The sequence below is a fragment of the Uloborus diversus genome, chromosome 4 (assembly GCF_026930045.1).
Source record: "Uloborus diversus isolate 005 chromosome 4, Udiv.v.3.1, whole genome shotgun sequence".
Classification (NCBI taxonomy): Eukaryota; Metazoa; Arthropoda; class Arachnida; order Araneae; family Uloboridae; genus Uloborus; species Uloborus diversus.
Genome location: NC_072734.1, coordinates 96,290,936 through 96,363,024, shown reverse-complemented (window position 1 = coordinate 96,363,024; position 72,089 = coordinate 96,290,936). Strand labels below are relative to the sequence as shown.

General features: G+C 32.9%; 2 protein-coding genes across 2 annotated transcripts in view; one reads left to right on the top strand and one right to left on the bottom strand.

Moving 5' to 3' along the window:
- Positions 1 to 15,250, top strand: part of LOC129221587 (phosphatidylinositol 4-kinase alpha-like) — a 100,775-nt gene extending 85,525 nt beyond the window's left edge. Inside the window, 6 exon segments of the mRNA XM_054856100.1 lie at positions 10,233 to 10,407; positions 10,703 to 10,807; positions 11,957 to 12,082; positions 13,046 to 13,166; positions 13,659 to 13,818; positions 14,918 to 15,250. Coding sequence (XP_054712075.1) covers positions 10,233 to 10,407; positions 10,703 to 10,807; positions 11,957 to 12,082; positions 13,046 to 13,166; positions 13,659 to 13,818; positions 14,918 to 15,143 — 913 coding nt within the window. The 3' untranslated portion in view covers positions 15,144 to 15,250.
- Positions 15,251 to 23,934: 8,684 nt separating this feature from the next.
- Positions 23,935 to 64,947, bottom strand: LOC129220011 (activated CDC42 kinase 1-like). Its single transcript, XM_054854339.1, has 12 exons — positions 64,860 to 64,947; positions 56,585 to 56,847; positions 53,767 to 53,955; positions 52,227 to 52,379; positions 51,961 to 52,146; positions 43,118 to 43,209; positions 39,664 to 39,790; positions 38,207 to 38,353; positions 35,680 to 35,774; positions 34,968 to 35,159; positions 33,557 to 33,648; positions 23,935 to 25,690 (listed from the first exon to the last, which is right to left on the bottom strand). The coding sequence occupies exons 2-12, from the start codon at positions 56,819 to 56,821 to the stop codon at positions 24,360 to 24,362; spliced, it is 2,841 nt and encodes a 946-aa protein (XP_054710314.1). The 5' UTR covers positions 56,822 to 56,847; positions 64,860 to 64,947; the 3' UTR covers positions 23,935 to 24,359.
- Between the last annotated feature and the right edge of the window lie 7,142 nt (positions 64,948 to 72,089).

Genomic DNA, 72,089 nt, shown 5'->3' with positions numbered 1-72,089 from the left:
GGTGGACAATTAATTGCTAAGGACAGATGGCTATAGCAGCATTAGCAACCACAAAATGGAAGGCAATAAAATATAGAAATGTTTGTTGTGCATATGCAAATTTTAGATTCACGACATTGCTCATCACGTGATAGCGCTGATAAGCGATATAAAGAATTTGGCACGTGACGACCATTGTTGTTTAAAGGCAGAGTTTGACGGGAAAGAATCAATTGACAAACTTGAATTTTTCAGTATGATCTCCAGACATCACCATAGCTGCCAAGTGCTCCGTTTTTCCCGGAGTTTCTCCGATTTTTATTTCGTACTCCGAAAATCCGATTTATTCCAAAAAAACTCCGTTTTTTGACTTTGCTTGTACACTTTTCGATTTCTGAGGAAAAAGAAGAAATTTCCCTATCCTGGAAGGTAGGAATTGTGCACAAACTCAACAAAAGAGGAGGCAATTTAATGCCCTGGAAGCATTAGTGTCAAGATAAACACTGAGTGGGAGCGCTAATCGATCGGAGAACATCGTTTTTTCATTGAGCATTTCAGCTACGTGCAAAACGTAGCCGCCATGTTTGGTCATTCAGAAGATGGAAGTAGACGATGCTTAAGTGCTTTCGTTTTCAAAGACAAAGCAGAATTGGGGATTTCTTTTAACTGCAAACTAATGAAAATCAGCAAAATGTTTTTTTTTTTTGGTTATTTCAAGTAATTTTATTGAGAAATGGAAACAAGTATACTATTTAAAATTTCATCTTATCCCTATTGCTTTGGACACGAATGTGCTAAAGATTCTCAATTAAATTGTAGTTTCATGGGGATTTTTATTTTCAAATTATTTTCATGCAACAAATTCAAAATTTTATATCTGAATTTTTGATTTAGTCGCCATATTTGGTCATTTGCGAGATTTAAGTACACAAAACTCTTAAAGACGCCAAGTTTTCAAAATCGGAATTAGATGTTTATTGCAATGCAAACTATTGAAAATAATGTGAAATGGGCTTTTTTTTTCGGAAAATTCTTAATTTTTTTCTTGAAAAATGAAAAAAAAATTTCTTCAAAATATTATGTTATCCTGATTGGTTTGGATGCTAATGTGCTAAAAACTGTCTATTTCATCTAAATTTTAGATTTTTTAAGGATTATTAATTATTTATAATTGCTTTTATTGCAACAAATTCAAAAATCTATCATCTTAAATTTTTTGCATTGTTGCCATGTTTGGTCATTTGCAACATGGAAGTAGACAAGACTATTAATAGCCTAAGTTTCCGAAAACAGAATTGGTTGTTTGTCTCAATGCAAACTATTAAAAATAACAAATGGCAAAAAGTTATGTTTTTTTTAATTATTTTTTTGAAAGAGAAATTTTATCTGTATTTGATCCTTATTGCCTCGGAGGCTTTGTTATAAGCTGAAACCATTTCATCTAAAATGAAGGTTCCTGCTGACTTCTCATTTATTTATTTATTTTTTTTAATAAATCAGAAATCTATTTTAACTTGAATTTTCCATGTACAAAAAAAGTATTGAATGACTCTATTTTAAAATGTGTGAAGTCCTATTCATCTATTTTTTTCATGAAAGTTGTAAAAACTGCCCCATCTCCCCTCCAGTTTGTGTTTCAAAACTTGGTGACAGTTGTGGCCACTAAGTTTTTGGAGTCTAGTGGCCACTGGCCACTTAGAAGATTTCCAAGTCTTGACCTTTACTATGAAGTTGCTTTACTTTCAAGTATAAGAAGTAATCGTGTTTTTTTTTTATTTTTTTTATTTTTTAAATCTTCAATATGTTCTTATGCAATGCATTTTCAATACATGTAGGATATGTATAAAGGAATATTTTTAAAAAGGGTTGCAGTTTTATTAAATCAAACAGTAATCATGTTTTTTTTTTTTTTTTAATTTTCAATATGTACTTACGTAATGATGCTTTTTTAATGTAAAATATTTTTATCTTATACTTGGTTGTAGTCTTGTTGAAAATCTAACATGAAAATTCAGAAACGCATTGTAATGGTGCTTAGAACTTATAGAAGCTTATGGTACAGAAGGAAGGTTTAGCACAGGCCACGATTTGGTGCTCCTATTTTAACCCTCATTGCTCCTATTTTTTCCCTTAAGTGCTCCTATTTTTTTTATCTTGAGGTTGGCAGCTATGCATCACTTAGATGATTTTCAGGTAGCCGTGTTGTTGGCAAGATTGAAGAAAGGCAAAAAATAACTGATGTTACCCGGGAGTTTGACATTAGCTGTAGGGTTGTTTTGAAGGTTTGGAAATCATTTCAAATAAATGGAATGTGTAGCAAATGTCACGGGGGAGGTCATGTACGCAGTACGACACCAGCAGAAGTTCAGTATATAGTGCTAGAAACAAAAAGGAACCCGCGCAACATAGCTATTGAGGTAGCAAAACAGTTTCCTGCTGCTACTAGCAAACAAATATCCCAAAAAACCATAGCCAGACGTATGCATGCAATAGGGCTGTAGGCCTGATAGCTTTATTTGTACATCCCATTGTCTACAAGTCTGCGTTTTCCCCGTTTGTAATGATATCATCAGCATTACATTTGGGGAGAAGTCGACTGGGCTTGTGTACTATTCTCAGATAACAGCAGGTTCTGTCTGTCATCTGATTGTGGACGACAACTGATCTGGCCTGAGAGTGGTACTGAATAAAGGCCAGAAAACATAAAAAAAGGACAAATATCCTACTAGTGGTGTCATAGTGTGGACTCGGATCATGATCAATGGCCGTACGTTGCTCATGTGCTACAAAAAAGGACTGGCAGGCCAACGATGCATTGATGTTGTTCTGCTACCTCATGTTTACATGTTCCATGGTGCTGTGGGTGATAAATTTGTTTTCATGGATGACAACCCAACCTGACAGCGCACAGTCTCTGTCCATGAGTGCATAGAGAGCTAGAGTACTCAACCCATCGGATGGCCAGCTCATTCTCTAGACCTGATTCCCATTGAAAATGTTTGTCTTGCTGGCCCACAACGCCCTTCAATAAACAAGGGCACCCTCATCCGTGACTGGCAGAGGAAATGGAGAAACTACCCCAACAGCCGCTGGATATTGTTGTGCAAAGCAGCAAACGACGTGTGGAAGCTTGTATCACTCTCCATGGTGGCCATATCCCATATTGACAGTTTTCGTGGATACGCCCGGGGACGGTAATTAAATTTTTTTCACTTTCACGCATTCAGCACAAAATGACCGTTTTGTCCTTGGGACACTTTTCAACACCTTCTGGATTTCAGAGCATTATAAATTATCGTCATTTTAATATTCTAATATTCTGGCGTTAGTTCATTTCACTTGACATTGAATTACACATACTTTTTTACGCGTTACATAGTCCATTGTGATCCATCTTTAGCAACTGTCTACCAGTGTATATAAATAGAAATAAAATTAAATATGTTTTATTTATAACATAAATGTAGAAACATATTTTATTGTACTGTATCCATAGTCATTTGCATTATGTGGTTTGGATTGCTGTAAACTATATTGTAAGTATTGATTGTTTTATTCTTTTGAAAAATTATTTCAGAAACAGAATTAAATACTGATAATTTATTCAATAAAGTATTTTGTTTGTCATTTTAAAAGTGGTTCAAAATAAAAACAAGAGATTTAAAGTATATCAAATTCACCAATCTGAACAAACAAGTTGAAAGTTTCTGCTTTTGCCAATGCTGTATTGCCATTATAACAAATACAAATACAAAAGTGGCGATCAGCAACAGGCTCTGGGCCCAGCTAGACTGGTCCTAGTCAATTTACAATCCCCAGTGAAGATCAATGGCCCTCTTAAAACTATCTACTTCTTTGCTCATTACCACCTCTTCCGGTAAGCTGTTCCAAGGTTCCACTACCCTGCTATAATAATAATTTTTCCTAATATCCATGTTAGCCTGAGATTTAAATTTAGTTAGCCTGAGACGCTCATTATAACGACCACACATTATAAAGACCATTTCATTATAACGACCAGTGGTAAAAGCCCAAAATTTGTCCCTATGAACTTAATGTTAATTTGCTTTCGGTATAACGACCGTTCTGTATCTTCTAATCCAATACAACGACCGAATTCAGCGGACACTATTTCCGGTGTTTTTTCCAATAAAGCAAATTTGTAACTTGAAATGACCTTGATTATTGTTTACGGACAGCTGCATGTAGTCTTTAGTGTTCAATCCAATTTTGAGAGGGGTGGGAGTGGAGGGGGATTATTACTCAAAACAGCACAGAAAAAATAAAGGGGGAATAAAGTGAAATTCCCGGATTCCGAAGGAAATGGGGTTGACACATTTTATGTTAGTTTTGTGTTTGAACACGTGGTTTTTAAGATCTTTACAGTTTTGCATCTCTCTGAAGCAGCATGGAATGAAGTCTCAGAAAAGACCATCAAGAATTACTTTCATCCTGTTGATTTTGAAAAGCAAAAGGAAATGGAATCTACTGCTGAAGTGCAAAAGCAACTTGCTGAAGTCAGGCAATCCAAGATGAAAATTTCGATGAAGAAGATGAAATGCTGTAAAGTGTGTTTAAGAAAATAAACTGGATGAAGCGTTAAACTTAAACAATTATGCTAACATCGATTCTGATTTAGAATGTGTCGAGCATCTGTCAGAAGATGAATTATTTCTCGATACTGTGCACAAAAATAAATTGATGTATCATGATCAGATGAAGAAATTGAGACCAAAGTTTCTAGTGTGAAAAGTTTCGAATATTTAAGGGACTTTTAAATGTTCTTTCAAAGGCAAAAAAAGAAAAAAAAAACACTACTTATCATCTATACCTACAAAGGAAACTCGTGTTTTGCAAAAATCACGTGCGCTAAAAAGGCAAACAAGTGCTTTTGATTTTATCTTCAGAAAATAAATGATTTTTAAGAATGATTTTTAAGTAAATGATTTTTAAGTATGATTTTTAAGTAAATGATTTTTACTTTCTTCTATATCTAATATATAGAAGAAAGTATTGGATTCGTGCAAATTTTCGAATTTCGAATTTTGACGGATTCGAACGTTTTGAGGTGTGCTGAGTCCATTTCGACTATTTTTGGAAAATGTCTGTCTGTCTGTGTGTGTGTATGTGTGTGTGTATCAGGCTTGGAGTTGATTACGAGAAAATGTAATCGATTACGATTATGATTACCAGCTCGAAAAATAGGAGATTACAATTACGATTACGATTATAATCCTCTGCCAAAACGTAATTACGATTACAGCAAGGATTAGATTATGTCAAAAATGTAATAGATTACAATTACGATGTGCAAATTACGATTTTGATTACGATTACAGACTCGTGAGAGGAAAATACATGCACACATATACTATATTATTCTCATTATTATTTTGCGGCAACAATGTCATAGTTAATGGGTATACATGAATATTGGATCCCTAGTATTCTAAGGGATCAATATTATGCCCATTTGGTGCGCTAGTTTCATATGTATTTATTTCGCTTTCGATTTTCTCCTCTATTAAGGAATTATTATTTTTGTAAGTGCTGGTTGGTTTTTCTAAAAATGCGAACAATTTCCCTTTTTTTGCAGGCTGTTTTGGTGACACATCTTATGTGTCCTTGGTTTCTGATTCAATGCAAATGTTATGACAGTCTTTGTTAGACTTTATTTCTTCCTTGATAATTTATTTTATTTTTTTTTGTGCATGAATCGTACCAGTTGCATTTGAACCTTATGTCAAAATTGAAGCTACTTGAAATACTTCCGATTCTTCATAGTGACTCATTCTAGAAGTTAATGATCCCAAAGTCCGGATCCCAGTGCCTTGTCAGTGTGTGTGGGGAGAAGGAGGGAGGGGGGTCTATACAGACTCAATCCTTATTAAAAAGACATATTACACAAAGAATTTAACAAAATTAGATGAGACAAAGGAAAAACTTTTAAATCCAGACATTTTGTCTAGCCTGCTCAGAAAACTGGACGTTATGTCCTAGCTGTCCAAAAATGTGGACGTTCTGTCCTTGGACCCTGTGTCTGTTGGACGTTATGTCCGTTGGACATTATGTCCGCTCCACGTTCTGTCCCTCGGATGTTTCGTTCGTTGGACGTTTTGGTCATGGATGTTATGTCCGTGGACGTTTTGGATTTGGACGTTTTGTCCGGATTCCAGTGCTAACAACAGCTTTGTTGTATTCGAGTATTGCAAATTTTTGGTCAGGAGGTCCTCAAGATGGTACTTGAACACTCTTAAAGCAATAAAATTGGCACTTTAAAAAGTAAAAATGAGTATAATAAGTTTTGCTATGATTTCCAGGCATTATTTTTTTCCCCACATGCATAAGCATTTTATAATAATATTTTTGTATCTCAGTTTTTAAAGAACACTGAAGTGCTTTTATTTCCTCAAAAAACATGAATGTAAAACAAACTGAAATGCAAAAGGCTTATATTGACAATATTCTAAGCACAAAACGATAATTAACATTTAAAAATAATTCATACACGTTAAAACAAATGTTTTTAAAATCTTTAAATGCAAACTTTTTTCTCTTATGTACCTATTAAAAATTATCAGCATTAAAATATAAAGCATAAATTTAAGATTAAATTAGATGTGAAAATATTTTGAAAAATCATTTACCAGAGTGATGTCATCACGAAAATAAAAGAACCGCTAAGATAGTGCGCGTCAATGAGCACTGAAGTGCAAATCCAAATTCGCTCTCCTTTTGACAAAATTCCTCCTCTTCCGCTAATGAAAGTAAAACAAAAAAAAAAAAAAAAAAAAAAACACCAAAGGCATATAACTGTTTTTTAGAACTTTCTCGAAACGAAAACGTGTTCGTACAGCACTGTTGATATTGTTCTCTTTCCGAGGCGGTAGCTCCGCTTGTTTGTTTGTCATTCACAGATGAAAAGGAAAATTGATGACCAATCCAACTTGGGGACGCGTTCCTGTCAATGACACCTACAGGGTACAAAATCCACAAACTACTTAAGATGCGGCTTGTTTATGACCCTTCGCTAACAAGCACTTAACAGCAGGGCCTAAAGGCCTTGCTGTCTAGTCCTTTGTACTTTTCTATTGAAGTCTTATCTTTTCCTCAGTCCAGATCCCATCGTCTGCATAGCCTTGTAGAGACGCAACTTGAAAGTTTTCACTTTCAGCAAGTCGGGATTACACGATTATGAAACAAAATTACGATTATCTAAACTTAGATTACAATTACGATTATGCAAGAAACACTTGATTAAAATTACGATTACAAGATTACGAGTGTCCCATTGACAGATTATGATTATGATTACAATTACCCAAAAATGTAATCGATTACGCAGATTACGATTACGTAATCGGCGATTACTTCAAGCCTGGTGTGTATGTATGTGTGTCACGTCTGTGTGTGACCAGTTTTTTGTGGCCGCTCTACAGCAAAAACTACCGCATGAAATCGAACGAAATTTGGTACACATATGTGCCCCTATGTGAACTTGTGCCCATTGGTTTTTGGCGCGAATTCCTCCAAGGGGGGTGGAGCAATGGGACGTTTTTTGAGTTACGCGTGCTTGCTATTCCTCAGGAAGTAATTGGCGGAATCAAACAAAATTTGGTCCATATGTTGCCATTAACAGGAACAGATGCTGATTCAATTTTGGTGTCAATAACTCAAACGGGGGTTGAGCTATAGAACGTTTTTTGTCGTCAATTGTGACTGCTGCATCTCAAGAAATAATGAACAGAATGAAAGAAAAATTTATCGGCAAGTAGTCCTTAGTGGGTATAAGAGTTGATTTTATTTTGGTGTCAACAGCTAAAAAGGGGGGGTAGCGCAATCGCCCGTTCTTTTTTTCCATTGTGAGTGCCCTATCTCAAGAAGTAATGCTACGTTCTGGTTGAAATTTGGAATATATGTGAATCCATACGTAAACAGGCTTTGGTTCAATTTTGACTCCAATCGCTCCAAGAGGTGTTGATTTTTTTTTTTTTTTTTTGCGAATAAAAATAGTTTTATTAATGCAACAATAAGAAAGATAAATCGTAATAGATTGTCGTCTGCGTATTTCTCGTGATTTTAATTGTATGGAAATGATCGGAAATATTATCTCAATGCTTTAAAATTTTTAACTGTTGCCATCTTATGTTTGTTAATAAATAAAATATTTGTAATTAATTCAAGTAAGGCTTTTAAAGTAACTTTCAATTTTCGCTCTTTGTTTTGTTTTTACAATAATTCAGACATTGGGATGGTCGTCAAGTTTTTGCATGCGTAATTTTGTTTTTGTTAGGAATATTGCTTCCTCGTCAAGCATGGGGAGGGATCAGAAAAAGGAAAAATATAGAAGAAAGTTTCGTGATGGCCACAACATACTAGTTATGTATGTAATCAGTTTTTTTCCCATATTTTCTACTTTAAAATCTGTCATAATATTTTTCACCCATTATTTTTTTAAAAATCTCTATGATAAAAATACTTAAGGCATTTAACTGGAATCTTTGAAAAAGTGCCAACTTTATTGGAGCAACGTTACATGCATGATGCATTTATATATGTATTTTAATTTCTACCTCTTATAACGACCACTCATTATAAAGACCTTTTCCTCTGGGACGGAGATGGTCGTTATATCGAGCGTCGACTGTAGCTTAAAACAATGACCCTTTGTCCTGTTTTCAGTGCTAAACTTCAGCCCCGTAACATCTTTCATTTTAATAAATTTAAACAACTGAATCACGTCCCCTCGATCTCTTCTTTGCTCAAGACTGTACATTTTTACACCTTCTAAGCCTGGAATCATAGTCTAAGTGAGAAAGTCCATTTATTAGCCTTGTAGCTCGCCTTTGAACCCTTTCCAATACATTAATGTCTTTCTTAAGATAAGCAGACCAAAACTGAACAGCATACTCCAAATGAGGTCTTACCAAACTTCTATATAAGGGCAGAAGAACTTCTTTAGATTTGTTTGAAATAGATCTATTGATAAACCCAAGCATCTTATTGGCCTTGTTACTAGCAATGCTGCACTGTTGGCTAAACTTTAAATCCTGACTTATTAAGACCCCCAGATCAGTAACTTTGTCTGCCTGACTAATGACTGAACCTTGCAAATAATAACTTGTACACTTATTTCCATGCCCTAAATGTAGCACTTGACATTTCCCAACATTAACAGCCATACCCCATTTATCAGCCCACTCCGTAATATGATCTAGATCCTCTTGCAGCTGATTTGCTTGTTTTTCATTTTCTACAGTCCCCATAACTTTGACATCATCAGCAAAACAATTCATGTTCCCAGAAATATTTTTGTGAATATCGTTCATAAAAACAATGAACAAAACAGGCCCTAACACTGATCCTTGAGGAACCCCGCTTAAAACCTCGCTCCAATTAGAGTAATTTCCCCTTACAACTACCCTTTGTTTCCTTCCAGTCAGCCAGTTTTTTACCCAAATGAAAGTTTTCCCTCCTATTCCTATATCAGCTAATTTGCTAAGTAGAGCAACATGCGGTACCTTATCGAAAGCTTTTTGAAAATCAATGTAAACAACATCTACAGTCTTCTTATTGTAGTCTTAATCTAGTTTTGTTCCTAGTTACCAAAAATTCTGAGGTCATTGTCAAGGATTTTAAAAAGAGTGGCAACATTTGTAAAGTAATACAGTAGAAGACCATTATAACACACACCTTGGGAACACACACCAAAAGAAAGTACATTATCATGCACTTTTGCTAGCTTCATGGTTTACATAGTAGCTGCATTTGCAAGAACAATCATATACCTTTCTATTGTGAATACTAATTAACATTAAAAACCTTTGGATTATGATGAGAAGAGGAAAGACATTCAAAAATTTGTCAACAAATTGGTTGCAGGGCAAAATAGAGTATTTTTTAAACTGATTCTACTGTAAATGTGAATTCATGTGTTAATGAATTCACATTTTAAAATTATTTTCAACCTGATCAATTTGCTTGCGCTGTGCCATAGTAACACAACTTAAAACATGAACATGTATGATCATTTCCTCTGCATATTGTACCTTCATTAAAATGAATATGTTTGAAATAAATCGTGGCCAAGTGCTATTTTCTGACAGCCAGGCTTTAAATATATGTATATGTATTATGACGGCTTCCAAACCTGTCACTGTATGTATAGATATATGCATTTATAAACCTTCCCCTATCTCCCCAGTCTTTTGAGTTCATAAGTTCTTGCATTTAATTGACTTATATATTTACAGTGCTGCAAAAGCTCCCTTTTTAGCAAGATTCAAAGCTCAACACTGTGGAATTCATGAAATGGAGAATAAAGTCTTAAATATTGCAAAAGAATCCAATGAGAAAGCTGTAGTGGAAAACGTTGAAAAGGAATATTGGCAAGCTGCTATCTTTAAAGTTGGAGATGATGTGAGACAAGTAAAGCATTTATTATTTATTTATTGCTTCCATGAAACCTTAATTTTTTGTTTTCACGTTGTATATTGAAATGTTTGTGTAATGGTCAGTTGCGTACATAGCAACCCCGCAACGGGAGGGTGCAAAAGAGGTATGAAGACGCAAGCTCTAGAAAAATAACACTAAGTTAAAATTTAAAAAAGAATTTCTTATGGGGGGGGGGGGGGGTGGTGGAGGGACACTAAAATCTATGTATGCTACTGGTAATAGTATTATTTAGGTAATTGTCTGGTATACTTTCTTTTTTTCTGTTTAGGATATGCTAGCTCTGCAAGTAATAGCACTCTTTCAAAACATATTCAAGAAAGTTGGTTTGGATCTATTTTTATTTCCATATAGAGTCGTAGCCACAGCACCTGGTGTAAGTTAATTTGTTGCTTTTCTATGCGTTGTTAACATACCTAATGAAGTTCCTGAGATGTATTTTCTTGTTTTGATGTGACATATATGTAGTCAGATGAACCTCCATGTATCAAAACAGCAAATTACTGGAAGAAAACATTAGCAATTTTGATATATTCGATTGCATTTTTACATAATTACTTCTAAAACATTGAAATTGAAGCTAATTTTTCCATACAGCTCTCTATTTCTAATTTATCTTTGAATCCTATCATATGAGCATTAATCATTAAAAACAATAAATAAATAAGAAAAAATATTCAGTAGACACACATACCAAAAAAAAAACATTGAAAAAGAAATAATTCAGACAGCAGTTACAATGATTACAGCTGCATTCTTTTTTAGAAGATAAAAAAAAAACTACAAATATCTTTATGAACAGCCAGTTTTGCTTAAAGTCCATCATGGAAATGCTCACATTTATTCAACCCATTAAAAACTTTTCCAGGAACATTTTCTGCAGACTGAAGTCCGGGATTGTTTCTCTGAATCTAAGCAGCATCCATCAGAAAAAGGCTTAGCTAGAAATTGATTTTACAGGATAGGTTGGAACTAACATTTGAAAACGAGTTGGGAAAATTTTTCCCCTGCTGACTTGTGAGATTCATAGAGACCCTCACTGAACTTCCTCTTTCTCCTGATCTTAAGTTTTCGTAAGGCAAACTATTTAAAGTGGTATAAAATCTCTCAATATGTATTGAAAATATTTCGGACATTCGAAAACATTTTTGTAAAAACAGTTTTTCTATGTAATGAATATGGAGATTTGTTAAAAGTTTTATAGATAGAAAATTTCAATTTGGGGAAGTTCAATATATGGAGGTTCGACAACTTCCTTATTTAATATTGAAAAAAAAAATAGTTATCTTTTTATTTATTTTTAATGCAAAAGTTATACATTTAAAAGAAAAAAAAAGGAAAATATTGTCTTGTGCTCATATCTATGTTTCAGCTTAGGCATGGAAATGAGTATCATAGTATATTTTTTTGCCTGATTTATAATGCATTAAGTTAGCAACTTTACAAAATGTAACAATTATGTTTTCAACATTCTACAAGTGACCAAAAATATTGCTTATACATCAACTTTTTCTTTTTTTCTTAGTGTGGAGTAATTGAATGTGTTCCTAATGCTAAATCTCGTGACCAGCTAGGACGGCAGACAGACATAGGATTATATGAATACTTTTTGAAAAAATATGGTGATGAACTTTCAAAACCATATCAAGAGGTATTTCATTCTTTAGTCATGCTTATGATTAATATCAGAATGCATGCTAGTGGATTTCATTGAAAGTTGTATTAGAAAATCATGTAGATTTGATTGCTGTGTCCAATTGTAATACTCTTCTGATCTTGAGAAGTAAAAACCAAATAGATAGTAAATGTTAAATACCTTTATTGTACTCATATCTGGACGCCTTTGCAATGCATCAGATTTGGTGGAACGTAAAACATAAGTGTTGACAAACCCGAGGAAACTTACCAACTAAGGAAAAAAGCTATTGAATATAATTTCATGCTTTTTTTCAAGCCCCTCTCACTGCAACGTCCATTCAGTGCAAATCACAGGCTAAAATTATATGCTTTAACTACATTTTTTTATGCTTGAAAGAAATGATTGCTTTTATTTCAGTAAAATAAAATTTTAATCCAAAATTTATCAGCAGAATAATACTTTTATACAATTACAAATCAAAACTTAATGTTAAAAAATTGAAAAGAAACGCAATTTACTTAAAATATGAATAAATTACTAGTGATTAAATTAATATTTTGATTTTGATTTCTATTCTTTTTTAGCATTAGAATTCTCAGCTTCAGAATACTTATTCTTATGTAAGAGTTTATTTATATTTGTGTTAGTTTTTATAAGTTTGCATTAAATCCTTTTTCCTCAATTCAAAACTTATCTGCAGCCAATTTTGGTTTTTGCTACCTATGAACAATTATGCAAATAATGTTTTGATGAGTGATGTAATAGAACTGTTTATTAAATATACGTTTACTCAATTTTAACTAATGAATAGCAATAAAAGCAATAAAGTATTAAATAAGTCAAATAAATGTATTTTCTTTGAAAACTGAAACAAATATTTAAGTAATAATGAAAACCCTGACAAAGTAATATACCATTTTTCTGCTTGCCAGATTTATTTTAACCTATAGTTATTGACTTTCAATTTCCATATAGGCCAGAAGAAATTTCATCAAAAGTATGGCTGCTTATAGTGTTGTTGGATTTTTACTTCAAATTAAAGATCGTCATAATGGCAACATAATGTTGGACACAGATGGCCATATCATTCATATAGGTGAGTTATTATTATTATTATTATTATTATATTTCTTAATGTTGCAGAAAAGTACAAACCACATCAGCCTAGTGGCCATTTTCGAACCAGAATTTTTTTCGAACCAATCCGCTAACCTTTCCGGCGCTAAAAGAAAGATACTGTGAAAAGTTCAGCAAAATCGGCCGGGTAGTTCTCGAGTTTTGCGCTTTTAAACAAACAGATGCTTTTTATAGACTTCATTTTATACTATGTAGAGATGCAAAAATGATAGGATATTATGATCATTATCATCAAGCTTTATAGAATACCAATCCTCATCCATTTGATAATACTAACAATATTAGTGACAAGCATTAAAGTTCAAAGAAAATATTTCTGAAAAAAGTATAATAGGATACTGTTTAACTGATGCTTGAACATTATTAGCATTTTTTAAATAAGCTAGTTTTAATACACAATATCAATGTTTTGGATGGATAATTGTTTTACTATTGATGTGTTTCTTTGTAGATTTTGGATTTATGTTTGAAAGTTCTCCAGGTGGTAACTTAGGATTTGAACCAGATATCAAATTAACAGATGAGATGGTGATGATAATGGGTGGTAAAATGGAATCACAGCATTTTAGATGGTTTATGGAACTATGTGTGCAAGCTTATTTAGCAGTCAGGTATGTTTCAGAAAAAGTATGAATAATTTAAAAAAAATATTTTATACAATGACATTCAATTTGCAAACTTTAATAGATTTTATGAAAGGTAAAAGTTAGTTATCAATGAGTGCCTGTCATTTGGGGAGGTCCAGGATGGGAGTTGGGGGATCAGTTAACCTCCCCCCTGAATTTGAAAAACAAATGTTGTTACATATAAGTGGGCATGGCTTTTGTTGTTTTCTGATAAAATTTACATCGAGTATACACTCTTTATCCCCTCCCTCCCACCCCACCTGAAATTTTTAAAATGATAAACATAAAAAGTGCCCAAATGTCTTAAATCTGCAAAAACTTTCACCAAAAAATTTCAAAACCTCACCATTAACTATGAATGTCAATGAATACAATGGGGTTGTTTCAGAAATTTTAAAAGTATTTTTTTCTGGAAGAGCATGTTTAAAACCATGGGATATGACCATTTTTTAAATAATTTTTTTAAGTTTAATATTTCTAAAAAATTACTTAAATCGGTACACTTTTATTGTTTATGTTTCTGCTCGAAGATATCACAAATGATGAAATGCCACTCAGTGTTGCCATTCACGGTTCAAAATATTTAATTTGCATCTTTACTCACGTGTATTGGCAACGATATGGTTGATAGCAAGCGTAGAGCACAATTTTAATTTGCTTGTTGATTATCATAACGTGGAACCGTGGTAGAAAGATGCGCCAAAATGCATCATTTGTGATGTCACGAAAACCACGCCTTGTTTCAAAAATCGGACAATTTAAAAAAATTAATTAAAAATAAACTGTTGGAAAAATAAAAAATATTTTCTCGGTCTATGTTATTTTTTTTACTTATTCTATCAATTTCAGTGACTAAAAGTAGTATTTTTGACTGAAGGAAACAACCCCATTCTTATCAAGATTAGCAAACTGTTCTTTTTTATATTTTTGCCTATTTAATTTTCCAGAAAAAAAAAAGAAAAATTGCAATTTTGATTAGCACAGTAAGGGAAAAGTTTATTTTCCCTTCCTAATAGAATAGATAATCAAATATATTTCAATTGTTTATTTATGTAAAGCGAATGTTTCCTTATTACTGTTCTAGACCCTACAGCGAAGCGATTGTTTCACTTGTAACACTGATGTTGGACACTGGATTACCTTGCTTTAGAGGCCAAACTGTAAAACTTCTTCGATCTCGATTTGCACCAAACTCTAGTGAAAAAGAAGCAGCAGCCTATATGTTGAAAATAATTCGAGACTCTTGCCTCAATTTCCGTACAAGAACCTACGATATGATTCAATATTATCAGAATCAAATTCCATATTAGGCATTTACTTATGTTGTAACAAAATGAAAATGAATAGATGTATATTATGTAATTTGTTGTTGTATTATATAGTTTAATTATCAGTGCAGTTAAAATATTTAACTCTTTGTGTCATTTTTATTTTGCATAAAAAATTTCCTGGACATTTATGTAAAAAAGATTTTTAATTTTCGCTTCTATATTTTTTGATAGTGCATATTATGAAAAAATTATGTCACAATAAAGTGGAAAGTAAAAAAGAAAAACTTAAAAAACAAAAAAGAAAAGAATGGAAAAAAAAAATATATACGAAAATTGCACAGAAAGTAAAATTTTCAATTCAAAACAAGGAATTGAAATTTTCTAATACTTGTTAAGGAGAAAATAATGGAATACAAACTACAGACTGGATTTTCTTAAAAAAAATTGAAGACTAGGTGACTGATTTTTATCTAGTTTGATTCAGACGACTGCAAGTACTTTTTAGCCGTCACTGTAACTTTCGAGAGATAAAAAAAGTGTTTCCTGCGCCAGTTACATCTAGTACTTACAAAGACAAAACACCTTCGAATGTAGACATACAAAGTCACTCATGTGGGAAGTTAAAATTTAATGAATATTTAAAATGCATAATAACTTTTTGTAAACGAAAAACATCGACATTGAAATTTTCTAATATTTATTTAGGAGAAAATCATGGAATGCAAACTACAGACTTGATTTTCTTTAAAAAAATGAAGACTATGTGTCTGCTTTTTACCTAGTTTGATTCAGACAACTGCAAGTACTTTTTTGACTGTTTTAATATACAGTGTGTTTGTAAAGGCATGATGCACTTTTGACCCGTCACAATAAAACAACAAAACAAGTCAGAAATGTAAAATCTTCACCAAATGAAAGAAATGCTCTCCAAGTTTCAAAACATATTCTGTGCAGTTTGGTGTAGCCGCCATTTGTTGTTCTACACACATCTAAAACATATTTAAATTTTTCCGTCACACAGTTAAGAACATTTGGTGTAACAGAGTGAATCCGAGAAAGATAGACGTTTCTTTAACACCTTATGAATTGTAGTCTTGCTTAGGTGTAATTTTCAAGTACACGCGTGCAGATTTGTTAGGCTGCTTAGGTAGCTATCCCGTATAGCTTCTACAGACTTGTCACTTACCGATGGCATTTGAGGCCTGGGTTTTGCCCCCCAAACTGCATGTATCAGCGGCTTACCCTGATACATGCAGTTTGCACTGATTAATGTTATTCCTATACAGTGTAGCATCATTGTAAATGCGATGATATTGGCATTGTACTTTGGTCAGGGATTAGAATTTCGCAAGCCACAGAACAACTTTCCTCTGTATTGTTCACATTTTGACTGGCTAAGGGCCAGGGGCATGCACAGTAGGACCTGTTGGCCTGGGCATGAAGGGGGCCCAATACTTAAAAAACTAGGCGTGAAATATAGGGGTAAACATTATGGAGGGGCCCCAAAATTTCTGTGCGCACCCCTGCTAAGGGCTGATTTGTTCCTGCACAGTTCATGGTGTTGAATCAAACTTTGAGGGTATTCCTAATATTTGGTGAAGATTTCACATTTCTATCTTGTTTTTTGCTTTTCCCGTGACCCGTCAAAAGTGCACAATGACTTTAGGGACACTCCTTATTTATCTCAAGTAATATTAGTAATTTTTCTTAATTATGTGGTGGAATACTTGTAATTTGGATCATTTTTGTTGTAATTTCCTTTTATTTTTGAAACATTTTCTTAACGTTTTATTTTTCTGCTGCTTGTTTTATTGTTGAAAAGACCAGCAAACCTCATAAAGACAAGGCAATAACCAATTTTTACACCATCCTATTTGTTTAGCAGCATTGGTTGTGGATTTAATTTTCATATTTCAGCAGTATTCATACAAAATAGCTTGTTACTTAGAAACTCAAAAGGATTTAGTTTGAACAAGTATAAAAGTATATCACCTGTTCAATGTCAAATCTTTGATTTTTCCAAGCCAAGACATATCCTGAAACTGCCACCCATATCCTTTCAAGTTTTTCTATTGTGTTTCAACAAAATAAGAAGACTAATTGAGTGAATTTGCTACCCCCCCCCCTCCAGAAGTTGCAGCCCAGGGCAAAGATGGATTTAAAATTTAAAAATCGAGATTTTTTTTACACCCTACTCTACACGTACAGGGCTAGGAGTTGTCCTAAAATTTCGAGTTTTGTCCTAAAACTCCTAAAATTTTCATTATTTTATTCTCTACTTGTGCATACAAATAAAATTTAACTTAAAAATGAAATTTTTCATCATGATATTCCTATATTTTAGAATAAAATAAACTTTGTAGACTCTAAGAAATGTTCTCTAGAAAAGAAAGAGAAAAACCTATACTGCTGCTTCTTTTTTTTCCGGAAAAGGAGAGTGGGGGGGGGTAGGGGGGGGGTAGTTAACCAAAGCCTATGCTTAATTTAAAGCTATTTGTCTTATCTGTACTTTACAACTCTTGCAATCATTCCTCTTTGGCAAAACAAAATTTAAAATAATAAAAACAGCTGTGCTGCAAATGTTGCAGAAAAGGAATTGGTGGGAAAGTAATAAGATTGATATTTTACCCACTATTTTAAAGGAAATGAAAAATTTGTGAACCCGGTTGGGGGGGGGGGGGGAGCATTCCCTCGTTATCTCAGATTGCAGTTCTGTGGCAGAGGGGGGGAAGGGGTGAAAGGTATCACACAGTGGCGGGTCGTGGAAGGGCCCCCTCACTTTTTTCAGACAATAATTTAAAACTTTTTATTTATTTATTTTGTGCGTACATGCTTGATATTTAAAAAAAATATGAATTGTACCGTATTTTCTTGCTTATAATCCGCGGATTATCTGTTAAAAAATAGTAATATTAATGCGGTGTGGATTATACGCTGTCGAGGATTATCTGAGTGTGTGTGTCTGTGTTTTTCCTCAACACCAACGCATTGAACCTCAATATTTACAGCAGGATTCTCTGAGAACTTTACCCAGCCTGTATGTTGTTTATTTTACATAGCTTGAATGTTCTTACGCGATTCAGGCTATGTAAAATAAACATACAGAAAAGGAAGAAATCTTCAATTATACAAGATTAGACCGATTGCTCCTTTCTTGACTCTTTGTCTTAAAGTAATTAGCGTACTATAATGACAATTTAGAGAAGAAATCTAGATTTTTTCCGAATACCTTACAACATCACTTATAATTGTATTAGAAAATCATTTAAAATTGCGTTTTTAGAGCTTCAATTTCGAAAGATTGTTGTCCCTTATGTTAAATATGGTCATACAATAGCGTTTTTAAGACTTCATTTTCAGAAAATATTCAAGCAAGGGTCCCCAAATCGCTTTTCTTCAATATCATCAAAAACTGTGTTTTATATACAACCACTTATGAAAAATTTAAGTGGAATAGTCTCTGAAACTCTCCTCATACTATCACAAAATATTGTGCTTAAGTTTTTATTACTTCAATTTTGAAAAAAAAATTCCAGAGGAAAGCTCCAGAACCCCTTCCTGTAAAAATCTTCAAAGTTGTCTACAATTGCGTTTTTTGAATTGCCATTTCAAAAAAAAAAAAAAAAAGGAAGGGGGAGGCGATTGATTTTCATTTATTTTTCAAAAAGAGAGAAAAAAAACGATCGGGAAGATTTCCAGAGCTCCATTCCTTACCCTAATGTCAATAAATATGGCCTATAACTGCATTTTAAGGCTCTAATTTCTATATTTCCGTGTAGTCCCCTGTACCGTTCTTTCCCCTAACATTACCAAAGATTGACTAAAATTGCATTTTTAAAACTACCAAGTTTCAAAATTGAGAGAATTGATGAGCAAATCAATCAAATTGATGAGATTTTTTTCCTATTGTGCCCCTTTCCCCTTAAAAATTATTTTCTAGTTGCGTCACTGTTGTGCATTGTATGTACGTGTGTGCATATATTTTTACAAGATTATTTTTTTAATTCAAAAAATGTCTTCCCATTGTTACACAAATTATTACGTGTTTTAAATTAAAGAAAATGTGACAAGTTATCAATAATTTGAAGAAAATAACAACAGTTCAATATTTTTTTTCTTCGTCTGCATAAAAATTCTGAATCTGGCCCATGGGCACCGGCAGATTCAAATGCAGAAGGGTACACCCACATGTAAATTGCTAAGATTTTTTTTGCTAGTTTTTTAAATTAATTTATTATTGGTGTTTTAAAATTTAGTTTAGCTATTTTTATTTTATTTTGAAACGAATACTGAGATGTATTTTTACCTTTGTTGTAGTTAATTTATAATATTTACCCATTTCTCTGATCATAATATTTCTGCACTTTTGTAATTTCGTCTTGATTAAAATAAATTTAATTTTACTCATTCAAAATAATTAGTTATTAAAATATTAAAAATGATATTGCTGTTAGAAATATAAATTAAAATTGCTTTTAAAAATGTATTTATTCATTTTGAAAAGTCAGGGGGTGAAAGGTCCTCCCTTGCAGCCCCTTACCGGTGCTGCAAGGGAGGCGTACTACAGCGCCGGAAAACGTGCATTAATAATTTTTGCAATGTATTTTGTAGCTTTTCCCTACCTGATTAATTAAATTTTATTTTTGAAAGTCGGGGTGGGGGGGGGGCACCCAGCCGGCAATCATGGACATAAACATGAAATTAATATATTTCGTGATTTACTTAGTAGTTTAAGTATTTTGTAGCTTGTCCTGTGTTTAAAATGAATTTAATTTCATTTATTTAACACAAATAATTATTTTAAGAAAGTTTAAAAAAAGTTTTAAAAAAATCTTTTTTAAAGGGGGGGGGGCAGGTGCGAGTGCACCCATGATCTGGCCCCCTCACTTTTTCAAGGTACGAACCGCCACTGGTATTGTATCTAATTGAAATAAAATAAGTACAATGTGTTGAATCAAATATAAACCCTTGGTTCAAAAAATATATTTAAAAGAAAGTTTAAATGGGGTGTCCCCAGGTGGAAGTCATATTTATTTTGAAAGTGCTTATCTTGTGTTATGGTCTGAAGGTCTGAGCATTAGCTTGTTCTTGAAGTACAGTCAGTTTGCTTAGTGTTTCTGTTCAGTGAAGTTGGAATATTTCCTGCACATATACTTTTTATTTTAGTCTCTAATTTTTTGCTTTAAAAATGTAAATAATGATTTGTTTCATTAAAATGACACAGGAAACGAAATTCTTTTTCATGTGGTTGGAAAAAGCAGACAGAAATGGATGCAAAATCAGCACATGGTGCCTTGCAGAAAAGGATTAATTTAAAACATATTGTTCTGCTTGTACATTATCTTTCCAATATTGATAATCTAGGATTTTCACAGGTATTGTCTCATGCTGATGTGGCCAGACATAAAAGGTTGACAAGTAGCTTGAAATATCAAGCAGTATTTTAAATTATATGTTCTTCGTCTTCTACTGAAAATAAATTTATGATGAAGCAATCCAAAGGTTTTGTGCCAAATTCTCTCCAAGATAAAACTTTGAAAGCGGAGGTTTTCTTAGCTTAGTTGCCGTTACAAACAGTTTGCATCTTTAAATCATTAATGTGTAATTTACAGGCATATTTTTGATGATTTTGAGATACAAAAAAGGATCAACTTATCTGATAAAAGTTAAGTGCATAATAAATTTTGAACTTGCACCCTACTTTAATAAATCCCTCCTTATTAAGGATATTTCTTTATCATTCTCTGTAATTTACTTTGATGAAACAACAAGGCAAGTAAAGAACCAATTGGAAATACATTTATCGTACTGGTATGTGGCTTTTACTTCTACTTCATTATGTGTCACAGTGTTGAAGAATAAACGATTGAACGCATTCTATTGTAATTTTCAAGATAGAATTTGAAACGTTTTATCATCCATTGTGAAAATCAAGCTTTTAATTTACATTCAAGTTAAAAAAAAAAAAAAAAAAAAAAACTTGATACTTATTGTCCTAAAAATGTCCTAAAATGTTATCAAGATTGTGTCCTAAAGTTTTTGAAATCACCACTCCGACTCCTGCACATAAATAATGCAAGATAAATCCATAAAAACAATGGCTTTTATTCATATTATTAGTCACATTGCAAAGCGTCAACACAAAGTTTCTTTGAGATTTTAATGGATGAAACTGGAGAAATAGTTTAAAATCAAAACAATTATTTTTAATTTAGTTGTATAATTTAATATTTGTTTGCAGAAAGTATTTGCTTTTGGAATTTGCAAAAGTTTTGCTCACAGTTTCTGAAAGAAGTTAAACCTGAGTACCACAGATTCTATTAGAAAGCATATGGAAACAAAATATTCAGAGAGAAATTGTAGTGCAAAGTATTAAACTGGATCCAAATAGATGACAAAACTTCTGACTGTAGAAATGTTCATTACATAAATCTCAAATGTTGAAACAAAACACCATTGTGCATAAAATAAATTACAAGAAACAACATGAGTAAAGCACAAAAATTTCATGTAACAGGTTTTTGTTTTTAAGAGTCCTTTTTTTCCAACACTGTAGATTAATAGCATTTGACAAAATGTTTTGTTGAATGTTCTTCCATCCTCATCCACAAGCTCATGTCTTTTAAACCAAAAATGCTTTTCGTAACACCTATATGCAATAATTTGCAATTTTTGTGCTTTATTAATGATGTTTCTTTACAATAATTATTTGATTTTTATTAAGATTAAATAATTACAAAAGAAAATGCAGATTGAGAATATTTTATAGAAAGATGTTTTTTTGAATAATATTAATCAATAACTTAAGAGCATTCATTGTGTAACACAAAATCAAACAGAGAAAACACATAGAAAATGAGTAATAAATTATGTATGACATGGTCAATGTATCACAAACAGGTGCAAAAACAAAAAATCTTTGGTGAGATTAATTCTCTTTAAAGTACTTTTCCCAAATTCGACAAAACATATTAAAAATATGAGTAAAAATAATAAAATCATACGTAACTACTAAAAAATTAAATAACAAAAGTATAAAATGTTAATTGCTCTTTAATAATGAAAGTAGTGAAGTTACAAAAATAAATTTTTGTAGTTGTGTTGACTTAAACATGAAATCTATTTATATCACATAGAAAGACACAAATTAATAAAATAGTAGCTCCAATATCAAGGTTCATACAGAACTTAAAAAATACTGTATGATAAATATTGTTTGAATAAATTCAGATAATATATGTAACAGCATGTGCAAAGATAAACATGAAAAAATAACTAAGTATTTTGCCCAATATGTCCCAATTAACAAATCAGAATAACTAAATCAGCATGACGGAAAAAACAAGGCAAGAAAAATATATTTAATTAAATATTATAAAGTATATTTCAACAAACAAAAAATAACATGCATTCTACATATTATCTCAGTAATATTAATTGTTTATTTTTTCAAAATATTAATTAACAATGAACATTTTATTCTGATAAAAAAAAATCTAATGGATTATGAAAAATATAAAAAAGTTAAAACGGAGCAAACGTTTATAATCCTAAAATTTAAATATTTTACAATAGCATAAAGAATTGAATATAGCTATTCAATAAATAAAATAAAACTTGCTTCTCTAATTGTAATTTAAAACACTTCATAAATGTTTTTATAAATGAATCAATTACTCCGATTGCTTCTGAGTGAATCTTTTTATTAGCATATAGCTAAATTATTAATGAATGACCTACATTAGTCAAAAACGCATATTAATTTTATCTCACTCTTTGTTTACCTTTCAATATGTGTAGTCTTGACTAAAGAATTTTTTTTTTATCAGTTTACAATTTTTTTTTAAATAAAACAAACCCCAAATCTTTTGGAAAATTCAAATTTCCTGGCACCCTGGCCAACCTTATATTTTTTCTGGCATGCCGGTTAATGCAGGGTATTACGGTATATATTTGTCTTTACATATATGAGAGCAGCTCAAATATAAACCGGCATTTGAATCTATTGCTGCTTTTAGTAATAAATCTGAGGTGGTGCCTTGCCAATATGTTGGGGATGCCTGAAGGACCGTTTTTGAGCTTGCACACACAATATTATAGGTTGCTTCAGTACGCCATGAATCAGCAAGAGTTTCGCACCTGTGTTGCGTAAAACATAATTATTACATTTCTTGCAAAAGAGGGCACCAAACTCTGAAATTTTGAGACAGCTTCACACACAGTTTCTGGGAGAAACACTTTGCACACTCGAGTGTATGAGTGAGCTAAAAAAATTATATCAAGAAGTGAAGCTGTAGAAAACAAAATCTGCGGAAAGGTGACTGCAGACTAGCATCACCGTAGACAACATGGTTGCTATTTGTGACATTATTGAAGAAAGTAATTAATGCAGGCAATTATTGTCACCTTTTGGATGAAACACAAGCTGCATATCACAACATGTGATGCCAGCAAGTGAAACATAATGTCATTCTTTTTCAAGAAAAGCAGGGCCGAATATTACCGCTTTAAAGTGGAAAAAATTGGAGACATTTCATCGGACACCTCCTTCTATTCAGTCCAGGATTTATCACCCTATTACTTCCATTTGTTTTGACTACTAAAAAAACACCTAGGAGTACAACAAGTTAATGATGATGCAAGTGTAGAGGATTGCATGCGCAACTGACTCTCACATGTCCCTCTTTCTATCACAACATCAAAAACTTGGCACTCTAAAGAAACTGTGTATCAAAGGAAGGATACTATGCAGAAAAAGGATCGCTTTTGTATATATTAATACAGATATATAAATATATATATATTTTGGTTGATGCAAGCAATTAAAAAAATATCCGGTTTATATTTTATCTGCCCTCGCATTCGCTCGTTTGGAAAAAGAGTGCCACAATACGAAATTTTTAATTTTTTTTTCACTTAAAGGCCTTCTAAGGACATTATCTTCTTTGGAAAATGAGATTTTTTGTTCAAATATTAACCAATGGAGAGCACAGCAAAGTTCTTTTTCTCAATGCTAATTGCCTGAAGAGTTCAACTTCAAATGCTTCTCCTGTAAAATCTAATTTTTTCATATTGTGGCACTCTTCTTCCAAATGAGCGATATGTTAAATGGAGTAAGTTATGTATGAACCCAGAAAAAGAAAAGGAAATAAGTATCAGTTTTCTTTCAGGAAGCCGACACAATTTTACAAAAATTCACAACCTTAACATTGCATTTGAACTTTCCATTTTACTATTTGCATTTGATGCAAAATGTTACTGAAAGTTTTGAAGCTCATCAACTAATGATGATGCAGCAAGTTCTACATTCCAGTTAGTTGCCTTCAAAGCTTTTTCACATTGAGATCTTGGGGCAATTTCTAATTTACACAGCTGCAAAAGTTGCAATTCCTTTACAGCGGATTCAATATTTCCCTTGTGTTTTTGGTAAGATGCCTGACATTCATCCATAGTTACACCGGACACTTGTGCTTGCATAGATACAAAATGCCTTCTTAAATGTTCTGAATTAGGAGACACTACAGTTTCTGGTAGGAAAGACATTGATCCACTGTTAGGTGAAATAATATTCCTGCTGGAAATTGTGTTATTAATAACAAAAGGTTTTATTTCTGCAGTATTCGGGGGCAAACTTGGTATAGGAGGTGGGCCAGATAGTCTTGCAACATCAGCAGAAATATCACTGGGAAATTTCTGAAATACATTATGAGACAGTTCATAACTCCGATTGTTTCTTTTGGCATGAGATTGAGGAGGTTGCAACAAAGGGATTTTGACATTTGTTTTTTTGTCAGATTCTGTAGAAAAATTAGAATGCATTTCTCTTTTACCAAGAGTTTTTTTCAGTTCTTCCAGCATGTGATTCCTGTCACAAGACGTAGTTGTTTGGCACTTATTTGCCAAATACTGAGGCTGGGATTTAAATGAAAGATTTCCAAAATTATCAAATAAGTCATCAAATGCATTAGCATTACTAGTCATCTGACCGCTATTTTGCCTCTGATAAATATTATTATAGCTATGATTTAAGTCTGAATGCAGAGCAGGACAACTTCCCATTCTTGTTAAGCTAGAATTGGGTACAGCCGGAGTAAGAAAATATGTATCAGATATTTCAGCAACAGGAGAATAATAATTTGGAGAGGCTGGATTGTCTGGAGGCACAACGGAGTAATACCTGTCAATGGAAGCTTCAAAATTTGAAGGCGGAACATTGTAATATCGATCTTGTTGAGCACCATCACATGAGTATGTAGAAAATGTATCATAATCAGGGGATTTTTCTCGTTTTATAGACAGATTCAATGCCGAAGTGGGAATGGACAAATCTACTAACGATGATGAAACATGCATAGTGGGAGTAGTTTTCTGAGTAGGGAAAGGCATGGGCATGATAGGATTGGAACTTACAGCTATTTCATTTGTAAAATCGATAAGAATTCCTTCAGTAACTTCTTTTTTGTGCTTAGATTTGGATCTCGATGAAGATGATTGCATTTTCAAGTCGCCATTTTGTTCATTTTCTAACTTATTATATCCAAACTGCTTGGAGATTCTTTTCTTAGCACCACTTTCTTCAACTGGCCCTAGACAAAGGACATTCAAATATTAACAGACCTATAACTTACTCTAGGACACATTAAGCACTATGAAAAAAATTAGCTTGCATATAAAATTTTAATGTTTACTGCTTGTAAAAGAGCTATAAAACTTAATTTAAAAAAAACCTAGATTAATTTAAAACATGAATACATCTGAATATGAGATGAAGCTTGTTTGAGGAATGCTTCTAACAGATTCCTTCAGTGTTCTCATTCTTTTTTCAATGTATAAAATTGGCAGACATATTTCAAGTCAGTGTATGTGCCAAAACATTAAATTATAGAACCCTAGATGCACAAGATGCACATACTAAAGCAAAACTAAACATTCTTTCATCACATATCTATTATGTAAGCACTATATTCACTTAAAGTAGTACTTTTCTAATAAACTGCAGTTATTTTATGTAATTAACATTTAAAGAATGAGTTAATCACAATATTGAGATTAAAATTTTAATGAAAAATACGCAAAATTTTTAACCTACGAGGACGCGCAAGGGGATGTTTGATGCCCCACAGAACTTTATTATTTGACTTTTTTAAATTCCCTTATTTGAAAATGGCTCAAACTTCGTGTAGCTGGTTTGAAGATTACTTGCTATTGGGGAATATGTTTACTATGTGCATCCCTGCAGTAGTTTCCTGGAAATCTCTATATGGGGTGTAAAACACCCCTTGCGCATCCTTGTAATTCTCTGATTTTCATTGAAAATTTTGCGCTACATGACGTATGATGAGGATATAAGACATTTGCAAAAGCTGTTGGATGAAGTTTCCACTGATGATGAATCAATAAATGAATCGGATGAGGAGCCTCTTATTAGTGTTAAATCATAGTCATCATAATTCTGATAGTGAAACTGGGGATTTATCTGAAGATGACGAAATAATTGGTCATAAAAATGAAACTTTTTACATTGGAAAAGATGATCAACCAAAAGAGATGAAAGAAAAATATAGTTACAATACAATAACGCAAGAAAAGAACATTATTTAGAAACTTCTGGGAAATACGAAACTTGCAAGTAATATTGTAACATCTTCAGAATCACTGTCAATTTTATTTGATGAAAGCATTCTGGATTTTACAATGAAGTCTACTAATACTTATTGAAAATATTAGATATGATTTTACTCAATGCCAATGATATCAGCAAAGATGAATTGAAAGCATTTGTTGGTTAGCTTCTTATTCTACAGCATGGATTTCAAAAAAAAAAAAAAAAAAAAAGGGCAAATGGTGGTATTTTTTGTCATTTCTAAATACAGCTATAATCAGTTGCAGAGTTTTGCTGCTCTTAATAATTAATGATTCTCAGATATGTATTAAAAAAGAGGAGAAAAAATAATTAAATGCTTTGTAGTTCAACTTGTCAAGAACCATGCGCGTCTCAGAGAGCGATGTCAAGCATCAAACAAAAGTAAAATTTGAGAAATAATTTCTCAACGGAAGCACTCAAAAAAAAAAAGGTGTCATCATACAAAAGCTGTTATCTCTGTGGTAGTAAGAATGACCAAAAAAATCTTGTTGCTCGAAATGTTTAAAATTTTTAGCAAAAAGCATTCTAATGCCATGTGTACCGAATGCATCAACTGACGTAAGTGAGGTAAGTGAGTATTTATATGAAAAAATTAAAAATTTTCTTATGAATTTGGCAAAAATCCCTCATTAAATAGGTTGCTTTGCAAAGTTTAAAGTAATAATTATGTTTGGCATAAAAAAGTTAAAAAAAGACAGTGAAAATTAGTAAAATATGGAAATTCTCCACTGGGATGTAGGACACCCCTTGCAAGTTCTCGTGTTTGTCTGAGTAGCGCCGTTCTCGAAGGTTAATTAAAAAAATTAAAAGATGAGAATGAATGAAATGTTCATACCGTGCATAAATTTTGAAAGCTTTTATAAGCATTAATATAAGCACACAGCATAATTATAAGCACACATTAAATAGACACAGAGGTATTTCAAAGCAAAAGCTTATAAGCATTTTTTTTAAACAGAATACTATTATATCATTTGCACTACCTTAATTTTGGAATTGAAAGTAGAACACAGACATTATGTAAGGTCTCACCAAGGAGAGAGACGTTTATTGATCATTTCAAGAGTCAATAAATTTAGTATACTTACACAATTATACATACACAAGATTCTTGTGTCAACTGCAATATACACTAGTAGTCTTTCTGAAGAACACTACTGGTATGCATTGCAGTTGAATTTTTGGTATGATTAAACTATTACAAAAACTCAGAACTAAGTAAAAGAGTTTTACATTGATATTGTTGATATTTTTATAGTATGACATGTTGTGGTTGCACATTTTACTAATTTTAATGATTAAATTGATAGTAACTTAATGCATACCTTTAAAAATGAAAACTATCTTTCAATGATAATTTTTCAAAAATGTTGAGATTCCCCCCCCCCCCCCCCCATCAATTGAAACAATTTAAGCATTAGAATATAAGGGCCTATATCCAGAGAACACAACAAAACAACTATTCTCAATGACTCAAAAGTAAAATTCAGGAGGCTATTTCATGCAGGGATAGAAGTGACATTTGCCAACAAAAATATAGGAATTTTTTGAAATAATATAGGAATATTTTGAAAAAAAAAGGATATACAGGAATTTCGATAACAAAGCTCGCCAGTATGACATTTTTTTTTCAAAATGCAATACTACTATTCGATTAAAAACATGTAATTACAATACCTGACATAAGTGCAATACATACGCATAAATAAGTCTAAAAATACACACAAAATCAATTTTACAAACAGTAAAAGAGCGTAAAACTGTAATTTGTACTAAACATATTAAGGCATACTTCTTTAAAAATAAAAAAAATAGACGAAACTTTTTGTAGATGAACACAAATCTTTCTTAAAATAGTTGTGTCACTAATCTAATTTTTAATGAAAGATTTTGCATGATCCGATACTGCGATGGGCAAGCTGTGCAGTAGAATGAAATTCGTGAAGTTCTGTTCTAATTTATGTTATCACTTGACAATGCAGTAAAAGCCAAACTAAAAAAGCCAGTAAAAGTTTAAGTTTTATAAGTTGTTGAAACATGTGCTATGCTGAAATCAAAGTCACATGTCACAGTAATATCAGGGGTCAATCCAGGTTTCATTTTTTAAGTCCCCGTTTTGCGAAAAAGCAAAATATTTTGTGTGAATTTTCTTTATTTTTGTGAAAAAGAAATTATTGTGAATTTCCTTTTCTTTTCTAGAAAAAAGTGTTCAGGTAAAAATTTAAATGTATGCAAATTAAAAATTTAAACGTATACTGTGTTTTTTTTTTCAGAAAAATCTCTGATATGATACTTTTTGACCATTTTTCCCCCCTGAAAATCCTGACTTTTCAGTAAGAAATTCGATCATAGTTGAAATCCACGATTTCCCATGACTTTGAAGGACACCCAGTAAAATATATATTTGATTTAGAAATATTTGGTCATTAAAGCAAAATAATCCAGACCTAAAAAACTTGGTGGCCACCACTGTCCCAAAGTTTTAAAGTACAAAAAGTGAGGGGGGGGGGGGTAGTTTTTACTACTTTCATAAAAAAAATTAATAAATAGAACCTTGCACTTGTTTACAAAAACATGCATTTTGGAAAATTTAAGTTAAAATAGGTTTTTAAATTACTTCAAAATAAATAAATGAGAAGTCGTTAGGAAACTGCATTTTAGTAATCAAAACCGTTTCTTTAAGTTCATACCAAAGCCTCCAAATCAATGAGGATCGAATGCAATTGTGCAGATAAAATTTCACTTTTCTAGAAACTAATGCAGGGCTCCCAACACATTTTAGTTTTAGAAAAGGGTAAAAGAGGACCAATTTCAATCAAAAAGAGGACTACAGAGGACCAGTTAGGATTAAAAAGAGGATCTTGAGAGGACCATTCATTTAAACACAAGGAAGCATCAAAAGGCAAATTAGCTGCCTGCTGCTAAATCCCTGAAAATAATTTGTTAATTAACCATAATACTGATTTTTAATGATACAATTCCTTTATCACCTTCTGCACAACTGATCTTTTTATCCATTGAATAATATTATGTACACAAACATTTGGATGGGAGGGGGGGGGGGAGGCACTTAGAGCAGCACTTAAGGCAGCCTCCATAGAACTAAATGGGCGTAATGATACATTTTGAATTGAACCAGGGATGCTGGTAGTCTCACTGAAGGATAGATGAAGCTGTGCTTCATCTTTCTATAGTTTAAAATTATTTTTGTGTTTTTCTGTATTGTAATGCTTCTTTAATAGCATTTATATCCCTTCTCCACCGATATGAATCCATCACACACCAAAAAGATCTACTGTATTGAAAGTTTCCCTAAAAATGTCTGAAATTCTCAATCACAAAGAGAAGCAGATCACATGAGGCATAGTTTTGCAATTTTCATATTCAAAGTATATTTTCAAGAATCATAAAGCTTACATTAAAAAAAATAATCCATGATTGCAGGGCCATGAGTGCTTTGAACTTTTATGGGGGGGGGAACAAATTCCCCCCTTTAGCAGGCATCATGCCGCCTGACTTGTATAGTGGTCAGAGAAGTCTGACTGCGATAGGAAGGTCCGGGTTCGAATCCCGGCTCGGGCATGGACGTACTTTCTCTCTCCTGTCCTTGTCCCCTATAAACGGGTCCTTATGGCATGTGTGTACTGTAGAAGTCGGACTTCACACCAAATTACTCTACAGTTGGAAAAGTGAAGCAGTGCACCTCAAATTGCCAGCCTACTTGGCACACGACAACAACAGCAGCAGGCATCATGACAATGAAATGATGTACAAATTCAACTTCATATAATTACATAATTCAACTTTGTTTCATATACAGACGCTACTTTAAAATGTTATGTGCTCAATTGTTTAAATTTAATACCCCTCCCCCTCCCACACAAAAAAACAGTAATAACCGAAAATAAGCTAATGATAATCAAAATTATGTTTGGAAAACTAAATAAGCTTGAATTAAACACAAAAAATATTAATTTTTTAGTTATTTAAGTAAAAATTTAATCGAGTTAATCTGACGTAGCATGTCAAAATAACTTCTAATTGCCATAAATATAAAAATATTTTTAAGATGCAAAACGATTGAAAGCTCAGAGAAGCAAATTTTCACGAACCAAGTTAAATGTTAGCATGCTTCCCATAAAATAAATTTATTTATTTTCTACTAAATTAAACCTAAAACATGCTAATCTAAGTTGGAATATGGGAAAATAACATTCGATTGGGCAAAATATTTTAATATTTACATGATTCAAAAAGATTGAAATTTCAAACATTAAAAGCAATTTTCCGCGAAGTCCGAGTAAGTTCAATGTTACCATGGTTTCCAAAATAATTCCTACGTTAATTATTGAAATTAAATGAAAAATAAGCTAATCTAAAGTAGTATATGTCAAAATAACTTCCAATTGTCAAAAACATCTAAATGTTTACAAGATGCAAAAGGATTGAAATTATTTTCCGCGAAGTCCGAATAAGCTCAATGTTGTTATTGTTTTCAAAATATTTCCTTCGTTAATTATTGAAATTAAACGAAAAATAAGCTAAACTAAGGTAGCATATGTCAAAATAACTTCCAATTGTGGAAAGCATCAAAATATTTACAAGATGCAAAAGGACTGAAATTTCCAACGCGAGAAGCATTTTTCCGCGAAATCCGAGTAAGTTCAATGTTGCCATGGCTTCCAAAATAATTCCTTCATTAATTATTGAAATTAAACGAAAAATAAGCTAATCTATAAAAACATATGTCAAAATAACTTCCAATTGTCAAAACATCAAAATGTTCACAAGATGCAAAAGGATTGAAATTTCAAACGCAAGATGCAATTTTCTGCGAAGTCCGAATAAGCTCAATGTTATTGTTATGGTTTCCAAAATATTTCCTTCGTTAATTATTAAAATCAAACGAAAAATAAGCTAAACTAAAGTAGCATATACTAAAATAACTTCTAATTGTGGAAAACATCAACATATTTACAAGATGCAAAAGGATTGAAATTTCAAAAGCGAGAAGCATTTTTCCGCGTCCGAGCCGAGTAAGTTCAATGTTGCCATGGTTTCCAAAACAATTCCTTCATTAATTATTGAAATTAAACGAAAAATAAGCTAAGCTAAGGTAAGCACATGTCAAAATCACTTTGGATTGTAAAAAGAATCAAAATATTAACAAGATGCAAAAAGATTGAAACCTCAAACACGAAAGCAATTTTTCGCGATAAATCATATCGAATATATATGTTCAGAAAATTGCACTAATGAAATATTTTTAAAAGAATTACAAGCACAATCCAAACAATAAATAAATTCAAGCAATAAAGAAACTTTTTATACTTTTTCAAGGTTTTCGAACACTAGAAAATGTGTGTGTGTGACCTTTCTTTTCCCCCCAAGAACTTTTCAAGGTTTTTCATGGGCGTACGAACTTTGTTTAACACGCGCTGCGGCGGCGTGCGTGGGAGAACAGTAACTTTTAAAGAAATGAAAAACTTTTAAAATCTGATATTTAAGTAAAAACAATATAAAAGCGAACTAATCAGACCATAATGTTAAAAGTCTAAAGTGGACTTTACCATAAAACACGGACTTTGGCGGGAAAAGCGAACCATTTGGGAGCCCTGCACAGTAGGAAAGATAAAATGGCGGCTGCACGTGGATCGCGGAAAAGGCGGGTAGCCAAAAGTCGAGGGGAAAAGTAAAAAAAAAAAGGAATCGGAAACTGAAAATATAGGAAAATATAGGAATTATAGGAACTTTTTCAGAAATATAGGAAAATATAGGAATATAGGAACGCTGCGATGCCTGATTTCATGGGTTTAACAATGCACCTTCCCCTCAGTTTCCAAGTGGATGGAATTTCTATAAAATTTGCTCCTTAAGCATTTAATTTTCCCTGGGCTACATGTCTCTCAAGACTGCAGAAAGTAGAAAAAATACTTTTGTCTCCAACTTCTACTATTGATAAAGATTGCTAGGAATGAAATGCCAAAAAGAATCTGAATTCAAGTCTGAATTCAAGATATAGTATTCTTGAGGAAAATTTATTTCAGATAGACATAGAAGAAAATATTGAATTTATACTATTAATGCAGAGAAATTGAAAAAATTTGACATAGGAAGGTTTTCGAGATAGGCAGGTTTAACCCTATTTGAGAGTCAAAGAACATATTTCACCAAAGATTACAGATTTTCTTGTAGAAGGTAAGTTGAAACTCGTTGGTTACTTATGTTATCACTAAAATTAATAATAATAAAAAAAAAAAAAGGCACAGTAAATATTATAGTATAATCAGTAATACCAATAGAGAAGAATTTAAGTAAGAGCATATAATAACTAGTTTAAGCTCCGATACATTCTGTGTCTGGATGACATAAATGTCTGTCTCCATATAATTTGGCATTAAACTAAGTTTATGCATTTGTTATTTCACAAGAAATTATATAACTACTGTTTAGATTCAAATATATACATTTCCTCATACAAAATTAATTAAAGCATAAGTATGAAAAAGTTATTTGAATGAACTTGCATGTAAAGAAATCTGTCCATGCAGTCCCCTTTTAATGTGAATCACTTTCCAGTTGTGTGAAAACTTTAACAAATAGTTTCACTGAAATACTATTGAGAACTAATAAATGAAACTTATAACACAAATTTTAAAGAATGCAGGTTCTTTCCATAGTCAGAAGATCAGTACCATTTGACTTTAAAAGAACTTATCTTTCTTATAACCAAACTTAACTAGCTTAAATTATCTAGGTTATGTAATTGTTATCATTGAATTTCTAAACATTATATTGTACAACTTACTACTATTTCGGTCCCTTAATTTAGGAGTAGGTAGAGGCTCTTCTTTTAAACCTAATAAATCAGGAGGTTCCATGGGATTTTGGAGATATACCCTAAAAATGAAGAATAAAGTGAATGAAGAATAAAGAACTACAATTCTTAAAAAAGGAAAACATCTTTTTCCTTACAAAGAAAATACAACAAATGGAAAATGTATTTTTCTAACAATGAAATTTGTAAACTTTTTAAACAAGTGTGTGTGGAATGAATGCACAAAAACCTATTAAGATATATAGAATAAATATCAGACAATAGCAGGTTTACACTGAGACATAAAGAATAAACTCAATTAAAATTACATTAAAAAAAAAAAGATAGGAGGAAAGAAAAAAAAACATATCAAATGCATGTATTTTGACTTAATCTTGAATGACTCTAGTGTAACAAGTTCATTTTTCTTTTCTTTCTTTTTCTTTTTTTTTTTTTGAAGGTGGCATCGCTACATCAATCTGGAAGAATAAGGTTGAGCTCTGTATAGTGACTACAATACTGACGTATTAAGAGCAAAAGTTGTATCAACAGCAGAGTTCAAAATGAGAAATTCCTGTTTTATGTTTTGAGCCTCCATTTATTTGATTAAGATGCAACCTTTTCAGAATGTTTTCAAAATATTTCCCATTGATAAATGATCATAAAACTTTGTATTTAGCTAAAGAACCACATTGTGACTGTAACTCAGTTTTGATAAAAAGTGCAATCACGACCTTCGCTCTTGGCAGAACAGAGTATCCTTTTCTGGTACGAAAATTTCAAATGTTTCAAGGGTTGTCAAGGGGTCAAATGTGTAAACAAAAGAGAGGTGAATTTCTAGTACATATCAGGGGTAAGAGTAAAGATAACTATAATTTGTGGTTCTAATATTAGAGCTTCATGGGCCTAAAAAAATGTTTTGATGTATACAAATGTCTTTTTAAAATAATGGTAATAATGCCATTGATACGAGACAAGGAAATATATTTAGTAGCAAGTACACATCAGCACACAGGGATTTACTTTTGTTGAATTATCTTATAAGACTGTCTTCATAGTAGATTTGCATTTATAATTTTGAAAAAAAATGTAGGTAACGGAAAGTCTCTTGGCAATACTGAAATCGCCAAATACTTACTAGTATGTGGTTAGCTTATACTACTTTATATATTGCTTAGCATATATTTATCTTATAAGACTGTCTTCATAGTAGATTTGCATTTATAATTTTGAAAAACAATTTAAGTAACGGAAAGTCTCTTGGCAATATTGAAATCGCCAAATACTTACTAGTATGTGGTCAGCTTATACTACTTTATATATTGCTTAGCATATATATTTCAAATGCTATAGCTACAAGCTTTCATTCAAAATTAAAGTCAAAACATTAACATGTTCTTACTCATCTATGTGTCCTGGATTTCCCCAAGATTTTCCAGAAATATCACCATGACCAGTATGAATAAAGCTGTTGCGTAACGGTTTACTGATGTCACCTCCAGTTATTGGCTTCTGACGATCCGCAATAAGGCGAGGAAAAATTCCAATATGAAACGTTCTTTGGTTTTGTCCTTTCCACCAATAACACTCTTGCCTTTGAAATAATTAAATTGAAAGTTGTGAGTCAACTCTCAACACAATAACACTTCAAATGTCTTTTTATTAAATGAGCACTAAGCTTACAGTTTTAATTTTGAATTGATGCTCAACTTACAAGTGAGGGTCATTGTATTAAAAAGAACAATGTTAGGAAAACAGCAACAACAAAATTAAGTATTTAGGTAGATGGAACAAATAAGCGATAACATTACGAAAAGATCCTTGTTATTACTAATTTATTGTAGGAGTTTAATTTATTATATTGGCAAGCAGAGACTGCTATTTTTTGCCAGAAATCCTGCCATGTTTCACCAAACAGAAAATTATTAAAGTGAGTGAATAACTATTTAAAAGAATGAAATGAAAAAAATAAATAAATAAAAAAATAAAACCATCTTTATTACCGGCTAATATCTATAACTGCTTAGTTTGAAATATGTTTTAGAACATTATTAAATGAATAAAAACAAGTAAATTCAGTTTATCTAAATGTAAATGATAAACATGATAATTACCTTCCTTCAATGACCTCAATAACATCACCAACTTGAATTTTCAGTTTATCAGGTTCATCAAAAGCTTGTGAACTTGTTAAAGTCAAAGGTCGTGCCTGAAAAAAAGGTTTAAGAATTAGTCTAGAATTTTAAACTTTAAATTTAAGAAAAATGTGTTCCACTTCAAGTACAAGATATTTAAATACATTTAAACATAGCAAAACATGACTTAGCTGGAAATGAAAAAGAATATATGTATTTGAGAGAGAAGAAGAATGTGCTACAACAGCAAAATCATTTCCAAACAAGAATTTTTCCCAACAAACTATGCTTTTGGCTAAAGACATCACAAAAGGTTTCAAATTATTAATTAAAAACTATAACAGTGTCACAAAATCGTGCCAGGAAATAAGTTTTAAAAATCAGTCTAGAATTCCAAACTTTAAAGCTAAAAAAAGGATTCTGCTTTAAACACAAGATATCTAAATACATTTATCCTCTTGAGTATGTCATTGAAGGAAGCAGTCGGTTTCTAGCGAAAGACTTTGCAGGATGCAAAGACTATTTAAGGAACCATGCAGATACAAAGCGCAAAATAATAAATTAATGGTCACACTCTATGTTACTCAACTTGAATCAAAAGTATATTTATTCATGAAATTTAAATTACTTTTTAGAGTAATCTTACATTTATTGGATTATTTGAAAAGGACACTATTTAAGGAACGTACATAGCAGTAGCTATGCATGTAGTACAAACAGCGTATAGGGCCGATGAGAGCTCATGTTAACCTAGGCGGAAGCTAGGAGCCCGGTTTGGAATGCGAATAGTAGAAATTTGGTGCGTTTTATGGTAGGAGGGATTAAACTGACTAGGGGCTCACCTAGGTCCTTGGTAGCCCAGACTACATATGAATCATAAGTATTTAGACTCAGGGAATTAAACATATACAACATAAATTAGCTAATTTAAAAAAAAAAAAATGTTTGAAAGAAAAGAAGAATTTGTTGCATCAGCAAAATCAATCCTAAACAAGAATTATCTCCAACAAACTAAGTTTTTGGTTAGAAACATCATAAAAGATGAAAAATTATTAATTTAAAATTACAATATGGTTGCAAAAATCTTACTACTAGACAATTTTAATAGAAGAAATTCCCACCAGAATGCAAATTATTTTTTAACTGACAAACTGTTTATGTATGAATGGTTATAAATATAGTTGAAGAATTTAAGCATAAATATCCCAGTGTTTCTCTAAGTTTTCAGTAAAACTATAACCAATTACTAATATCCATATTGAAACATTAATATCTGCTACACAAAAAACATTACAGAATATATAACTTGAAATGATTTTATAGAAAAAGTGATGATCAAAAAATTTTTTACTTGTTCAAACTGAACCCGAATTGGTTCTATTTCAAATAAACAATAAAAGTAGAACCTTGTTTATCTGGTTCTAATTAATCCAGATCTCCAGATAATCTGGATGAAATTTGTAGACTTTAAACAAATTTACAATACATATAATAAAGATATATAACATAGTTACTATACGTAGATTGATTTTGTTTTGATTAAATATGCAGCTCCCACATAGATTGTGTTACAAATTATGGTGATCTAGCAAATATCAAGGGCTTAGGTTAACTGTGCTTCCCTCAAATCCAGATGTTTGAAAGAGAAGACAGTGGGCCAATTTTTAGTTGTGCAATGATGCAAACTTTTAAAATATGTTTTAATGGCTTGTTAACATTTCTATGTAACTAGAAAGTTGCCTGTCAATGTATGACGGGTGAAAATTGCTTCTATTCTTCTACAGTTTAACAAAGTCATTGCCTGTTTGGTGATATTTTGATAGTTGAAATTTTAACACTAAGTCCAGTGGATTAACTCTAAGCTCCAGTGGATAGCATTAATTTTCAACCACTTTTTTTCATTCTTCATTCCCTTAAGATGACTGTCTTACCAGTAAAACAGTTACCAGATCGAAATCAGCCTTGTCACAATCAAGTCTTTCCCTGCATGTTAAACATTACCAAAACATATTATCAAACTATCATGTCGTGGCGCGAGTTTCATTTTTGAAACTCAAGGGTTACTCGATCATTGGCTATTATTTGTATGAGGATTTAAAACATTTCTTTTAATTGTAACAAATGGAAAGTCTGCTAATTTCAGATTTTTTTTTAACCCACATTATTCAGATCATCCGCATTTTCATTTCTTCGGATTGCTTTTGTCAGAAAAAATGAGGATGTACTGTATTAGTATTATAAAATATTAACAAAGTGTCAATGTATCATGGTTGAAAAAGAAACTCCCTTTGAAGTAATTCAAAAAATCCTTAAATTTTTAGTGAGGACAATTTTACTACTTTCAATTTTGTCTAGCATTTTTTCAATATCTAACAAAAATTGGAATTATAGTCAATAAAATATCAATAATTGCAAAGTAAAAAACTTACCAAAATGGAAATTATTTTAAAATTCCATTTTAATCTTTAGATTTAACAAAAATACATAAATAAATCTGGGCTCACACCTCACAGAGAAAATCCTGAAGAGCTAAAAATGTAGGTCTATCAGCAGACTTATGTGCCCAGCACTGCAACATCAGCTGATAAATATCATTAGGACATGCTTCCGGTCTACGCAGTCGTTCACCTTCTTGGTCAATTTTCTGCAAAATCTGTAAGAAAATAAGAAAATTTTTAACTGAAAAGGCTTGAAAATACTCAATTGCTCCAATATATGCCAGGCATGGTACAAAAAGTGCTGTAAGATTTTATAGCACTTAAGGAAAATTCTGTAAAAACAAAACATGCATTAATGGGTGAACTTTGAAAAAAGATGACCAGCCTGGAAAGGAGTTACATGTATGCATATACTCCAATGAAAATCAAATGATTTGTGAACCAAAAAATTAAGAAAATACTGCAAAAATTTATGGCAGCTATGTGATTTGTGCTTAAAAAAACTATAAGTACAAGATAATTTGCCAGATTTTTAGCTTTAGTGTTATAAATAGAAGCCAAGGAAAAAATTTAGAAAACTAACAGTGGAGAATCAAAAGTAATGCGATTAATCAATTTTTGTGGTATTAGAGACTGGCGGTGCGACACTGATGCTGATTGTGTAACTCTAACTGCTGAGATATTAATAGTTTGATATTTAACATTATTTCTTACTCTTCTTTGGCTCAAGCCTTTCAGTTTATCTTCTGTAATGGAGGATTTGCACAACTGTCATTAAGCCATGTCCACTTGAAATTTTCAATCCAATCCAAGTTAAATTCAATTAGTCTCAAATTCATATTTCAAGAAAATGCAACTTGAAAACATTAGCATTAGTTTTAGCAGTCTTTATATTAGGCTGTTGAAGATTTTAATAAAGAAAATTGGTAAAAACTGATTAAGTACATTAAAGTTGGTGAGAGATTATGAAAATTGAGGAATTCTAGTGCTTTGGTGAAGTCTTTTCATTGCTTTTTTTCCCATTATAATGTATATATTTATGGTTTTCTTCACATAATGGCGTTCATGCCAGTTATAATAATTAGTAAATATTTTAGGACTTATTAACAATAAAATTCCTAAAATATTTTTTTACAAACACTTTTTTTATGGAAATGGAATGGGGGAGGGGGGAGGTAAAAATTATATTTTGGCTACTATACATTTCTGCTGGCTACCATTTATTTGTCAAATGTTTGGAGCCTTGCTCCATAGCACTTGTAAAGAGCGTGCTATGGCCTCTGCGGCAACGGACAGCGCTGATTAGAATATGCATTGACTTAACATTCTCCTCCTTCTGGAAAATGTAAGAGCAGGCCTGGTAAAGAGGTTGATGATGATAATAAACAATAGTTTTTAACCTATGATAATAGCTCAGATAGCAATTTTATTAAAAAAGATTAAAATTAAAAAATAGAGAACCATATTGCACATAAATGTTTCAGTAATCTAAATCATTAAAAATTGAAATGAATGTTTTATGTACCTGAGCCCCAGAATAAGCTGCCCATGGTTCTTCCCCAAATGTAAACATTTCCCACAAAGTTACACCAAACATCCAAGTATCACTTGCATGAGAAAACTGTCGAGATTTCAAGCTCTCGGGTGCACACCTATAAAGGAAAATTTACTTCATTAATCTCTATATTAAATAAATGATCTAAAATAGTGCAAGTTTGTGAGTAATTTCAACATGGGATTAAAATTAATGAGATTTTTGTAATATTTTTCTGCTTAATTTTTTAAAAATAACTGAAGGATTAAATTATGAAAAAGAATAAACTAGAACAATAAAAAGAAGGAAAAGTCAGGGCTTGTTGGATCAGATCAAATTTTTAAATACTATCATTTTTTTTTTTTTAATATAAATTGATGACCAACAAATAGCACCTTTAGTGCAGCAAATCCTAAAATGAAATTACATGGTACAGCTATACTGTGCAAATTTTATTTCAGAAAGTGTTATTTCAGCAGAGCTGAGTAAGTATGAAACATTCCTTTTTAAACAGTTTTCATGAAGAGTGGAGCAAAAAAGAAATTTCTTCTAAGTTCTTTTAGTTGACAATTATTTGTAGTTTATGTTTTGTAATAAAGAAAGAACTTTTGATAAGATTTATTCAAACCAAGAACACGGAGTGCATTGATTCACTTTAAGAAGACCACAAATATGAAAACTTTTAGAATTAGAAAAAATATATTTTAGTAATAGCAACAGTGAAATCGCTGAAACCTAAGTTATGCTGTTTCTTGCAAAAATGTAGATTCCGGCAAAAGTAGCAGTGAAGTTAAAGTTGGTCAGCATGTAACAGCAGAATTTAAGACTAAAAAAGCTATAGTAGGGGAACATAGGGCAAAGTGAAATGGTGAAAAAATTTACTCTGCTTTTAGCTCCACCAATCTAGTATTATTTCAGCTACATAGTACCATATGTAGTCTATTTTAGTCTGGAAAAAAATATAGCCGAAGATTAAAGCATTTGGTAATATAGGCAATTAAAAAAAATATATACTCATATTCTAATATTTTGTTGTAAGTTAAAAACTTATAGTATATACACTACTGGCCATTAAAATTGCTACACCAGGAAGAAATGCAGATAACAAAATGATATTTATTGGACACATATATTATGTTGGAAATAACAAATGATTAAATTTTCAAGAAATTTGGGTGAATAGATTCTAAGAACTTAGTACCTAGAACTACCACCTCTGGCAGCAATAACAGCGCTTATACGAAAGGTCATTGAGTCATAAAAAGATTGGAGGACATGTACGGGGACAGACATCCATGCAGCTTCAACACGATGCCACAGTTCATCGACCGTAAAGGCTGGGGTTTGCTTACGAGCCAGTTATTCAGCAACCATTGACCAGACGCTTTCTATTGGTAAGAGATCTGGGGAACGTGCTGGCCAGGGCATCAGTTGAACATTTTCTGTATCAAGGAAAGTCTGCACAGTACCAGTCACATGCGGTCGTGCATTATCCTGCTGAAACGCAGAGTTTCGCAGGGCTCGAATAAAGGGTAGTTCCACGGGTAGTAACACATCAGAAATGTAACGCCAACTGTCCATAGTGCCGTCTATGCAGACAAGAGGTGACCGAGATGTGCATCCAATGGCACCCCATACCATCACGCCAGGCGATGGGCCAGTATGACGATGGTGAACGCACGCTGCCAGTGTGCGTTCTCTACGATGCCGCCAAACACGAATGCGACAATCATGATGTTGTAAGCAGAACCTGAATTCATCAGAAAAACGACGTCTCACCATTAGTACACCCAGGTTCGTCGCTGATCACACCATTGAAGGCGCTCCTGTCTGTGATACAGCGTCAATGGTAGCCGCAGCCATGGTCTCCGAGCTGACAGTCTATGCTGCTGTAAACGTCACCGAACTGTTCGTGCAGACACTTGTTGTCTTACAAATGACCCCATTTCTTGACTCAGAGTTCACGATGTCGTTGTACGATCCATTAAAGCCATGCGGATAACATGCCTATCCTCTCGGCTGCTATTGATTACTGGCCGTTGAGCAGCAGCACAGCGATCTGTATTACCATCCTGAATCCCTCGAATCCATGTTCTGCTAACTGCCATTGGATTTCGACCGACGCGAGCAGCAATACTGCGATAGGATAAACAGCAATCCCGTTGGGCTACAATGCGACCTCTATCAAAGGCAGAAACGTGCTGGTACGCATTTCTACTTCTTACACAAGGCATCACAATAATTTTCCACCACGCAGCAGCGTTAAAATTGAATTTGCACGTGATAAATTGGCCGTAAAATATTTTCATTTAAACACATTGTAGGTGTCGCTGCGGGCGCCTGCGTTGTCTGAATGCGCTGAAAAACTAATCATTTGCATATCACATCATCTTCTTCCTGTCGTTTAAATTTCATGTTCGTACCATGTCGCTTTCTTGGTGTAGCATTTTTAATGGCCAGTAGTGTATATAAAAGTTATCGAAATTAACATTTTAAATATTAATTGAGACTTCCTAATATTCCATGCAGCATTAATTTAGTTAATATGAAACTTATTTGTATTTTAAATAAATTGTACAATTAGTTAAGTACATACAGGACAAAGTGAAATAGTTTGTTTCATTTACTCACTCAATCACTTAATATAAATTACTTACGCTTTCATTCATTAATTAACACATTTTCATTTCTTCGTTTAGTAATTCACTTATTTAATCATTCATTCTTTTACTGGATCATTTATTTTCTTCATATATTAATTAATTTATTCATTTCATTATTTGTTTATTATTTGATTATCTTTTCATTTATTCATTCAACCTTGAATTTGCCGATTCTTTTGATCAAAAATATGTTTTGTAATTGAATAGAAAATATTCATTATAAAAACATTTTATTTTTCACTTTGTCCCATGCAAATAAAAAGGGAAAATGTTCAACTTTTTTTTGAAGGCTCAAAATTACTGCCAAAAATTAAAAATACCATTTCAACACAAGTTTTATTATAAAATACAATGTTCTTTCTTTATGTACTGTAAGTTTCAAAACAAATTTCCCGATTTGTTCATTTTGAAAAAATTCAGTCATCTTAACCATTTCACTTTGCCCCACATTCCTGTACCCATTGTGCAAAACTAGAGACTTCAAAAGCAGATGAATCTTATTATGAGATTTGTTTCATAAGACCCAATGCAGAAAAGAAAAATGCATTTTTTTTCTAGCAAATGTTTGATGTTGCAACTGTGTATAAAAGTGCCATGTGTCTTACTCTTTGAGAACACAATATTTGCTTAGAAAGAAAGGCTTTTATACTCACAGATATCATTTAATGCATTTTTTTTTTGTAACTTTCATATGCATTAATTTTCTCAATTTTTTTCTTTGACCTTCAAAAGTCAATTTAAAATTTTCATTTCATTTTTCAGCATTCTCTAGTCAAACATACCATGGAAAGGGCACTTTTTTATGCTCAGTCATCACATAACAATCTTCTTGATTTGGTAAAGCTCTCATCAATCCAAAATCTCCTATTTTAACCTAATGTGAAGAAAAAAAAAGATATTGCAGATTTTTCATCATTACATTTTGAAAAAAAGTTTTAAAAAAAGTTAAAAAAAAAAAAAAAAAAAGAGCTGATGTGTGCATCACATGACTTCCTTTTACACCCATTAAATGTTATTTCCCCATTATTGGTAATTTTCAGGGTTGGCCGGATTGGACCCAATTGGGTTGGACCCAATGAGTTTTTTTGAAAAAACCCATTTAAAAAAACCCATTATTTAGCCCACTTTTGGGTTTTTTAAAATTTTCTGAGAACTTTTTTTTTTAAAAATAATTTAAATACTTTTACAATTTAAACTTTTTTATTTCTTCTTCACAATAGGCAATGGACATAAAAAATGAATTTTGAACTTTAATAGTATTTCTTAACTCTTAAGGGCATTAAAAAATGCTTCAAAGATTTTAAATAAATATATTTAACTTTATTCCTTCAACTGGTCAATAAGGAACTCAAATTATCTTGACTAAGTCCTGTCACGTCAGATTTTCTCAATGTTTGCAGATTGTACAAAGGATACTACTTTAGCTAAAAGGCTGTCATGTGAATTATTTTCTGCAAACCAACACGTCACAAAACTCGAATAAACAAGGTATATTTTTTAGAAATTAACAGGTTTTACAAATGGTCGGACAGAAAACGGAATAGGATGTACAGTATTTTCATTATCTCACGAAAAAGTTTAATATTTCTTACTCCGTACACAGAAATAGAAAAACAGGCAACATAAAATTCAAAGAAATGTCTTGATTAAGCTGGAATTCAGTAAAAAGGGATTTAAACTACTTGAGGTTCTACAGTAGTTTTGCATAACAAAATGAAATACAATAAAGTAAAATACAAAAAAAAAATGTCGAAATTAAAAACAAACAAATAAACAATAGATTTTATCACTCAAGAAGTAACTTTGCCTTAACTGTTGGTAATCCATGGAAACTAAAAAAATCTGAAACTTCACCATTCTTGAATTTTGTCGTCTTTTATACCTTTCTCCAGAAAACGCTGAATTTTCCAGCTTTTTTATCAAGACAATTTTTGTGCTTTGTCCGTATACTTATGCTACAATATGCTACGAGTACCCCATCTTTCCCCTAAAAAAAGACAAAAAAAAAAAAAAAAAAAAACCCCACATTTCTTTTAAAAAACCCAGCTTTAGTTGGGTTTTTTTTTGGGTTTTATTTAAAAAAACCCAAAAAACCCTGGGTCCATGGGCTTTTTTTAAAAAAACCCGGGTTTTTGCCAACCCTGGTAATTTTAGTGGGATCCAATAGTTAGCTCTCTTAACATCACCAACAATGGCTAAATTGAAACCGGATTTAAAAAAAAAAAAGTCAAATTTGTCGCCAAGTTGGTGACAAAACTTGGCGACCAAAAACCTGGTGATGTATCGGCAAGTATCCGCCAAATTATAACAACACTTGAGTTTGCATCGATATTAACGATTTCCCCCCAAAAAGGTGTAAAAGACCCTTTTTGAAACACCCGAATGTAACCAAAAGGGGAGGTGCACAACTAGCAGGGCCGATCCTAGCAGGTGTGCAGAGTGTGCGCCGCACAAGGGCGGCCAAAGCAAGGGGCGGCCGAAGGCCGCATCATATAGTTCTTATAATCAATCAAAATTCCTCAAGAATTTCTCACAAGATAACTTATAATAAGTAGAATAAATATGCTGATTTTTAAATGTTCAATTGTCGAAGTATGTGTCGATTTCCCGACAGCGTAGCATAGTTTAAGGAAAATAGAATGTTAGGGAACATTGTGTTGGTTTATTGTCCATTAATATCTACTCTTAACACACATGCTTCATTTGGTTGCAAAGTTTGTGACAGAACCGGTAGTCAGGCATGGATACAGGGGAGGGGAAAGGCCCCCTTCTGAAGCATGAAATGGTGCCATCTAAAAGGAGTACCGAGGGCGGCCACTAATGTTTACCCCCGAAGCTTTTATAGATTTAAACAATGAAGACATATTTTATTTATTAAAAAAAAGCTATACTGATTAGATACTCTCTCAAGCATTTCAAACAACAAACTATGTAACAAACTCTGTGTTTAAAAATCGTGGATGCGTGGAGAAAAAGTGGAAAATTGCGATTCCCTTGAGAGTAACATATATGAATGACAAACGGAAATGTTGTACTTTTCCCCCTTTACGACAATTTTTCTGATTAAAATCTTGAATGAACTGCCCGGTTTCAGATCAGGTAGGAGGACATGGCCCTTGCCACGGGAAGCAAATTTAAATGTAGCTACAAAACGAAGATCCAAAAGAATGCCATGACCTCCTTGACGAAACTAAAGAAGGCTTAAAATTGCGTTTCTAGGACTTTACTTTCAGAAAATTTCGCTGGTTGAACCATCGATTTTAAGAACCCAATTAAGTCTCTAATTCACCACTTCCCCTTAACTTAATCAAACATAGCCTAAAAATGTTGGCTCCAAAATCCAAAATCTGTTTTCAGACGACAGCCCTTCCTATCATCAAACGTCATATAAAATTGTTTTGGCATTTTTCAAATTTTTGCAGTGGAGGACCCCGAAATCCATTCGCAAACATTACTACAAAAGACAGTCACAATTAGCGTCTTTAGAGAAGCCCCTAATTCCACCCCCTCCCACGTATTGAAAAACAAACTAAAATTGGGTTTTTCAAACAGCAGCTTCAAGAACTTTTGGGGAAAGACCTAGGATCGCCCTTTTCTACCAACACAATCACTATACCTGAAAATTTCGTTTTTAGACGGTTCCGTGGAGCCACAGCTTCCTGCCTAAACTAGCCTGAAATTGACTTCAGTTTCAAAAACGCAGTTCGTGAGGGCACACTGAACCACCACCCACTCTTAGTCCCATCGTTATCAAACAATGCTTAAAATACGATTTTGAAACTTATATTTCTAAAAAATTCCGGAGGAGAACTGCCAGGCTTATGTAACTTTTTACGGTGCTAGGGCATATCCATCAGTCACCGAGGTGAGGTGGACAAAAGTCTATAGTTATATTTTTCAGATACTAATGTTGAAAAAGATCCGTAGAAGCTTCCTAGTTTTGTTTACGTCACCAAAGACAATGTAAAATTGCGATTTTAGAAATATCCGCTTAAAAACCACAAAATCCTTCCTTCTCAAAAATAGCCTATAATGGATTTCAGTTCCGAAAAATATTTTGGTTTGGAATATTTTCCCCGTTTCCCCTATTGTTTTCAAATCTAGCCAAAAACGGGTTTTTGAAAAAAAAAGTGCCGAGAAATTACCGGAGGATAGCCGCCAAATCCCCTACCGTCACCAAAGACGGCCTAAATTTGCGTTTTAACTTATATTTCGAAATCTTTCGATGGGAGATGATTGAATCCCCCTCCCTCTTGCAACGTCAACAAAGGTAACCCAAAATTGCGGGTTTAAAATTTTAGTTTCGGAGATTTTTCGGGAAGAACGCCGATCTTTCCTAAGCTACGGTCTTAAAAAATAGCTTCAAATTGATTTCAATTTTGAAAGAATTTCAGGAAAGAACTGCAACATTACATTGACCTAAAGTCTCGAAAATGTTCCCGAAATTACGATATTTGACGTCAATTTCGAAAATTTCTCCATGCACCTTGAATATACTTGACTCTTTTGTCCTTGTAACTCCAACCAAACACAACTAAAGATTAACTAAAAATGTTTTTCGTACGCCAATTTCGATAATTTTTTTGGAGCAATCCTCCTCCCCTGAACTCCTGACACCTCCCCCCATGCTTCCCCTTCCTCCGTCCCTTCTCTCATGTCACCGAAGAAAGATTACAAAATGCGTTTTTACGACTAATAAATTTTGGTATCTATTACTTTCTTCATCGATATAAATTGTACCTAAGGAGTTTCTTACCATAAAAAACTTCTTCTTTTTTATAAGATCATTCTTCTGTCACCCTCCCCTTTTTTAATTCGAACTTGCTATAGAAATTTAAAGAAAGATTTATATAGACGTTAAAGATTAGTCAAAATATGCAAATTACTCTTGAGGGGCGGCACATTAGGTCTTGCACACAGGCGGCCGACACCCTAGGATCGGCCCTGACAACTAGACCCCACTAGGAGTATACATACCAAATTTCAACTTTCTAGGATATACCGTGCTTGAGTTATGCGAATGCACATACATACGTACATACAGACAGACATCAAGAGAAAACTCGTTGTAATTCACTTGGGAATTGTCAAAAGGGATATTTCAGGCGCCTATACATTCTTAGGTATACAGACGACTCCCGTTACAACGCGATTCAACTTACACAAAATGACTATAACGCAAATTTTTCATGAGTAACGAATTTTAAAGCTAACGCGAATTTTTCCCCACAACACGAATTTTTTTTAGAAGGAAGTATCAGCATCGTTATTGGCGACTAAATATTGATTTTGTTAATGTTGTTGCATCTCTTTAAGCATCACTGACAGCCAAAGTTCCCACACCAAACTAGTCTAGTGCATCAAATAACCACTGAGCATCTTTCATTTATTTATTTTTTTCATTCTAAAGGTAAAAGTTGTTGAAATATAATAGCAACTCAGTGTCACCTTCATCTAAAGTTTGAAGATGGGAAGTAAAAGAAAGTTTCTGATAAAAAATATAAAAAACGCTGAACTTCTCGATCTGCTGGAACAACTACAAAACTTCCACGGTAGCGCGACAATAAGTATGAGTGAATCTTCCATACATATAATTAAAAGTCAAAACTAAAAGATATCCGTAAAAGTTCAGAACTTAGTTTCAATATTGAAGCATGCAGAGCAGTCGAGCAAAGTAAATATTAGTATCTGGACGACCGAGCCTCGCTCGGCTTTAAAAGAATTTTTTTTGTCAGCTCGTGTTTTACTAAGGTTCAATACTTTTCCAAATATGCTTGAAAAGCTTCACGTTAACGAAATATTAAGCACTCGACCTTCTTATAACACTAAAGTACCAAACAAAGAAGATTCTAAATGTAATTAAATCAACATTTTGCCTTAAACTATGTGTCATATTTGTTTCCACTATACAATTTTCTTGTCAGTAATTAAAATATTTTGACCTTGGAGCCAGTTTTGCTGTGGTGAAATCGTTTTTTAACGGAATACTTCCTTTCATACTATGATGCGTTTCACTATTTTATTTCAATCGAGATTTTTTTTTTTGAATAAGTACTTTTAGTGTAGTTGGTCACTTTACGCCAGAAAATGCTACATACAGCATGATATCCATCCAAACTGATGATCCACAAACCATTCCAACAAATGATAACAACTGTCTTAACAAAACATAAACAGTCTCAAGTTTCTTCGAAATAAAATTTAGATGCGTGATTTAAAAAACATGTTAAACTACTTGAAGTGTAGAAAGAAAATAAATAAATAAAATAGAATAGGACGGTCAAGCAATAGTTTCACTTTAAAAAGAAAAAAAGCCTTACATCGACTTACATAATGCTTTTGAATTTGTTTTCAGCCAAGTGTGTTTGAAATTAGCCAAAGTGGTCAATATCAGCCAAGCCTGGCAACCCTAAGCAAGTTTAAAACTTTAAAACGAGAAGAGACAAATTTTCATTGTTATGGTTGCAAATCGTCTGCCTGATGCGTCAATTCACAGTTTACTTCAAGGCTTAACTCAATTAGACTTTGTATTAAAAAACCTTTTTTTGTAAAAAATCGCATTTTTACAGAAAAAACACTGATGCAGATCAACTTAAATGCTAATTTACAATTAAATCCAAAATTTCATCCAAATCGTTAGAGTTGTTTTCGAGATACGAAATATATACATACCCACAAGAATTGCTCATATAAATATATAAGATGAAAATAGAAGCTGCTGTTGTATTGTGGATTAATAAAGAGATCAGGAAGAGATGTTGCCATGAATTGAAACGTTATAAAGGTGAAGCAAACGTATTTAAAAATGTAAAATTAGATAAGAATAATGATGTGATCATGGAGCATAAATCATCACTATCTTCATTTTTTAACTCTTAAATATTGTTACTGTATCTATTGTACTATTATAGTGCATCATTTTAATTTTACGTCTTTTTTAATTCCCATTGGTCATTCATTTTATTCATCTTAAAGTATTTCATGTTGAATAAGTTTTTTATTTTTTAAATACAGTAAATGTTCAGTTCTTTATGCAAAAAACTGTAGTGTATTGTTAAGGAATGCTTTAGAGCAGTTTGAGGGGTGTTTATAAGTATTTGGTATGCTTTAAAAAATTTGTATGCATATATTTTTCAACAAAGCGAAATTTCGACTTACGCAAGGAGTCTTGGAATGCATCCCTCGCGTAAGTTGGGACTTGACTGTATATGCACGTGTGGTCGAGTCGAAAAAAACTCAACATTCATTCGGAGGTGAGCAAAATGGAAATTCAGGTCAATTTTTGAGTGAAAATTTTTTCATGAATACAATACTTCCTTTTTTGTAAAATTAAGTAAAAAAAAACCTAAAAGATAATTAGAAAATTTTCTGTTAAACAAGTCGATTTTTGCAGAGTCACTTTTTCAATATATATGGACGCTCTCTCCCTTTAAGTTCTCTGTAAAATTTCATGAGCTTAAGGATAAAAATAATCAATTAACAAAACTGGTTGAACTTTGGATACAATCTTCCGAGCCTTATAAACCAGGGTTGGGTTTTGGACTGTCCAAAACTGGTTTAGGGTTGGACACTTGATTTTTACCATCCAAAATTGTCTAAAAGTGTTTTAAACTGTCGAAAAGTTTGCTAAAGCTAAAAGGTGTGATCTAATCAATTTTTATTACTGCAATATTTGTAATGCATAAATATCAATGTTCATAAGTTTTAATTAATGAGTATTTGATAATATGTATCTCCGAAATGTTCATTCACAACATATATTTTACTTAAAAAAACATATATTTTACTTAAAAGTGCCAATTACTCTATTAAATAAAAACTTCCTTATGTAACGGTGGAGACACGAAAGGAAATTCACAACACTACCAAGACAAACTAGTTTTAGTTCCATTTAGAACTCAGAGCAAATGTTATATTTAGGTGGGGAAAAAAAAGCAATTTTTTAAATGGTTTTTGCATATCAGTTTTACATGATGTTTTAATGAAAATACTTTTTTAAATCATAGATTAAAGAACAATAAATTGATGTTTAAATAAATGCACTCATATTTTAAAACTTGTGCAATTTCTTTTTTTAATTCATGCATAAATGTCGAAAAATTTGGCTGCTATTTATGGGGGGGAAAAAGTCATGCGTACAAATTGAAATTTTTAATGAGGAATTCAATTTCTATGCAACTAGATTAGAATCAGCTGTATAAATACATATATATTTATACTTGAATGCTCACATTGAATAAATATTCAATATAAAACATAACTTTGACACATTTTGATCTGATTTCGATATTTTCTCACAAAATACAGTTCCTTTAAAAATGTAGTTTTGGACACTTTTGGATGGTTTTGGACAGGGGTTTTGGACAGAATGGTAAATACCGTGGTTTTAACCATGCTGTCCAAAACCTTGCCAACCCTGCTATAAACTACCTTTGTTGAAGTTAAAATGATAGCATTGCAAACTAAAAAAATCAGCGGTAGAACTTCTCCACAAGAGTAACTTTTCAGATTTTTTTCTTTGAAATTTTTATTATAGTGAGAAAAAACATGACTATTCTGGGTTCACTCTCTTATTCAAGAAAAAAATTCTTGGACTTTTAAGCAGTGGAAATAAGCATTTATATTTATGTGCCATGACACCAAGGTAAAATTTCTAAGTGTAAAAATAAACAATCTAGGTACCATGTCCGAAATTTGTCAAATCTATTCCAGAAATTCTATGTAGAACAGAAAGAAAGTTTGCTATACTTAAAAGTTTGACATTATGGAAATTTTTTCCCAAAAGAAAATTTTTCAAGAAGGTAACTATACGTTTACTTGGAGGCTAACATATTATATAAGGGGAAATATTTGTTTGTTTGTAAAATAATACTGCAATGCATTGAGTCTTTAAGCAAGTATGAATACTTCGATTTTCTTTTGGGAAAAAAGAATGAATAGTTTCGGTAAAACTTTTGTTTTTCGAAAAACTTCGTGATTTCATTCAAAATCACTTTTTTTTAAACAAATGGTTTTCTTTATCAATGACGTTTTTTTTAAAAATGAAAACGGCAATTATTTTAAAACAGAAATGAAAAGCCTAAATCAATCAAAGATGGAAAAGAGAAATAACAAGCTGTTAACAAATTAACCATAAAAAAAGACATGATAGTCTAACAAACCATTTGAAATTTATAGTCAGCAACTTTTTAAAAATCACACTGTAGTTCCTTTCAATTGAGACTGAAAGTAAACATCTTGTATGAGAGAATTTAATTTTCAATTTATTGTTTGCTGGTTGAAGTTTGTTGATGTTTATTATGAAAAATAACAAATGTCATTTTGATGATTTATATTAGAAACAGTAATTTTTTTTTAAAAATGTACCCTCAATATATTTTCGTTGTGTGGTTATTTATAATTGAAATGTTAAAGTTGAAGCCAACCAAGCACTTAGTTGACAAAAAAGTAAAAATTACAAGCTATGTGGTTTTATTTGCATTCCTACTTTCGCCAATCTATTTTTCAGTTTTTTCCTGCGGATAGCAGCTTTATGAAAATGGATGCTTCTGAAATACGGCATGGCCAAATGGCAATTTGTTCTGTAAAAAACATTTACATAAAATCAAAACGATAATGAAATTACCTTTCGCTTGGTAGCAAGAAGCACATTTCTTGCTGCTAAATCACGATGAATAAACCTCTTGGATTCTAAATAAGCCATGCCAGCAGCAATTTGAACAGCATATTCTATTAGCAGAGAAACAGGAGTATGGTGGCATTCTTTCCTTAAAGCATCTCTCAAAGAGCCTAAAGGTGCTAATTCAGTAACCTGTAAGAAATGGAATATTTTAGGCATCAAAAAATAAAATTCAAAATATTAATATAATAATAATCATAATAATATAGTACCATCATCAATGGTGAAAGTAAAACTACTCCAAAGAGACGTATAAGATTTGGGTGATTCAAACTATGCATTGCATTTACTTCTTTGATAAAATCTTCAAAAGCTCCAGGTAAAGAAACTGCATCTTCTTTTAAAATTTTAACTGCTACAGGAATCTAGAAATGAGTGCATAATTATTACAAAGATAATAAGTAAGAAAAACTAAGCAAAATTACAGAAGATATACTATTAAAACCTGTGTGTATCTATCTGCCTGTGTGTATGCCAGTAATCCTATCTCCCCCAAACAGGAAATGTCTACAAGGTCGATAATGGTACGTTTGAACATGACATCCAGAGAAAGCAATTCTGCCCTGTCTCACCTGTTTTAAGGGGGGCCAAATATCCAGTCCTGAAGATGCCTTCAGGACATCCAGGGATAAAAAATTAAAACCATTAATTGTCATTTACATGCATTTAAATTATCAACAATATACTATTGAAATTGCAGCAAGCTTTTAACATTTTCTAGGAAAGATTCAAGTTAAAAAGTAGGAATTTTCCTGCATAAGTAAGACTTTTCTTACTTAAGTAGGAAAAATAGGATGAAAATGAGCCCTGCAAATGTCTGTATCTCAAAGACCAATTTGAATAACATAATGAAATTCAAATTGTAAACATTATTTATAGAAGTATTTCATTGGCGAACTTCTTGTGAATGCTGCTTCCCCCTTTTAAGTTACAAACTATCAAAAGTGACTATTTTTGAAATTTTTTGAATTTTAAATGGGTATAACTTAGAAACAAAGAGAAAAAAAAATCTGATCTTTTTTGAAGGACATGTTTGTAGATTGTAATATGATATATAAAAAAGCTAAAATAGTATCTTTCTCCCTCATAAGGTAATTCCTTTTCAAAAACTTGTATTTTGCTTGGCATTTCACCTTCTTTTAAAGAGCACTCACAAACTCTTTTTCATACCAATAAAACTACATTTACATTCCAAAAACAGAAAAACATCTGCAGATTTCAGTAGTTTTTGAATTGTTAGCATATCTCTATTAGTATAAGAAGTATATGGCATTTGGTAAACTATTAAATTGAGCAAAAACAAGTTAACATGCAGTTTTTGACTCGCCTTAACCTAAGAAAAAATAAAGTTGGATATTTTCTATAAATGGATTTTAGTTCCTTCAGTAAAATTTTTTTTCTATGAAACATACAGAAATGTTTTTAAAATGGTTCGGCAACCTGTGTTAGTCAAAATTGCGTGGAATGATCCTAATGGAAAAGAAAGAAATGAATTTCGACAATCACTCTGTATGTTTTAAAAGTTTAACACATTTTTTTTGCCATTGGCTGTTGGAAAAGCAAAATCATTGGCCATCAGAGTTTTGAATCTTTAAACAATCAGCAATTGTTTATTGCCTAAAGAATACCACCGGTTGAGCCTTTACTATTGGTGATTTGATACATAAGTAACAAAAGTATTTTTACATTTTTAAAAAAGTCTGCACATTACTAATTTTTATAACTGTTCATAAATCAATATTCTATACTCACAGTTGGTCCAGAAATTGTAGTCCACTCTCCTTTCATCACAACTCCAAATGAGCCATCACCAAGTTTATTTAAAAGTTTTAAATCTTTATCATTTATTAAGCATGTTAAGGAACCATTGGAAGGTAGAAATGGAGGCACAGGAGGAAGATTCGCTTTGGTAGATTTTTCATGTTTTCCAGATGGCAAAAGCTGAAAAATCAAAAGTAATTATTTTTCATGTTACTTTTAAAGCTATTTCATATTATCATATCATATTTGGGCATTTTAAAGATCCAAACAGAAATCTAATTCAAATGTGTGAACTTCAAAAGATAATATTTTGAATATCAAAAGACCTCTTTCAGAAAGTTAGTTTCACACAAGTTATCTCTTTATAGTAAATAAAAGTAAGGTTTCAAAGAAATTCTGGAAGGAAGTCTGTGACAGACCTGCGTCCAGGACACCCCATAGCGCCTGCAGCCTTGAAATGTTGTACAAAATTACTTTAAGCTCCGGGGGTGTGCATCTGGGGTTTTACTTTTTAAAATTCGAATTGGTTTTTTTTGTAATTTTTTAAGCTCATATATTGCATAAATTGCCTATTAAAGGGGTGAAAAATTACTTGCACTATATATTGTTGGAAAGGGTAGAATTTTCCGCATTCTACGCAATTTGTTTCAATGCTCTAACTTAAATATGGCGGGAGTTATTTGCGTTTTTAACTCAACCTTTTTTAGGATTAACTATAATTAAGGCACTACTTTCTTCATTAAATCTATCAGAAAAAAGCGAAGGAATTGTCCTACAGTTCTCTTTTTTACACCACTGAAAATAGCGACTTTTTTTACTCCAGATCTAATTCGATCTATGGTCAAAAACTAAACTTTTATCTCCAAAGGAAAAAAAGTTACAAGCCGTTAAAAATCCATTTAGAATAATCTCATCTCCATTAAAATTATTCATGTTTTATTTGGTGTTGCCATAGTTACCTCTTTTTGATTCGCATGATTCTTCTTTCTTATTCAAACTTTAAGGGTTTCGATTTTAACGGAAAATCTTCAGCTCAACTCAATTCAAGCCCCGAGCTAAAGAGCAAAATATATTACTAGAAACCACGAATATGAAAGCGACTTTCCAAGCGTACAAAACTGCAAATTTTCAATGCTCATGAGCCCCCTTAGCCCTTAGGGCAGCGGTTCCCAACCCATGGGCCGCGGCCCACAAGTGGGCCGCGAACAGCGTGTTACTGGGCCGTGGATACTGGTCGGGAATCTGAATCAAGATAAAACTTGTAGTTTTAATTTCCGTTTTTCGCGAAAATTCACTTATTAGATATACTATCACTCAAAAACTCTCCTGGCTCATCGCCAATAAGGAACTTTAGGATTAAGATTTCTTATATTTCTTAGGAACTTTCCCCTATAATTGAAGATGAAACCTAATAAATCAGAAACTTCTTTAATGAAAATTGCCAAAGAAGCTAGTATTAGATTCAAGCTTCAAGTTAAAAATGATCCTCTTTTGCTGAACTCTGGAAAAAATGAATTGAGGCACTTGAGGGGTTTTTCGACAACCTACCTATTTGAATGAGACTTTTCATTGCAGTTTAAAAAAAAAAAAAAAACATAGAAATGCATTGAATGTTGCGAATTATTTGAGACTAAAATCATCCAGTTTCAATCCAGAATCAACTCCATCGTAGAGGAAAGACAATGCCGAAAATCACATGGAGCTTTAACTTTGAGGACTTGTTTTTGAGTTTCCTTACAGCTATGCCAGCTAAGTGAATGCAATAAAGTTATTTTCTTCCTTGAAAAATATTTTGAAAATTGTTTTTGCGCAGTGTATTTATATATGTAATGCAATATAAAGGGAAAAAGGGATTAACATCTCCAGAACTCTTGTTTTTAACGCACTTTCAGTCCTAATACGGTATATTATTCACACTTAAGTAGTTATGAACAGGCACCCTCCAGATAGTAAATTTTGGCTGTGCAAGTAATGTATAGTAGTTTGTGGGCCTTAATTGTGTTTTCTACAAAACTGGTGGGCCACACAATCAAAAAGGTTGGGAACCGCTGCCTTAGGGCTTTACAAGTTAGTACAAGTTATTTTGAAATCTGGGGAAGGAATGCTTCTTGATCCAAAGGAAGCTCATAATGCATTTTTAATCTGTTTCTTTTCAACTGACAATTTAAATCTTTGCGAATCAAATAATATTGTGAAGCAATCTTCGGGGGTTGGTGAGTGTTAGCAAGCAGAGGGCAGAGCGCCCTAGCATTGGCGCCCATATGCAAAGTTGCAGGGGGGGGGGGGGGCTCAAATATTTTCCCTGTGGTTTAGCAGAATATTTCTCCTGTGGAAACCGATTTCAGGACAAATTAGAGTCATTAAAATTTGACATTTTTAATAATTTATTCATTTCTGGATGGAGAAGAAATGTTTTTACATTTTTGCAAAGAAAAAAGTACTAAAAGCAAGAAAGTTCTAATTTCAAAGGGGGGAGGGCTTGAACCCCCCTTGCGCCCTAGTTAGTTAAATTAAACATAAATTAATTGCTACACTTAAGTAGAAATTTAAATTTAAATTGAAAAAAAAAACACTTCTGATGTACCATGTAGTTTAATTTGCTTTAATGCAATATTACAATACTAAATTTGTGTAAATGTTTTTTTTTTAAATAAATATAAAGATAACCTAACTTTTAAATATTTTCTGCTAGCAGAAAATTTCATTAAAATTATTTTCTGTAAAGTTTATCTAAAATTTTATGCATTGAAAAACATAAATTAATGAGTATATTAAATCTGTGCAGTAAAATTTAATGGGTGCTACATACTTTATTTAATATGCTCTTTCGCCACACAGCAGCTCTTCGCTTTTTCACTGCATCAAGCAGACGGCGTGCGGCCGGTTTACCCATGCCAATGTTTTCCAAGTCATAAGCCAAAACATAATCAAAATGAGCAAGCCTGGTGACTTGCAATTCATCTCTAATTTTTGAGTAGAACTGCTCCAGCTGAACTTCTTGAAGTAGTTCATAAAGCCATTGAGTATCTGTAGTTTCTGAACACATTGCAGTCCCATGAGTGTCAACTGAAACTAAAAAAAAAACTGATAATTTAGGCAAGAAAAACTTAAGCTAAGATTTTAAAATGAAGTTGAGAACTGTAGTAATCAAAAGAAAATGTAATTGCTCTCAAGTTAAGCTTATTCATAGATTCAATTTTTTTAAAAACCAAAACTCCTAAATTCTCATTTTAAAAAAAAGAAAGAACTGATTTCTTTACACCCGAAATAAATTTTTCTTTTTCAATAGAATTTGCTAAACTGTCTAAAACATCTATTTTGCTATTGAAAATTTCGGCAACAATTCAAAATATGCCAAATTCTGAGGCTCAGAATTGTGTTAATCTTTTAGTCAGGGGACTACGCGGGAAGAGATTGCATTTTGTGACAAAATTATGAAACTTGGAATGTAGACATTGTATATACAAATATTTTAGGGAGAGGAGACATTAATCAGACCTAAATCCCCCCCCCCTCCCCAAAACCCCCTAGCAGGCATTTTTGGTCCAAAACCAAGAATAGCGATATTTAAAAAAAAAAATTTATTATAATTTTTAAAATCAATGGTTGTGTTACTTTATAGATGTTAATTAAATTTTTTGCCATCTAAAGCTCTATTAAACGTCTAATTTCAGAAAGAATTTCACAAAAAGTGTTTTTTTTTTTTAAATTGATATTTTTAATCGTAAATTCTCTGACGTGATACTTCTCCCCTCATAACATGATTATTGGTTTCTGAATTTAAAGATACATTTATTTAGGGTTATATCAAAGTAGGGTTCCAGTTATCCAAAATTTGATAGCCCGAACTGTCCAATTATCCGGCCATGATGCATCTCATTTTTTATGACTGAGCATGCATAATCGAAACTATTTCCAAAGGACATAAAAGAGTGAGGACTTAGATCACAGTTTTCAACCAACTTTAATATCTTTACTAAAACTTTAAAGGAGTTAATTTTGAGTTTTTTTTCCATTTTGGTGCTATAGTAAACGATGCACATATACTTTTTAGTAACTATGCTCGATGGTTACCAGTTTTCATAAAATATCTTCTTTAACCCACAAACCTTCCAGAGTACACAAAGCCTTCGAAGAAGGAATATTTGTTGTAAAAAAGACAATGAAAGTATTTTCTGTAGTTGGTTTGGATCACGCTTACAAGCAAAACAATGCGGTGGTGAAAGGAGACGGGGGTATAATTGGTCTATCACAGATCCAACTGCGTTAAGAAGATGGACGTTAATTGATCCTGAATTTATCGTTTTAGTTACACAATTTGAAAAACGTCACCTCGACTCATTTAAAGAAACGCTGTATATGTGGAATGAAGAAATGTTAAGTTTCCAAAGCCTGTTTTCAAGAAATATCTTGAGGAGTTAGGTTTTGAAGAGAAATGAGCTGAACATGGAAATCCATTTTTTGAAACTTCAAAATAAATTTTCTCATTAGAGATGAATACAGCAGTAGACAAAGAATATGTGGAGCAACTTATGAAGATTGGGCAAGTTGGGGGAAAAAAACAGTTGCAACAATTTCATAGAGAAAAGAATTGTGAATCAAAAGTCACTTCATATTCATGGGTAGAAAAAAAAAACTTTTTTAGTCTTTCATTTTTACAGAAAAACTAGTAAGTCTATTTAATGAAAAGATTGAAATTCAATGCAGATTCATTTTTAAAGCTTTTCATTATTTGAAATATCGTAAATTTAAACCTCACCCTTCATCGATTTTAATAAATGGAGCTCTTTGTGAGTTTCAGTTGTGCTCCCTACAGGTATGTAAGAGGGGAGACGCCTTCAGCTGCTGTTTTCTGTCAGCAGAGGACAATGGTCAATTTTCCACAACAAACCTTATCTCAGTTTCAACATGAGTCACCAGTTCCCATTGGTTCTAGTCTTTATCGTTGTCTTTTGATGATGACGTTGAGAAATTCACCAATTCAAGAGATAACTTTTAAAAAAGCAGAAAATGGGGGAGGGGGGGGGCATTTTATGAACTAAAAACCTGATTTGGACACAAAAACATTCAACGTTATTCCCAATCTGGGAAAAGTAGTCAACCTTAAAAGAAAAAGAATGCCTGTCAAACTATTCTTGACATATATTTAAAATAAATTATGGTAAGTTCTTACTTTTTGTTTGTTTTTGTTAATGAGGTTTAAATGGAATGCTTTTTGTAAGATTTTTAACAACTCAAATTTATTATGCCTTCCCTTAAATTTCGAACTGGTGAGAGTCAACAGTAAAAGTAGTGAGAAAAATACAAAACGACATTCCTATCATTAGATCATGGGACAAATTGCATTTTTGTGTGTTATGGATCAATGTTTTATTGCACCCATTTTCGTGATCACTCACTTGACATTTTTGTAAAAGTTAATTTCAAGTATCACAACACACAAACGTATTTTTCCCACAAATAATTCATTTCAACCATCACTACAGAAATTCTCCGTTACTATTTTTCAAATATGTATTTCAACTTGACTAGATTTTGAGAAAACCTTCTCTGTTAGTTTAACAAACGTCAAGTCACTGATATTGGTTTCTTGTCCTGTCTCATCATTTAGCTACATAATTTATGAGATATTATTTAGCAATCATATAGTGCCTTGAAAATAAGAGGAAAAGCATGTGAGCTGAAAAATATACTGTCAGAATTTTGAAAAGAAACAAACAAGATCAGATTTAGTTAGTCTTAAATTTCAAACCAAATTGGAAATTAAAAGCAGGGGTGGATCTAGAGGGGGGCCATAGGGGCCATGGCCTCTCCCAAAGCCTTGTGATTGTAGGAATTTTTTTAAGGAAAAAAAAAGAAAAAAATATTATGAGAAGATAACAAAATTTAACACATGTATTTTACTAAAAAGAAGTATAGGCCTTAATTGGTAGATAAATTATATCCCTATCCTCAAAACAAAACTTTTATTTCCAAAATTTTCCTCCATCTTTTACATCATTTCTTGATTCCAACTACAGACACTTGGACGATCTCTAAATGCTGCGGTTCTCAGAGTATACCTTTTGTTCACAAGACCAAAGAGAGCCTAAATTTTCGTTTTTATGGCTTTAATTCCGAAACTAGGATGAGAACCCCTTTTTCCCATGCCCTTTCACAAATGCCTTGATATGTAGCAAAAAATTGCATTTTAAGTCTTTTATTTGGAAAAAATGCCAATGGAAACTAGCTTATCCAGCCCTTATCACTTAACTTGCTTAAAAGCAACTTAAATGAATTTTTTTGGGACTTCAAATAAAACGAGTTTTGATAGGACCCCCCCTCCCTCCCTATAGTTTGATAGCTTAAGAAGAAGGTTTTTTGGAGGAGCTCACGAATCTTCCATCCCTTTCTAAAATATGTATAAATATAGTTAAAAATTGAATTTTTAGAGTCTCAAAGGCAAAATATTTCCAGAAAGGAAGGATTCTAAGCACCTTCACACTTCCTTTAATGTAAACAAACATTACCTAAAGGTGCATTTTTAGGCTGGACAGCTGAAAAGCTAGAAGAGCACTCCTCGTCTTCTAACTTCTCAATGTATAATGACAGAATATTTTGGTTTCTAAGCTTTATTTTCAAAAAGTATTTTTTGGCCAGCGTCCGAAACTTGACCTTTCTCCGTACATCATCAAAAATAGACGAAATGTGTTTTTAGTTTCCTAACTTTCAAAAATTACTTGGAAATTTAAATTTTGAAACATTTTCGAGGGAGATTCCTAAATCCATCCCCTCACCTAATGCCTCGATACCCCGAAAATTGAATTTTTAAAACTTCATTTTAATAAATTTCTGGGGAGTTATCAGGACCCAATTTCCCAATAGGTAGAGTAGGCAGCTGCCTAGGGCTGCAAACTTTTCAAGGGCGGCAAGTTTGCTATTATAATACACATTTTTTGAATTAAATTGTTATTCTTGAAAGTAAAATATTAGCATTCTTTCATTTTCCACAAAGACAATTTTTTCTTGTAATTTAATAATGATTACTTTCACACATCTTATGAAAGTCAAATGTTTTTCAATCATGGTATTTGCCAAATAAAATTTTTTTTGGGAGATCACTGTCATTTCATCGGGGCGCCTCAGAACGTGAAACACCACCATTTCTTCATAAGTTTGACAGTTTAAATCTGGAGAACACTTTTTACGTTTTTATGAGTCAAGGATATTTTGCTTCTTTTAGGGGGGAGGGGGCTGCAGATTTCAAATTTGCCTAGGGGCGGCATGGAGCTAAATTTGGTCCTGGGGAGTTTGTTCAAAAATTTCGGATGGCCTCTCCCAAAACAATCGGCTGGATCCACCACTGATTAAAAGTGAACACAAACCTATCCTGATCAAGAGGAATACAGGAAAAACAAAACCAAATAACATACCCAAAACTAGCATGGAAAAGAACAAACTATTTGAAGATGAAAGACTCTGAAGAAATAAGAGGAAGTGTGTCGAGCTTTACTAATAGTATCAGCGACTCGCGTGAATGCAGATAGAAAGTTTTCAATTGCATGTAATTTGTTCTTTTAAGAATATTATCAAAGATTGTCTACATAGCATGTTTGAAACTTCAATTCTGAATAATTTTTGGGAGAAAGAGTCTAGATCTTTTTTCCTAGCATCACCAAAGTTGGCACAAAATTTTGGTTTTAGGACTTTAACATATTTTAAACACTTTCAAAGAGATCCGACCCTCCTCCCCTAACACTGTGGATGTTCATTTAAAATTATTTCCAGGACTTCGATTTTGACAAACTGCTGAGAAAGCCCTTCAAATTCTATCCCTTCCTCTATTACCAAAAATGGCCTATAATCGCATTTTCAGGACTTAAGTTTTGAAAAAAAAAAAAAACAAACAAACACAGGGAGGGAGTTTCAAACTTCTCTAGTTCTGTCCCCCTTTTTTCTTCTAACTTCATCAAAATAGCCTGCAATATTGCACTTTTATGACTACACAACTTACTCCTTCTCCTTTAACAGCACCAAAGATCATACATCATTGCAGTGTTAGAATTTAAATATCAAAAAGTGTTCCTAGGCAGGGGTGCCCACAGGGGGGGGGGGGATTATGGCGCAAGTTGTGCCATCAGAATTTTGGGAGAGGGATTTTTTTTTTTGAAAATGAAATTTTTGGATGAAAGAAAAATATTTAAATTTATTCAACAAAAAATAGTAAGATACTTGAATATGTATTACTTTTTTGACGTACTCCTTCCAAAATTAAGTTGCTGTGTCTTTTTTTCAATGAAGACCACCTCAGAGACGGGATAGTGTCAGAGGGTTGCAAAAAATGTTCAGAACATTTAATTTTAATTTATCATGAATTTTTCTAAAGTTGGTCCAGTTCTGTACAATGAAAAAAAAGGGGTCAAAAATGGGAAAAAAAAATGTTTCTTAAATTTTTTTTTGGTGAGAATTTTGAACAATAAGCTCCAGCCTTTCACCAGCCTCCAGCCAGCCAGAATCCTTCACAAAGTTTCCATTAAACTTAGGTTGAGTTATTTGTCCAGCCAGTACAGTAATTTCCTGAATTAAACATGAAGCAATGCTTTTGAGGTTTGAGAAGCATGTCATTAGGCATTATCCTGCTAGAACAAATTGTTCAAACTCGTAATTAACATCGTTTTTGGTTTTAAAAATATTGCTCAATATAACAACATCACTCTCAGAATTCATTCCGCCCTGCACTAAAAATATTGGTATAGTTTCCGGTTCTAAACTTCTTCAGACTATTACTGAGCCGACTCCAAATATACACTTTGAGATTTTTTTTCCTCTTCACAGAGATCGTTCCAGAAGTAAAAAAAAAAAACCATCTATAGTCGATCCTAATTAAAAAATTTTCCTCAGAAAAGATTACATTTCCCCATTTTTTACCTATAACAACGCATTTTTTGGCACACTCAATTTTTGGTCAACCGATGGTCTCTTATGAGCTTTTTTAAAAGTGGGTCGTGACATTAATTTCACATCATGAAAAATTTTCTCTTTTTGTAAAACATGTTGAACAGTTCGGGAACTGCATCGTAACTTAACTTCCCATCTAATATCTCTTGACGCTTGTTTTTTTGGAGAGCAAGCTCGTCTTATGATCATGTGTTTCACACGTACAGAAACAGGAGGTTTCCTGGTGGTCCTACCTGTTTGTCTTTGAGGTCTTTGTTTGCCGGGATTTTTGAGAAAGCTCTAAATGACCGATCTCTATGTATTCAGATTTGTTGCTATTAGACACACAGTGAGTCAGGAAGTTTTTCAAGCAACAAGCAACCACTTTCCTTTTCTTAAATTCTTCAATTTTAGTTCCCTAATGGCATGACAGAAAAATAGAATGTGACATGCCCAATCTCTTACTAAGCATTTATATCGTAATGTAGTGCAGTGCGCAGGACAAGAAACAAGCAAATGTAGCTTTTTAGAATACACAAATCTAATTGTCCTTATAATTTTGTCCATATAACAGGGATGTCAAAATTCAAACTTTATGCCATGAATACGAAATTCCTATGTATTTCCAATAAAAATAATAAAAAAGGCTCTTTTTATCAGAAATTTAGTCATAAAATTTGCAGAACTTTCCGACCAAATGCAGCTAAGATTTGAGGAATTTTTAATTTGTCTTTATAATTTTGACCACCTTTGTAGCAAGCTTCTAAATTTATAATAAAAAAACTATTGCTTTTCTTGTAATAGCGCTCGTAAATGTAAGCTTTTTTTTTCCTCCATTTGTTGTAACTTTATTAATCTCAAGCAACTTGTATTTCTTGATTTTTTTAAAAAATATATTTTTTGACTGATTCATTAAATGAATGCGAATGATTGTAAATTTAATTCAAAATTTGGGACCCTAAAAAGTGTTATGTTTAGCCTAATTTAAAAGTCAGAGAATTAAGGAAATTTTGGGGGGGGGGATTTTGTGCCATCGAGCTTGGGGGGGGGGGGGGGGATGGGCACCCCTGTTCCTAGGAAAACACTCCAAATCTCCCTCATCTAATGTCATTGAAAATAGTCTAAAATTACACGTTTTAAAATTGCTGTTTTGAAAAGGGCTAATTTTGAGTTCAAACCCTGCTTCCCCTCACCTAAAATGGTTCGTGAACACACAGATGAGTCAAAATAAGAAACATTCTATTGAGGGGTGGCCCATTTGATCTTGGCATGTGGGTGGCCAACACCCTAGGACTGACCCCTAAAGGTTAAGTAGGCATTGATTTAATTCATTTCAGCACCAAGATAAACTTTTTTTTCTAATAACAGTCATCAAAAACAACTATTTCAATAATTATTTTCAAAAGCTGTACGCATGATTCATTATAACTAAATGCATTTTTAGATTTTAAATGATGTGCATTTAAATGGAACACAAATTGTGTCAATTATTTTTCTTGAATGACAGTAGTTGAGCTATTTTTTGATGTAACTAGAACATAACACTGCAAAATTAAATCCAAATCACTTAATAACATTCATATAAACTACACTAGAATCAACATTAATGAAGTAATTAATTAAAGTGCAAAGTACATTTTAATATCGATAAACTTTCAGTGATTTTCTACCATTGGATGAAAGTAGAGAAAGCAATTATACTTTTTTCTGTCCTCGACATTTTCAAGACTTCGTCTGGATACAATTTTATTTGTACATTAAAAGTAATATGAAATATTGAATGAATGGAAAAAATAGAAGGGGGGGGGGAGAAAGAAAAGTAAAGGTAGTTTTCATAAATAGGGTTTTTAATACTTGTCGTGTCAGGTTTGTTTACATATTAGAATTATACTAAATTTAATTATAGTTACTACAGCGAGATTTACAAAGATTTCAACTATCTCATCAGTGGTACCGAAAATCAATGCATGTTTAAAGTACAAGAAATAAACACAAAGAAAATTTACACCGTCAAGTTACTAAAACATTTAATAATAACAAATTAGATAAATATTTAGAGCTGTGTGTTAAGTCGTTCAAGGTAAATGAGGCATACAGGAGTTGTTTCAAAAATTCGAGTGACAAATGTAATATCATATCATAATGACAATCCTGATAAAATAACATACCAGAAATATAGTTTGTTAAACATCAACATAATTAAATGTTAACATTTTACGAATAAGTACACAACACAATCATCTGGGAGACGGGGTTGCCAAACTTTCATGACAATCAACAGTAGCCCAAAACCCTAAGAAAAGAAGCCAAAAGGGAAAACAATGTGCATTTTTCTTTTAAAATTTAGATTCATTTAAAACGTTATTTTGCCACGAAACCATGTTTTATAGAATATAAAAATCAGAATAAGACATTTTTTTTTTTAAATTTCGCTAAAATTTTAGGTCTTCCGAATGTATACAAGCTAGGCTAAAATAAAATTTTTTTAGATCGCTAATCATGAAAATTAGCCAAACGGCTATATTTTGCCCATTCTGGTAACACTGCTGAGAAAGTTTGCAGTTGCCAAATATCGTAGCAAATATACATTATAAAACTAGTTCAAGGTTGCCGTGTTGTAAAATTTTAAAGGACGTTGCTACTACTCCTCGAAAATAAGGAGCTATGATTGGCTAACGTAGTGTACTCCAGTAGGGCCTACTTATTGGCAAAATAATCGCTCATTTTGGCGAAAAACTTCTAATTCTACAGGAAATAAATTACATGACGAATTATACAGTTGAGTAATATTGTCGGTTGCCATTTTTTTCTTGCGTGCAGAGAAATACGCTCGGAATCAATGTTACAAAAGCTTTGAGGCTTTGTCATAAGCGAAAGCAATTTAAATGTTTCCTTTTTGATTATTCTTTAAGAAATGCTGATGTGTATAAGAATTTTGTGGGATCCTTATTGCGATGAGGACTTTCCTTGAATTTGCTTCTTTCCTTTTTTTGTGTGGGAGGGGGGGGAGAATGCACTAGTACTAGAGTTCTCATGGGTTTTCGAACTAGTATTATAGAGTCCCTACGGAGATTTCTACAGGGCGGAAATGGTTAAGAGGAATGTATTGGAAAGGAGATCTCTTAATACTCTAAATGGAGACTTTTGGGGAATGTTTTTCTTTTTATAATATAGCTTGATTTCTTGAGTATTAAATGTCCTCCTTCACAGGGGTACCCACCTAGGGGGAGGATCATGGCGTTTTGAGGGGGATTCTTTTAGGGGTATTTTTTTCATTCGGGGGGACTCTTGCTCGGGTGTTTTTTGCGATATTGAGAGGAGATGCGCCCTTGCTCATCGGGGATGAGCACCCCTGTCATTCAAATGAAGCTTTTCAGGGACTACTGTCCTTAATTTGATGCGTCGCTTGAACAGGACCGTTGACGTTATTTATTAGGAAGAAATATACGCGGAGAGAGAGAGTTCATGGTGCACAGGCTGCTTTAATTAGGTTTTTAAGGGGGTAGTTTTAAGTGATATGTTTATCCTCATTTTAGAGGGACTCTCTTTATGGGGGGGGGGTTACTCCGGTCATAGACGCTCATATGGGTGGCAAGTGAGGGCTCAAGCGATCCCCCCTTAGAAATCACAGAGGCGTCACCCTAAGGGCAAGGGCGCACCCGTCTCAATATTGAGCTCCTTCCCCCAAATGAGAAAAATACCCCTCCCTATAAATATTTTAATGGCGCAGTATGCGCCATGACCCCGCCCCCCCCCCCATCCCAGGTGGGCACCCTCGGAAATCAGAACTTCCTTGATTTTAGTACTTTTTCTTCGCAAAAATGTATTAACATTTCTCTAGCTACTAATGAATAAGTTATTAAAAATGTCAAATTTTAATAACTCTAATCTGTACAGAAATCGGTTTCCACGGGGAAAATATATCCTGCTACACCATGGGGAAAATATCTGGTCCCCCTCTTCTCAAAATGTTGCATATGGGCGCCCATTTGCCGGGATCAATATGATATATCAAGGGGTTAAATGGAGTTAGGACAGCGCTCATGAGAAAGATTTAGGCACTCTTTTGATACTATTAAATTGTTTCTTCATTCCAAGATAGTCACTTTTGGAGATCGGGAGGTGTCGACTGCCCCCCCCCCCCCCGGTTTAAAAATTTTTTTGGACTAATGTCCAGTGGCGGATACAGCCGGCGGGCAACCGGGCATTTGCCCGGTGGGCCGGTCATGCTTCGGGCCGATCAACTAACAGCAAAGTCTTTCGGGCCTGTCTGCTAACAGCAAAATGTAAATTTTGCGCGCATGTGTTTAGAATAACGCAAGTTCCCAAAACACAGCCTAGGCTCCTCTTTACGCTTGGGCTAAAGCTTGCGGGTGGAAGGAGGCAGAGTCCCCACCAAGATGGGGGGGGGGGCGATTTCTGAAATTGGGGCTACCCAGGGCCTGATTACTGCACAGGCTGTCGGCCTAGACCTGGGGGCCCCATGTTCCTAAGGGGCCCCACATTTTTTAAAGAATTATTCATAGCATTGCAACGATATGAAAAATACATGTATTTTTTTAAAAAATAAAAAATCATGACTTTTTAATTAGAAAAAAACTTAAAGGGGAATTTTTAATCATTCTGCCAGTAACGAATTTACTTGGTCACGATCATGAAGTGGTCCAAAGGGGATTCATAAATGCACATAAGTGATTTACATATAGTTGTGTGATTAGACAAAGAGGACTCCAAAAGTGCATTTGTGCTTTAAAAATGTAAATCAAACCCAGCATAGTCTTCATGGAGCCTCCAAATTAATGTGGGCCGAGGACCTCACTTTTAGTTATTCGGGCCCTGGAGCTGCCAATATATTTTTACTGGTATAATAAAAAATAACTGAATAAATTAAAAAAAGGGAAACCTTAGGGATCGTAAAAAGTTAAAACACTTTTGTCGCTTTGATACTTTTATTTATAAATGACAATTCACAATTGCTATAAAATGCAACTTACAACAAGGGCCGACGTGAAGTCATGTCAGCTTAGTTGGAGAATAGGGGCCCGGCACGGAATTGAACTCGTGCAGAGGGTAAAATATCCTAATGGTGAAAGGTGTAGAAGGGGGCCTGTGAAAAAATTGACCTATGTCATTTTTCCTCGGATCCGCTTTTGCTCTTGGCGACCCTGTTTATAACAATTGGAATAAAAGTGACAAAATATTTTTTTCCGTAAAATTATTTTAAAAAATGCAATCTTAAAATACCATTGAAGAGCATGAAAGACTCCACATTATTAAGATTATGAAATCAAAGGCCAAAGGTCCCCGAAATGTGAGTTTCAAAAATTTTTTGACGAAACAAAGTATTCTGTACGTTGTACAAACTCACGGTTTCGGGCCCTTCAGTTTAAAAAGAAAATAAGTTGATAAAAACCAATGTCGAAAGAACTCCGGTGGTCCCCAGACCCCCCCCCCCTTCCTCCTAATATCATCGAAGATCGTATAAAATTTAAATGTTTGGGGTTTAATTTTGAATAACTTCATAAGAGAACAGCCGAATCCACTCTCGCCATAACATGGAATTTCAGTTTCGAAAATTTGCTGCAGGAAAGTACTCGAACCTCGAACCATTTTTTTTTAAACTTCCCAAAGATGGTCTAAAACTGTGTTTTTAAATTAACAGTATCAAAATTTTTCTGGGAAAGTACCCCGTCCCCTCCTCTATCTCGGCATCATCAATGAAGAACGTTTTAAATCTCGTTTTTAGTGCTTCAATTTCGAAATTTTTCCGGGGTGAGCCTGCTGAAAACTCCTTTCCCTAACATCACTGAAGGTAAACAAAATTTTCGTTTTTGGAACTTAACTTTCGAGTAACTGCCGGTGCCCACCAGAAAAGACTTTTAAGACTTAAATTTGAAAATTTTCTGTTGGATGGCCTCGGAATCAATCTCAACATAAAATCCCCAAAGATCTTCTAAAACTGCGTTTTCAGAACTAATATTTTTTAAAAAATTTCAGAGGAGAGCTCCCGGAACCGCTGTTCTTACCATATATACTCGAAGATGATTTAAAATTCTGTTTTTGGATTTTCACTTCCGAAAAATTGCAGCAGAAGAAATCCTGAACCTACGCTCCCCTAACATCACTAAATATTGTCTAAAATTGAGTTTTTAGACTACAATTTCAAAAAATTTCCGGGGGAGAGGACCCCCGGACCCCCCATTTCAGACTCAATGTAAATCTTTCCATTAAGTTTATATTGCTAATACTTTGATGATTCCCAGAAGCCAGAAAGCTAAGTCCACTCTATTTCTCTTTGTATTGATACATGCGTTTGAAAAAAAAAAAAAATTAAGGGGCTTCCAAACTCGTACCCGATTCCTCCCACCAGGTTTTTGACCTCGCATCGAGTCTGGGGGGGGGGGGCGTCAGAGTATGGCAGTATAAAAAAGGGAGTGTTTATGACAGGGCCCAGTATTGTATGTTTGTGTCGAGGGACACATCACGATCTAAGACGGCCCTAGTCTTTCACCCATGAGCATCGAGATCAGTTTCATAAAACAGAGCAATTAAGTTACTTATTATGACTGCAGAAGAGAACATACTAGCCAAGCAGTGTTATCATTACGGAAATAATCAATCAAGTTCCGGGCATTATAAGAATACTTAAATAAACAATTACAATCAAAATTTTCCCCAAAAATATTGTTTAGCTAATACTGTATCAATTTGTTCACCATTAAAGCGCAGAAGTGTTCCTATTTGTTAAATTTTGTTTAAATAGAACATATTTAGTTGTTAAGAATAATTTTCTCATATTTAAGTGATATCCCAATCGTTGGGTAAAATTTAATATCTATGAGACTTATGGGGCCGCTACATCTCCTAATGCCAGGGCCGATTTTTCCAACCAATCCGCCACTGCTAATGTCAACTATACTTTATCTTAATGAACATTTTGGCAAGGTCGATACTATTCCGAAACTGTTGACTTTTTTTGTTCAGCATCATTTTTAGTATTTCTTCAGGAGAGAAATCCAACACTGCCTCTGTTTCGGTTTCTGACTTTTGTATGCATATCGCGCGTCAAGCGTCATATGTTCCTAATGCATGAATCTTGCTTTGTAACCGTGTTTCTGATCTACACACAGTCAGCACAGCTTATTTTTGGACGATATAGTTATGAATCCCCTACTGTATGTATGCAAAATGGGAGAGGGGAGCATGAGTGTCCTACTAGGGGTACATACTACTAGGGGAATGGCCCTACAGATTTTGGGGCACAACATTTATAGATCCGGTCCTGCTCAGTTTAAAGTAAAGTAAAAACAGAGCCCCTTCAAGAAAAAAATTGGGCCTACCAATACAGGGCCGCAAGAGCTTGTGTTTTCCTTCAAGATCTTATAGTTTTTTCAATCGGAGACTACCTTTTTTTAAGACCAAACTGTCCAAATAACGAGCCTGAACCTCCCTCCCCACGACCATATGGCCTATTGTGGCAATTGTCCCTGATAAAAAAAAAAAAGCACTTTGTGCTGATTAACTAATACGAATACGACGACCAGCCAGCAGGGGCGGATACAGAAAAATCATTTGGAGGGGGTACGGAAAATTGAATAGCCTCTCCCCCCGCGTAACCTTTGATGTTTCATAACAAAGCTTTAATGACTTTATTTTTAAAAGTGCATGTTTTTTATTTCTCCTTTAGATCGAGGAATCTACTTCGAAGTACATGAATATTATGCACTAATATACTTTTAATGTAGACCGAAAACATGTGAAATACATGAACCGAAAACATCTTTAATGTTTCAAGCCATTTAAATACTAAACCCAATATAATGTCACCGAGATGCTAGACAATGAGCAGTTTTACTCAGGAACATTGCCGTTAAGGTTATAACAAAAGGGCAAAGTCATTAAATAAACCCATACCTCACTTGAAGTTTTTAAAATTAATTTATAAAGAAAATCATAACATATAAGTTTTACTGAAGAATTCAGAAACTATTTTTGTGTGAATTTCAAAACAATTGCTGATTTGTTCTTGAAACCATGATACAGTTGAGATAACATATTGATACTACATGCCGTTTCCATTAAAAATCATGGTTTTTCCAAGAAACTACCATATGATTTCTTTTATTTTGCATTTTTTATAAGCTGAAAAAGAATCGCAAATAGGTTCCTGGATCAAAATGACTCTTTTAGGTGCGCCTACAAATTTAAAAAAATAAATAAATAAAATTAAAAAAAAATCAAAATAATTATTGATTCCATCAAAGAAGAATTAGTGGACGAATCGCGATAATACGGTCCCTTGAATTTGAAACTAGTGAGTTAAATGTATTCTGCAACTCTGAGCCTCTGACTCCAGTAATACTTCCTTAGCAAGCAAATATGCTGTGTGTGTTTTGTGTTCTTTTTAATTAACTTCGTAAAAAATGCAAAAGAAAAGTCAATTAAAAAGTAATAACTAAAATAGTGAAATTAATTCATCCTTTGGGGGGAGGGGGGGGTGGAGCGCAACTCCTAGCCAGTCTAGCATAGATTAGGGTTGGTGACAAAACCTCTCCTGAAACGTTAGTCCAAAAAAAAAAAAAAAACTCAAAACCATTTATTCCTAGAAAGAAAAAAAAGTGCGATTTTTCCGTTCATGTCATAGTTAGGAACAACTGCCTTAGCGCATTACAGAAGTGGGAAAAGCAGATTCTGTAGGTCGCATTTTGAGTTTAGGTTAGGGTGGGGGTGGGGGGGGGGGGAAGCGCCAAGAATAATCTTTTCAGAATTAATCGGTAAAATAAATTTAAGTGATCGATATGCTAATTAATGGACGTATCTCAACTCCACATCAAGGAAAATTGATATTCCGTTGAGATTCTTGAATCATTAAATAAAAAATTAATCAAAAAATTTATTTTCCTTTTTTCTTCCCATAATAGGAGGAAACAAACATCAAATATGTATACTCAAACCCCAAATAATGAGGGAATTAACAAAATATTTATAAACGAATAAAAATTTTATGTTTTAAATATTTATTTAGCGAGACTTATTTTCGTCGTCATGGTTACAAATCGTCTGCATTCAAGGCTTATCTCAAATAGTTTTTGCATAAAGGTTTTTTTTTTGTGTAAAATCAAATATTTTCAGGAAAAACATCTAAAAATACTTAATTCTGGTAAGGATAAAAGTATAACATTATACGTTTTAAGTTTAATCTTTATGAAAAGTGCACGAGTGCAATTTGGTCATATCTTTATTACCTCATCCTAATTACTAGTTTTTTTTTTAAGAATATGCCTCCTTTTACCTAACCTAGAAAGTCACTGGTCATGATATGATGAGTGTGAATTTGTCCTCTACTTCCATTCTATACATAGAAACAAGAAACTCAACGAGTAGGGTCCTATCGCAAT

What these genes read in the sequence shown, in the direction of transcription:
- LOC129220011 (XM_054854339.1), bottom strand. Translation starts at nt 56,821, where the DNA reads ATGTGTTCAGAAACTACAGATACTCAATGGCTTTATGAACTACTTCAA. An exon ending in ATTGAGGTCATTGAAGGAAG is followed by an intron (nt 35,160 to 35,679) that starts GTAATTATCATG and finishes ATTATTTCAAAG; the next exon opens with GCAAGAGTGTTATTGGTGGA. An exon ending in AATCCAGGACACATAGATGA is followed by an intron (nt 33,649 to 34,967) that starts GTAAGAACATGT and finishes CTTCATTTTTAG; the next exon opens with GGTATATCTCCAAAATCCCA.